The sequence below is a fragment of the Malania oleifera genome, chromosome 12 (assembly GCF_029873635.1).
Source record: "Malania oleifera isolate guangnan ecotype guangnan chromosome 12, ASM2987363v1, whole genome shotgun sequence".
In the NCBI taxonomy this organism is placed as follows: domain Eukaryota; kingdom Viridiplantae; phylum Streptophyta; class Magnoliopsida; order Santalales; family Ximeniaceae; genus Malania; species Malania oleifera.
The window spans coordinates 37186512-37258600 of record NC_080428.1 but is presented as its reverse complement, the minus strand read 5'-3'; the positions used below and the strand labels follow the sequence as shown (position 1 = coordinate 37258600).

At 36.4% G+C, this 72089-nt stretch overlaps 1 protein-coding gene across 3 annotated transcripts; it reads right to left on the bottom strand.

Annotated features, from left to right (window-relative positions):
- Positions 1 to 17031: 17031 nt before the first annotated feature.
- LOC131144875 (DNA-directed RNA polymerases II, IV and V subunit 11) lies at positions 17032 to 38700 on the bottom strand. Of its 3 annotated transcripts, XM_058093799.1 has the most exons (5): positions 38506 to 38691; positions 38357 to 38446; positions 38185 to 38263; positions 28663 to 28758; positions 17032 to 17505 (listed from the first exon to the last, which is right to left on the bottom strand). In XM_058093799.1, the coding sequence occupies exons 1-5, from the start codon at positions 38556 to 38558 to the stop codon at positions 17473 to 17475; spliced, it is 351 nt and encodes a 116-aa protein (XP_057949782.1). In that variant the 5' UTR covers positions 38559 to 38691; the 3' UTR covers positions 17032 to 17472. The 3 variants fall into 3 exon arrangements, with proteins under 3 accessions (XP_057949782.1, XP_057949781.1, XP_057949783.1); XM_058093798.1 differs by lacking the exon at positions 17032 to 17505 and having other exon boundaries at positions 28425 to 28758; positions 38506 to 38700; XM_058093800.1 differs by lacking the exon at positions 17032 to 17505 and having other exon boundaries at positions 28583 to 28758; positions 38130 to 38263.
- Between the last annotated feature and the right edge of the window lie 33389 nt (positions 38701 to 72089).

Genomic DNA, 72089 nt, shown 5'->3' with positions numbered 1-72089 from the left:
ATATATATATATATATATTCAATTTGATTTTTCAAATTTCCTATTTCTACTTGGAAATTTTCATGCTCTTTTTGAGACGTAGTTAAGAACAATTCATTTTTCTTTTTAAGGGAGTCATTTTCTTCTTTCAAAGAGATTCCCTTTGTTTAAATAAGGCAAGCTCTTTCTCAATATTTTTGTTCTTTCTTTTTACTAAAACTAATTCATCAAACAATTTAGTACAAGCTACTTCTAATCCATCATATGTAGGAGCGTAGTCATCGTCATCAAAACTTACATTATCTTGCTTGTTAGCTATGAGACAAGAATGTTCTGCATCCTCCTTTGTTTCAATGTCAGTGGTTTGTCCCAAGTTGCAACATTTTCATCACCATTCTTCTTAACTTCGTATGTTTTTTTTGGCTTGTTAAGATTTCTTTTGTGGTTTCACATCCGCAAATGTGATTGTAATCTTCATCACTCAAGCTACAATAAAGACAATATTTTGTTTTGAATTTAAGTTATACTAACCTCTTTTCAACTGTTGTTGGCTCCATCCTTGACTTTGGAACATCTTCATTTTTCTTGGTGAAGTAGAAGTCTCCATTTGAGATGATTTCCCACATATCCATATCGCGTGATTAAATGAAGATGGTCACTCGATTTTTCTATGATGGGTAGTTGGTGTCAATGAACTTTGGTGATCTGTTCATGGATTGCCCTTAAGAAACTAAAGTGTCCATTATATACATCATTGATCTTCCTGCTCTAGAAGTTACTCCGAAAAACTAAGCGCTTTGCTCTGATACCAATTGTTGGCCCTAGAGTCAAGTCTAAAGGGGGTGAATAGGCTCTTTTACGTATTTTGGCTTTTATCTACAAAACAAGAAATTTTGGCAAGATACAAATAATTATATCAAAATATAAAGAATATAAATCATGCACAAGACATAAATAAAAAAGTTGGGAAGAGAAGCTTGACAAACAATATTAACATGATTCAGCCCCTTCCCTATATCCACGCCTTGAGACACACTTAAAAAATCTCAATCCACTATAAACCTCCTTCACCGGCGGAGAAGCCTTTACATACAAGAACAAATCCCTTTCGCTCACCCAAAGGCTTTCATCAAGGTTCACCAAGAACCTTCACACGGGAACCAATCCCTATTGCTCACAAAGAGCCCAAATAAGGGAACCAATCCCTTTAACACTTGGTTCACAAAGAACCCTTACAAGATAAAGTTGAATTACAAAAACAATGCTCCTTGAATATGCTGATATCAAATACAATACAAACCTCACATAAATCTCTCAAGTAATGAATAAACACAAGATTAGAGAGTAAGAGAGATTTTGAACACTTGAGATGATGAACTAAATTCAAAGTGCATGTGAATGATATTCAAAAGATGTTAGTTACTAAATCAATGTTTAAAACAAGTCTTTGGCGTTGGGCTAATAAATTAATTGTTTACTTTGAAATCTAGTCATTTATAGTCGTTGGGTGTAGTCCCAACGCAAATCGTCGATGGTTTTAACCCAACCGGGACCAAATATATGAAATTTTATAGTACTAAGATGATTTAAAACTTGTCGCATATTAAAATACATTTGAGTAAAGGATATTTTTATAAAACTCTTTGTTTTGACTTTGAAAACTCATAAGTACTGAACTAGTGACTTAGTGATATCCTATATACTTTTACAAACTAGTATGCACATGAAATTTGCTCAACTCTTACTCAATGAACATGCATGAAACAATATTGTAAGAGTTACAACAGTTCCTACCTCAAACACTCCCTATTACATTATGACTTTGTTAAATGTGCTTAAGTTCTTCCAAGTGAGTGTGCACCTTGATCTTTCCTACTCAAATGTCCACTCGTTCCCATCTTTGCCTTTGATCCAGTACCTTCATGTATTTGTCACTTGTACATGTACCAATTTGATCTACAAAGATAGGTTAAACTTGGAACTACAATTAGGTTGACACCATCAAAATATATTGAATATGATTATGCTGCCACTAAGGCTAACAGCAAGTATGAAAAAAATAAAATAGTGTAGATTTTGCCACTTTCCAATGTCATTCATGCATATTGATGATTTAAACATTACAACCCTTATTTGGCTATCGAGGTACGTTTTGAACACTGAACAATCCCCTTTCAATATTAAAATCTAGAACCTCGTGGCTAGCATATGTCATTTCCCTCATTTTCATTTGCAACAATAAATATAGAGTATAACCATTCTCGAACTCCAATGCTTGTCGAGATGCCTCTCGCTCAGCATTGAAGTATTGTGCAATGCAATAACACATCATTTTTATAATGGCAATTATCAGTAACCTATGGGTTCCTTTTAAGATGGCATTAAAGTATTCAACAAAATAGTGGTCAGTTTTTCATACCTTAAACCACAATCATGGACCACATCCACATGTGAAGAGGGATCTCATTAAAAAATATTTCTCTAGTGCCCTTTCGCTCATTATCCTTTCCATCAAATTATTGAATTTTCTTGCTTGATGTTCCTTCCTAGCTCTATTAGCCAACTGCTTCAATGCAGCATTACGCACCCTCTTATTAAAGTTACTGATGACATGCCATAAGAAAATTTTATTGTGTGCATAAGGCAATTTCCAATGGACATTGTGATGAACAACTCTAATTATACCCAAGTGCCTATTTGATATAAGGCATATGTCATCGCAATTGGCGACTTCCTCACAAATACACTAAAGAAACAATGACCCTGTCAAGAGAGTCTCCTCAATTATTACAAAGGCTAAAGGAATATCTACTGGTTTGCATCTAGAGTCACCGCGATCAGTAATTTCCCTCTATACTTCCTATACAAGTGCACCCCATCTACATGGACAAAAAGGACACTGATGAAATCCCTCAATCGATGCTATGATGAAAAAAAAATTCAAAATGGTTGGATTATCCGCATTAGAAATATCTCTCCATACCCACTTCCCCTTTGTGCCAAGATTTAATAGGCACATCACATGCATCCACTTTGATAGCATTTGATAAGAAAGATCTCAATCACCAGAAACCCTTGCAATTGCTAGCTGCTTTCTACACCCTACCTTTTTGTACAATACGTGATATCGACCATATTACATATCCAGGGACTTCCAACAAAACTTAAATACATTAGAGTTCTTACAGACACTCACAAAAACTAAAACTAGCTATCACCCCGCCCCGAAGCTTGCTAAGCTCGATCTCGAGACGGTCCTAAAAAATGATTTGTATATTGGGGTGAAATACTTCTCAGTAAGGTAGATTAAGTTAATATCAGTGTGTGGCCACCATGAATTTTAGTGTATACAAAATATCATCAGATGTTAATTAACCACAGTTATAAAATCACTTCCCCAAACCATACTCACACACACACACACACACAATTGTTTATAGGCGAAAGTTCCCGAGGATAGGAGAGATTACACGCTCATACATGTAGCTCTCCTCTACTCTAACACGTTATGCAACCTGGTATGGCTACAACTGATACTTATTAGGGTACTCGCCTTTCTCAACAAGACCTCGGGCGGAAAAGGTTACTTTTCCATAAACATTTTCACAGTTGAAAAATATGCATTTTTTCTAATAACACCATTCACATAAACTCACATATGTGCGTAGAAAACAATCATTGGGACTATCACACCATTTACTTCCCCCATGGTACGGGTTGTGCGGCCCAAAAACTAGACTTATGCCCTGGGGGATCAGCCTAAACACAGTCAAAGTAACCATCTACAAGCACGTCTACAGGCATCCATAACTAAGTTGCAGGTCCACTAGCCTTAACACTTCCTGGCTCGAGTCCCCAGGAAAGGTACTTCATCCTTGCGCTGGCTAAACGGCGGAGACCACCCGACGCCTCTTAATATAGTGTGGGTGCACCGGTTTCAATATAAATCCCTAACAACGGAATTGTGCTCATAATACAAACTAGTGCTTAGGATTCTTAAACCATATCATGCAATTTCGATAATAAAATTTGTATTATAAACCCATTTCATATAGAACCTGCCATTTAATAAAATCCAGCCCCCGGCCATCATATAAAACCTGGTTCACAGCCGTTAAATCAAACACAATACTTTGCAAAGGCAGTTCCAATATGTTTCACAAATAGTTCAGTATTTTTACAATCATACCCAAATCCGGTTACACAATATGTTGACCTTATAGGTCACGCCTGGTTTTGATAATGACAAATACTCTTGTATTTGATGAATATCTAGTTCTTGTGCAGGTCTACATTAGCAGATGCATTGGCAGTATGAAAAGAAAGTGAAGTTGAAGACCAAATCTCCTTTTATAATGCATTTCATGTCTATTTGATCTGTAATAGTAATTAGGACATTTGGTTTGTAATAAGCTCACACACATCACATGTATGATTTATTTTGTAAGCTCAAACCAGATGCGAACTAAAAGTGACCTTAGAAAGACCTTAGGGTTTTCCCTTCGGTCGACCAACACCGGACTTTTTCGGTGTCTTGAAATTGGACCCCAAGTGACCCTAGGACACACATATTTACACATATATTTTTTAGGCACCTGAATAGGGTTTGTATGTCTCAAAACGGGACCGAAATGCATACTTGGTGCACTTTCGGTCGACCAAACCAGGCAGTTCATTCCGCCCTGATCGACCGAATCGGACTTGGGTCAAGTTGACCAAGTCCTTGGTCGACTGAACCAGGTAGTTCAAAAAGCCCCGGTCGGCCGAAACCTCTCTGGGTCAACTTTTTGACCACCTAGTCAACCGAACCAGAATAGTTTAAAAAGCCCCGGTCGACCGAAACCCTCTCTGGTCAACATTTTGACCATCTGGTCGACCGAGCCAGGTTTGTACACCAACTACCTGGTCGACCGAGGGTCCTCGGTAAAATTCCCAACTGTCTGGTCGACCGAACCAGCCAGTTCAAAATGGCCTAGTCGACCAAACCTCGAAAAATTGAGAATTCACCCTCTCCTAGTTGACTGAGCCCTTAGTTCAAAATTCCCCTGGTCGACCAAACCATATGAGACTTGGTCGACCGAAACATTTCTAGTTGACCGGACCTCTTGAGTTGCCATGATTTTTACCGCAGTTAAATATTTTTTTAAACAGGGTTAAAATGGTTTAAGTGTCATTAAACTTTTCCAATAATTCCTAATAGGTCCCCAATGGTCAAAAACTTTGGTATGTCTATATATACCCTTGCATTTGGGAGAATTGAGTATCGATTAGAAAATATATTCAAAAATTCTCTCTCAAGCTAAATACATCCCACTTCTCATACTCTTGCAAAATCCACTCATACTTACTCTCTTCCATTGCCAAAAGCCTTTGTAAGTTGATTGAGTGATTGTATTGATAAGTTTGATCTCATTCTTTGATTGTTTGAATCGATTTTCTCGAGAGCATTACTTAAGTATTCTTAGGAGGCTTTTCTTATAAGCCTATCCTAAGAAGACTTTGCCAAGCTTCTGAGTATTGCATTTTAAGTTGCAATATCTTAGGAAGCTTTGTACTTGTTTTTGGTTTGCAAAAACATTTTCAAACTCACTCAAATATCTTGTGAAATCTTTATTGAACTATTTGTGAAAATATATTTGTGTTTGATACATTAGTCTTTGTGGCAATATTTATTCAAGTATATATCATTTGCTAAATACAAAGATTATCTATTTTGCAATCCAAGCATATACATATTCATATGATAGAGATATTCTACTGAGTGATATTCTTGAGGCTTGGTTGGTATTCTGTGTGAACACATTTGATTGAAACATTTTGAAATACACAGATTGTTATTGATACTCTCACGTACTCACTATACTGATAGAAAATATCGTTGAGAGTTGAACTAGTTAGACCACACTAAGCTTACATTTTAAATCATCTGTGGTGTTTGTGATTGTGCGCATTTTGGGTACAAATCTGCTTTTTGTGAAAGCACCCTTATATTGTACCATTTGATTGTATATCTAAGAGATTCCATGCGTGGCCTGAGGGGGCAGTAATCCAGCCCGGTAAGGATTGGTGTAAAGGTTGAGGTCAGCCTTGTGTTAATTTGACCTGGTTTTTATAGGTGCCGCTCCACCCGTTTAAGCAAGCAAGTTATTGTGATAATCCTTGTGCTGGTTAGCCAAGGCGGGGACGTAGGCAATTGGCCGAACCTCGATAACATATCTGTGTGTCACCCTTCTCTTTACTGCTTTCTTGTGCTTATGTAATTGATTAAACTGCTTTATTTAATTTCTAATATTACTCACACTAGATTGACCATAGGATTGTGAACATATTGCTGTTAGGAGGAATACCTAGGGGAAAGATTTTAAAAATACCAATTCACCCCCCCCCCCCCTCTTGGGATCATGGTAAATCTATCACAATAACTATGCCAATTATTCACCTGCCACACGATTTCATTATTTAAACATAATCCATTTATAACCAACCAGTACCTCATAGTATATTTAGTTAATAAGCAAGCTTTTCACCATTTATTTTATTCAAAATACTGTATCATATATCCTATATTTGAAAAATCCCTTTTTGAATGGTTAATTTTCGAAACAACCTTTGAAATCACTGTATATATATATATATATATATATGTATAGAGCAGTTTAATCGGTTAAAACTTAATAAAAACTTGACTTAACTTAATCCCCCTACCTGTTCCTAGAAAAGAAACCGATTCCATTCAAAAAATAGAAATTCCTAGCTTTTCGATCTACTGCCAAAAACGAAATGGCAAGCCAAGAAAGAAGAGGAGAGTGATCGGAGACCGAGCATGGGATCTAGGTGAGCTTACAGGAGAGAGAGAGAGAGAGAGAGAGAGAGAGAGAGAGAGAGAGAGAGAGAGAGAGAGAGAGAGAGAGAGATTCATTAGAGAGTGAGAGTAGAGAGAGAGTCCAAAAAACCTTAAGAGAGAGAGAGAGAGAGAAATTTTGTGTTGTGTTTGAAAATGAGTTGCTTAGCCCTTAAGTAAGCATACCCATAGGAAAACTATTAACAGTTTTCCCTGCCCTCAGAAAATCTACGACAATTTGGCAATTGACTGAAAATCGGGGACGATTTTCTCAACTCTAGAAAAATCATCGACGATTTAGGTCCTGCCAAACCAATTTCCTTCTTTTTAATTTGTTTTCCTTTATTTCTATTTTTTTATATTTATTTTGTTTTATTTTCTGGATTTGGGTTTCTACAATCTTCCCTCCTTATAAAAATTTCGTCCTCGAAATTTGCCAACTGTTACTGATCACATCCTCTTGAGTTTTTATTAAATATTGTTCCATCTCTATAGAAGAGTCGGTAGCCACCCACATAACGGCATCGTCCCAAGTTTATTAATTACCCTCACTTATGGCAGAGGAATCCCGTGGTTACACACAATGTCTCGAGAGATTACAATACTATACAAACTCTCCCAAAGACCATTCATATATGAAACTGTAAACAAGTAATAATACTAAACAAACCTACCTTACACAACCTGCACACAGAACCAGATACCTACCTACTTAGTGCGGAACCTCTCTGAAAAGTTGTGGGTACTTCTAATTTATTTTCCTTTCTAATTCCCAAGAAGTTTGCTCAACTGCATGATTACACTATAGCACCTTCACTAATGGTATTTCCTTAGTACGCAGTTCCTGTATTTTCCAATCTAGAATCTGAATTGGTACCTCCTCATATGCTAAAACATCCCTGATCTCCAAAGGCTCATAACTTATCATGTGCGAAGGATCTGACACGTACTTCCTCAACACTGATATGTAGAAAACATCATGAACCCTAGACAAAGCTGAGGGTAATGCTACTCGATAGGCAACTGGACCAATCCTTTCTAGGATCTCGAATGGCCCAATGTACCTAGGACTCAACTTGCCTTTTTTCTCAAACCTCATCACCCCTTTCATCGAAGCAGTCCTCAGGAATATCATATTACTAATCTCGAACTCTAGCTCCCATCGGCAAGTATCTACGTAACTCTTCTACTGACTCTATGCTACTTTAATCTTTTCCCTGATGTGCCCGACCTTTGCAGAGGTCTTCTGAACTAGTTCTGACCCCAAAATCTGCTGCTTGCCTACCTCATCCCAGTACAACGGAGATCGGCACCGGTGACCATACAAAGCCTCATATGGTGCCATCTCGATACTGGCCTAATAACTGTTATTATTCACAAATTCAATAAGCAGTAGATAGCAAATCCAACTATTCCCACAATTCATCACACACACCCGCAGCATATCCTCTAGAATCTAAATGGTCCTCTCAGACTGCCCATCTGTCTGTGAGTGAAACGCGGTACTAAAAGTGATTTGAGATCTCAAGGCATCCAGCAAACTCTTCCAAAACTGAGAGGTGAACCATGGATCTCGATCTGAAACAATGAAAACTAGAATGCCATGAAGTCGTACAATCTCCAGCACATAAAGCTCTGCCAACCTATTCATAGAATAACTGACTCTGATTGGAATGAAGTGCGTCCTCATTGTCAGTCAATCCACTATTACCCAAATGGCATTCTAACCATGCACTACAAAAGGTAACCCTGATACGAAGTTCATCGAGATATGCTCCCACTTCTACTTAGGGATATCAAGTGGCTGAAGGGGTCCGACTAGCCTCTAGTGCTCTGTTTTTACCTACTAACATGTCAGACACCATTCCACGAATCTGGCGATCTTTCTCTTCATGTTACTCCACCAGAAAGATTCTCGTAGATCTCTATACATCTTTATACTTCCTAGATGAACAGTATAGAGAGAGCAATTAGCCACCTCCAAAATCACCTTTTTAATCTCCGCGTCGTTAGGCACACACAACCTAGTGTGAAATCTGAGAACTCCATCCTCGAGGGACATTAAAGTCCATCTGTTGCTCACTTTGTACTTTCTCCATAATTTCCCTCAACTCTGCGTCTTTCTTCTATGCGGCTTCAATTTTCTCCTACAAGGTTGGTTGGATAATCAGACTGGCCATAATCACCAATGAATTCCCTTCCACTAACTCTACACCCTACCTTTCCCAGTCTCCTGATCTGATGTTGTACAACAATCGCTAAAACTAACGCACCCATCGACTTCTGACTCAAAGCATCAACTACCACATTAGCCTTTCCTGGGTAGTAACTAATGGTACAGTAATAGTCCTTAATCAACTCAAGTCATCCTCGCTAACTCATGTTCAACTCCTTCTGGGTGAAAAAGTATTTAATACTTCTATGATCAGTAAAGATCTCACACTTTTCACCATATAGATAATGCCTCCATATCTTCAACACAAAAACAACGATTGCCAGCTCCAAGTCGTGCGTAGGATAGTTACTTTCATACTCCTTGAGTTGGTGAGAAGTATACGCAATAGCCTTTCCTTGTTGCATTAAGACACACCCGAGTCCTTTCTGAGATGTGTCACTGTAGATCACGAATCCACCCTCTCCTGACGGAATGGTCAACACTGGAGTAGTGACTAGTCGTTGTTTCAATTCCTGAAAACTCTACTCGCATTCACTAGTCCAATCAAACTTCCTGTTCTTTCTCATAAGTTGTGTTAGAGGACCGAATAGCCTTGAAAACCCCTTAACGAACTGGAGATAGTATCCTTCCAGACCCAAGAAACTTCTAACCTTGTAAATGTTCTTCGGTCTCGCCTAATCCACTACCGCCTCTACTTTACCTAGGTCCACTGAAATTCCCTCCCTAGACACTACATGTCCTATAAATGCAACTTGTTTTAGCCAGAACTCGCATTTCTTAAATTTAGCATACAGCTTTCCTTCTCTCAGCACCTGAAGCACTGTCCTCAGATGTTCCTTGTGTTCCTCTTGGCTCTTTGAATACGCTAGTATATCGTCAATAACACTAGCACAAACTGATCCAAATACTAGGGGAAGACCCTGTTCATTAGATCTATGAACACTGCAGGAGCATTTTTCAATCCAAGCGGCATAACCAAGAATTCATAATGGTCATACCGAGTCCTGAATGTTGTCTTCAGAACATCTTTCGCCCTAACCCTCACCTGATGATACCTAGATCATAGATCGATCTTAGAGAAAACATATGTGCCCTTTAGTTGGTCAAACAGATCGTCAATACGAGGTAATTGGTATTTGTTCTTCACTATCATTTTATTAATTTCCCTATAGTCGATGCACATCCCCATCAACCCATCCTTCTTCTTTAAAAACAACACCAGTGCTCCCCAAGGTGATACGCTCAGTCTAATGAACCCCTTGTCAAGAAGTTCCTGCAATTGCTCTTTTAGCTCCTTTAATTTAGTCGGAGCCCATCTGTATGGAGCCTTAGAAATTGGTTATGTCCCTAGATTTAATTCAATGGCAAACTCCACTTAGCGATCAGGAGGCAATCCCAGTAAGTCCTTAGGAAAAACATCCGAGAACTCTCTTATCACTAGAATATCCTCTAGTTTAAGTCCTTCTTTCGATGCTTCTATTACAAATGCAAGGTACCCCTGACCACCCTTCAGAAGTAGCCTTTTTTCCTGAATTGCTGAAAGGATCTATGGGGCAGAGCGCACACACGACCCAATGAATTTAAACTCTGGCTCCCTAGGAGGTCTGAACACTACCTCCTTCCTGTGGTACTCAATGCTCCCATGGTTTGATGCTAACCAATCCATCCCCAAAATGACATCGAACCCATGCATGTTAAAAACAATTAAGCTAACAGGCAGCTTTCTCCCCTAAATCTCCACTGGGTAATCCCTGATCACCTTACTGCACACAACAACTGACCCTGTCGGCATGACCACACCTAACTCAGTATCTAACAACTGAGTCTCTTCCCTGCATAATTTGACCAATCCCCAACATACAAAAGAGTGTGCCGCACCTGAATCAAATAACATAACAGCACTATTTGACAAAATGGAAATAGTACCTATCACCACATCGCTAGTGTTCTCCGCATCTCCTGGCGTAAGCGAGTACACCCGCGCCTGGGCGGTGCCCCTCTAGTGGCCACCTCGGGCTTCCCTAATACTAATGTTGTGGAGGAGTGTGAGTCAACATCGTGTGACAGTCCCACGCTATGTGTCCAACACCACCACACCGGTAGCAACCAACTGGTCCATCCCTGCACTCGCCCCAATGCCTCTAATGGCATTTGGGATAGGTAGGACGCGGTGGATTCCCCTGATGGGCTCGATATCCCATCTCCTGCCGTTGGCTCATGAAATTACCAAGCCTCCTCCATGTACCATGACTGGTACTAGTCTAAAATCCCTGAGGCAAGGGCCTCTTCTTCTAATTTACTACTAGTTTCTCACCCTCCTGAATTATGGCCTCAATTTCCATGGCCTTATCCACCAACTCAGAAAACCTCCGAGTCAACAATGCCACCACCTATGCACATATTCCCTACATCAAACCCTTCTCATACCTCCGGGCCTTCTTTAGCTCGTCTGGGATCATGTATAGAGCGAAGCGAGATAGCTCCATAAACTTGGTCGCATACTATTGTACGGTCAAGTGCCCCTGAGTCAAATTCAGGAACTCATCTACCTAAGCCTCCCTAGTAGTAGTAGGGAAATACCTGTCAAAGAACACCTCCCTAAAAAGGCTCCAAGTTATAGCTGCAGCTTCTGGCCGCTATTCCTCCACCAGTTTTGTTGATCTCCACCACCTCTTCGCTTCCCCCACTAATTTAAAAGTGGCATGCCGCACCTTATGCTCCTCCGTGCACTCCAGCACACCCAGTAGTTCCTCAATCTCCTGAACCCAATCTTCAACTGCGATTGGGTTCGCTTCTCCTGCAAATGCCGGCAGATTTGTCTGGGTGAACTACTGAAAGCTATAGCCCCGACCAACTAGTAGCTGATCTTGCTCTCTAGAGTCTCTTCGGTTCTCCTTCCTTGCCTGTCATGCTATACTTCACAGCACTACCGAGGCATCCATACCATCCTCACTAGAAGTATCCACGTGATTATCTCCTCCAGCTACGATGTCATTTCCCCTGCAATCCATCCTAAAGATAGGATAGAAACCAACTTAGAAATTCCACATTTATCATGGTTCATGCAAGTATGGTATGAATAAGTAATAGATCATATGATTTTGTAGTTAAAAAAATCATTTAAAAAATTCTACCACAAAATCATTGATGATTTTTTTCTAAGGGGTCCCAAAATCGTAGACAGAAAACCTGAATTACAAACACCTCTTTTTGAAGAAAACCGGTGATGATTTTATATTCTTCCAGAAAATCATCAACAGTTTGCCTCCTGCAAACCACACTACCCTCTATTGCTCGTATAAACTTAGTCTAATTAACGTGTCGGTCCCTAATCACAACTCTGGGACTAACACATATTCACCCAACTCAACATTCCTACTTAAGTATCCATGTTCCAATCTCTTAACTCATAAATGAAACCATCGATGGATTTACTGTGATTTTCCTAAAATCGTCATTCCAAGAAAAACACAAAAGACTATCAAAAGATCACCGTCTCTAAGTTTCTAGACCAAGACTCACCTAATCTACGCATTCTTATACTTATCTTATCTCAGCCTATACTCTGGTAATTATTAACCATCGAAATCTGCAAAACCTAGCAAACCTAGGCTCTGATACCACTTGTAAAGCCCTGACCCGCCATTTGGGGCTCGGGATGCTACTTTAGTAACGTCTGTGTACCTGATACCATAATCATCATATAAAAGTAGTGGAAATATATGATACATTCTCCAAAACATTACTAGAGTTCTAAACTGCTAACATACATAGAAGTCTCCCAATGTCCATATTACATCCCAACCAACAGAAAGAAAACCAACACAGTCCATATGACCATATTACATATCCAAAGACTTCCAACAAAACTTAAATACATTAGAGTTCTTACAGACACTCACAAAAACTGAAACTAGCTATCACCCCACCCTAGAGCTTGTTAAGCTCGATCTCGAGATTGTCCTGAAAAATGATTTGTATATTGGGGTGAGACACTTTTCAATAAGATAGATTAAGTTAATATCAGTGTGTGGCCACTATGAATTTTAGTGTATACAAAATATCATCAGACGTTAATTAACCACAGTTATAAAATTATTTCTCCAAAACATACTCACACACACACACACACACATATACAATTGTTTATAAGCGAAAAATCTCGAGGATAGGGGAGATTACATGTCCATACATGTAGCTCCCCTCTGCTTTAACACGTTATGCAACCTGGTATTGCTACAACTGATACGTATCAGGGTACTCGCCTTCCTTAACAAGCCCTCTGATGGAGAGTTTACTTTGCCATAAATATTTTCACAGTTGAAAAATATGCATTTTTTCTTCCTTAGTATAAACCAATTTAATAAATAATAACACTATTCACATAAATTAACAGATGTACGTAGAAGACACTCCCTAGGACAAACACACCATTTACTTCCCCCATGGTACGGGTTGTGCGGCCCAAAGGCTAGACTTATGCCCTAGGGGATCAGCCCAGACACAGTTAAAGTAACCATCTGCAAGTATGTCTGCAGGCATTCACAATTAAGTTGTAGGTCCTCTAGCCTTAGCACTTCCTGACCCGGGTTCCCAGGAAAGGTACTTTATCCTTACGCAGGCTAAAGGATGAAGACCACCCTACGCCTCTCAGTACAGTGTGGGCGCACTGATCTCAATATCAATCCCTAGCAACGATATCATTCTCACAATACAACTGGTCCTCAAGGTTCTTAAACCATATCATGCAATTTCGATAATAAAAACTGTATTATAAACTCATTTCATATAGAACCCATCATTTAATAAAACCCGGCCCCCAGCCGTTAAATAAAACCCCGCCCCCGGCCTTCATTTAAAACCCGACCCCCGACCGTTAAATAAAACCCCGCCTCCAACCGTCATATAAAACCCGGCTCACAACCGTTAAATTATACCTAGTACTTTACAAAGGCAGTTCCACTATGTTTCACAAACAGTTCAGTATTTTCACAATCATACCTAAATCCGATTACACAATAACTATGTTGATTATTCACCTAACACACGATTTCAGTAGTTAAACATAATCTATTAATAACCAACCAGTACCTCATAGTATATTTAGTTAATAAGCAAGCTTTGCACCGTTCATTTTATTCAAAATACCGTATCATATATCCTATATTTGAAAAATCTCTTTTTGAACGGTTGGTTTTAGAAACAACCTTTGAAATCATAGTATACTTATATATAAAGTAGTTTAATCGGTTCAAACTTAATAAAAACCTGACTTGACTTAATTCCCTTACCTATTCTTAGAAAAGAAACCGATTTTGTTCGAAATATGGAAAACCCTAGCTTTTCAATCAGCCGCCGAAAACGAACCGGCAAGCCAAGAAAGAAGAGAAGAGCGATCGGAGATCGAGCACGAGATCCGGGTGAGCTTACGAGAGAGAGAGAGAGAGAGAGAGAGAGAGAGAGAGAGAGAGAGAGAGAATTTTTATGTTATGTTTGAAAATGAGTTGCTTAGCCCTTAAGTAAGCATACCCGTAAAAAAAAACCGTCAATGGTTTTCCCTGCCCTCAGAAAATCGGCAACAATTTGGCAATTAACTCTCCTAGTTAACTAAAATCAGCGACGGTTTTCTCAACTCTAGAAAAAACGTGAACGGTTTAGGTTCTACCAAACCAATTTCCTTCTTTTCTTTTTTTTCCTTTATTTCTCTCTTTTACATTTTTTTTCTTTTATTTTTCGAGTTCAGGTTTCTACATTAAGTGTATTTTCTTAAAATCACCTGATATAGTACTTAACCAATTCAAATATTGCTCTCATTAATAACCTTACTCAAATAAACTAAAATTAGAAAATTATGACTAATACTTAACTTGTATCACAAGTTCCAAAAATAAATCACCTACTCACTATATCCAAAACTATTAGTTAAATTATAACAATATCTAAAAAGAGTAATGGCTATTAACTCTAATATGTAAACAACCTTAAAATAACCAAGATTCTATTTAACACAAATAATAACACAACAAAATCAAATTATGCAACTTTAAGAAAGTTATTTAAAATATCAAATATCCAAACACTAATCACTATTATCTCTAATTATTTCTAGTTTTATGTAAATTCCATTTAAAGAAAACAATATCCAAAAACTTTTCACTATTGTCTCTAATTATATCTACTTTTATGTAACCTTCACTTTTAATTACTACAATCAATTTTTAAATATAATAACTTCAATTTTTAATTACTTTTTCACAAAACAAAAATTAACTTCAATTCAATTTTCTTTCTACTAAAATATCAGCAAAAATAATTTAGAAGTCTTTTAGAATTATTATTTTTTTCAATAATGTATAATATATGTTAAAATAAATAATTTCAGACTTATCTGAAATAATCCAAACTTACAACATAATAATAAATATTATGATTAAATAACAACAACAATTTCAACTAAAATATATTTAAGTAATTTGTAATTATAGGTGAACATTGCTCAATAATTTCAAAACAGATAACTCAAATGAAGTCATTAAAAATTTTAGCTAAACTAAAGTAATTCTTATTTTTTCACAAAACAAAAATTAACTGCAACTTAATATAAGTAATTTGTAATTCTAACTAAATATTGCTCAATAGTTTCCAAAAAAATTAATTTAAGTAAATATGAATTAAATAAAGTTATTAAAAATTTTAACTAAACTAATATAATTATTACTTTTTCACAAAACCAAAATTAACTTCAATTCAACTTTTTTTTTTACCAAAATTTCAACAAAAAAATTTTTAACTCACTTAAAATTATTATTTTCACAATAATATATAATTAATGTTAAAATAAATAATTTCACACGAGATAATCCAAATTTACAACACAATAATAATATTATGATTAAATAACAATAACAATACACAAACCCTAAATCATGAAATGTCTCAATAAACATAAACCCCAATCATAAAATACCTCAACAAGGTGAAAAACCAATACTAAAACTCCAAATGCTTGCTTCCACTATCAAATTCAATGTAATATCACAAAGAATTCAAAAATATTGGGATACCTCATTTAAACAAATGTTCATGGTAGCCTTTTTTTTTTTTTTTCTCTCTATCAAAATATCATTAACACCAACCGTTGGAGCAAGAGGTGTAAGAGGAGTTGGAGGAGGAGGGGGGGCAAGGAGGAAGGGTTGAGCGCAGATGGGAGGAGGGGGTTTGGGTTAGCGTAGAGGAAGAGGGGAGCCATTCCGTAATAAAAAATCAACTAATGGAAAGTCAAACTATATAGAGCTTACCAACTTTAGATAAGTTGATTTACTAACTAGCAAAGGAACAATACTCTAACATGCCTAGGTTGATGCAACAAAAAAGTCAATGACCGACTTAATAAGCTCATCGATTTTACATTAGTCAATTATACGTTTAATACATTTCTATGCATATTCCTGTATTTTTTTTAAAATTTAAAACTAATATTTTTGTAAAAGCTCTACACAAATTTATATATATATATATATATATATATATATATATAGAGAGAGAGAGAGAGAGAGAGAGAGAGAGAGAGAGAGAGAGACGCTGACCATATTTGCTTATTGTTTAATTAAAGCCAAAAAACAATTAGTAGCAATTACTTAAATAATTGTTGTTTTACTTTTCCTACTATTTCTAATTTACTCTTGAAGCTTTATTATTATTACTATTACAATTATTACTACCCAAACAAATATAATATGAAAGAGTACTATTACAATTATTACTACCCAAACAAATATAATATGAAAGAGTAGAGATCATGTTTACTCCAATCAAAAGTATACTTCAAACAATTGAGGGTTAGATTAATTCTTGTTCCGCGGGCTTACATGATAAATTTGCAGTGGAACTCCATCCCTCCCCCCTTTCTGAATAGTATTAGATAAATGAGTTCTTACCTACACATAACAAGCTTCTTTCCAATGGATATAACATTTGAAACTACTTTAGAAATACTGTTAATAGCACCAAAAAAGATAGTCAAACTTCGATAGTGTTTGGAAGAACAAATTTAAAATTTAGATTTAGCGTTTAAAAATAATTTACTATAATTCTATATCATGTTTTGTCTAAAACTTCAACATTTCAAATTTTAATGTCCGAAGTCCATGCTTTCATATGTAAAAATAAAAATTAAAAACACAATATATATATATATATATATAAATTAAAAAAAAAATAAAAATAGGTAGAGAAGAAAGGCCAAAGAGGAATAAGAGAGTTGGAAATTGTAGCCGGCAGCCAGATAAGAGCCCAAGACATTAAGCACTTCTATACAGCGCTGAGGTATGCTGGTTGTTGGCCAGTGCCATGGTAAACCCATTGGAGATACAAGAGTTCAGACCAATCAAATGATTTGAAGCAAGTGAATTACAGTTTACTTCCTCAGCTCCATCAGCCAGCGCCTATCACAAGAACTACCTCCCTTGACTTCATACTAGAACTCCCTTGAATGTTTTGCCATTTCCACCTACAGACAGGAAAATCAGGGTGTGTAAGAAACAGGCAACATACAAACTTTTTGGTACTTATGATGACCATTGGCAGATGATAGCAAGACAAAAGTTCTTTAGGTCATCTTAGAGGAATGTCTATTTCTAGGAACAGAATGGTGCTAGTATAGAGATTTGACAATTTATATATATATATATATGTTTTCAACATAACAAATGTTAATGCAAAAATTTTTATTAATCATAATATAGAATGGAAGAAGAACAATTATTCCCAAACTTCACCATGGGAATATCTATTCATATCATATTCCCATGTTGATTGGAATAGGAGAAGCTTTTGCATGAGTAGCTTTTTTTCTAAATTAAGATATCCTGACACAATATTTATTACATTCCCACCTTATCCTATTCTACTTGTAGATATTCAGAGAAACCAAACATTAGAATCTAATGAATTTAGTATCAGTCCAACCTTCAGATGTCCACAAGCTGAAATCACTACCAGCAGAATGATATGAACCTTGGGTCCCTAGGAGACATCCCAGCATTTAAAGTTTGAGGTAACTGTCTTGGACATGTCAAGTCTGAATTTTGGGAAAGAGGGGTGGGTGGGGTACCTGGGTGGGCGTGGGGAGCTACCTCCCAATATGTAGCCCATGGCCCTGTGGGCCCCAACAAACCCAAAAAGAACAAAAAAATTATATGAAACTCTAAAGCTATTTTTCTCAAAACTTGACCTATATACAATTGTCAAAAGACTCGAAACAATATATGTTCAAAAGAACCTGAGATGCAAAGGATGCCTCAGCAGGATGGAGTAAAGTTACAAGAACTTGAAATACCACAGGCTAAGCATGGGCATGAGTATGCGCGTGTGTCTATAGAAAACCACAACACTGATCTTCTTAGCTAAGTCATCAAGGGCCCCTAAACTTATCATAAATAAACAAATAGATAACCAAGCAAATAGAAGACCCACAAAACAAGAGGCAAAATGACAAAGTAACTTATTTGTCAGCACAAACAGCTATTCAATTGGTGTTTTAATCAAAATGGACAGATCCAAGACACTGCTAGGTAATGATAGTTTCAAGGAAACTCTTCTTATCTTGCCCAAGAAGGGGTGACGTTAGCTTCTTTCTTGTCAAAGTAGGATTCCCGAATTTGAATGCCCCAGAAAGCAGCTAATTGTTGAGATATGGATCGAATAAATAAGATGCACAGCGGAATAAATACAAGAAGTAAAAGAAGCACAACCAGTACATGAACAATAACAAGATTTACGTGGTTCAGCAAAACCTACATCCACGGAAGCAATGGCACACAAATTTCACCATGGAAATTACAAAGTACACAATACACTTCTGAAATGATCACTCCCACTATCAATATATGCTCAGAATGACATATATAATAGTCCCTCGGAGGTTTCCCTTCGATTACTCAACCACCCCAACGTTCAAATTCAAAATTCAAAAAACTGCTCGCAGCCTAGAACTTCTAGTCGACGGGAACAAGGGATTCATCAACGAGACCAAGAACACTCGTTGACAAATCATTCCACTCGTCAACGATTCCATTTTTCTACTCTCGATATCTCAAAAACTCTGAACTTTTGGGCCTCTCGGGACCTTCTCGTCGACGAGCACAGGACACTCGTCGACGAGTCCTTGCTATCTCCTCATCGACGATCACAGGGCACTCGTCGACAAACCCCTGCCGTGCTGCCCCTTCATGTTTTTCTTTCTTCTTTGTTTATGAAATCCAAAGTATAAAAGTCACACCATAAATAACAATCTCCACCTTGGCAATTATACGCTCCTTGGGAGAATCCCGAAAAAACATGTCTACCTGCTCCACCTTGAACTTGAAACGCTTGGTTGGGTATGTCTCCCTTCTATCACTTGGAGACATGGAGTAAGTACAAGCAATGCTTGAACTTCTCAGAAGTAACTGGTTTTGTCAGAATATCCGCTGCATTTTCAGATGTGTGAACTTTCACCAACACAAGCTCACCCAAAGCAATCAATTCCTGAACTATGTGGAACCTCACATCAATGTGCTTAGTTTTAGCATGGTATATCTGATTCTTTGCCAAGTAAATGACGCTCTGACTATCACAATGCAGCATCACTCCATCTAGTTGTAACCCCAGCTCTCAAACTAAACCAGTAAGCCATAAGGCTTCTTTTGCAGCTACGGCAACTGTCATATATTCCACCTCAGTCGTGGATAATGCTACTAGAGACTGTACCATGGATCTCCAACACACCAATCCTCCTACAAGGGTAAACACATATCCCGTTGTAGACCTTCTGTCATCCATATCTCCAGCATAATCAGCATCAACAAACCCCATAATTGAAGAACAACCCTGTAGCTTGCCGAACATGATGCCATATCCCGATGTACCCCGTAAGTATCTAAGTATCCATTTGACAGCTTCCCAATGCTGCCTTCCTGGATTAGAAAGAAACTTACTTACCGCACTCACTGCTTGAGCCAAATCTGGCCTTATACACATCATGGCATACATCAAACTCCCCACAGCACTAGCATAGGGGACCTTTGACATGTCCCAGATTTCCTCATCCGTACTTGGGCAATTTGCAGTAGACAACTTGAAATGATTTTCCAGAGGTGCACACAGGCCTTGCATCAGTCATGCTAAACCTCTCCAACACCTACTATACATAACCACCCTAAGATAACCATAACCTCCCTACAGTTCTATCACGGCGAATCTCCATCCCAATTATTTTCTTGGCTGAGTCAAGATCCTTCATGTCAAATTCCTTATACAACAGGTCATTTAACCGATTCACCTCAGTTAAATCCTTTGCAACTATCAACATATCATCGATGTACAATAACAAGAAAATAAGAGAACCATCCTCAAGCTTATTCACATATACGCAGCAGTCATACACCTCTTGTAGTCAATCTTGATCATGTAAGAATCAAACTGTTTATACCATTGCCTTCGAGACTATTTCAGCCCATAAAGAGATTTCTTCAACCTGCAAACAAAATTTTCTTTTCCCGATTCAATGAATCCCTCCAGTTGTACCATATAGATTTGTTCCTCTAAGTCACCGTGAAGAAATGTCATCTTCACGTCCATTTGTTCCAAATGAAGATCATAATGGGCTACCAACCCCAACATAATTTTGATAGAAGTATGTCGCACCACTGAAGAAAAAATCTCATCATAATCTATCCCCTTCTTCTGTGATTATTCTTTTGCTACCAATCGTGCCTTGAATTTCTCTTCTTCCTTTTCTGAAATTGCCTCCTTCCTATATACCCATTTGAAACCTATCGATCTCTTCAAATCTAGAAGCTCCACCAAATCCCAAGTTTGGTTCTTATATAGCAATTCCATCTCTTCAATCATTGCACCCATCCACCTATCTTTCTCCTACCCATGCACTGTCTCTTGAAAAGTAGTTGGATCGTTGTAACTAGTAAGGAAAGCATAAGATACTAACTCTTCAAATCCATACCTTGGTAGAGACCTAATAGTGCGTCTGGATCTCCGTATAGGAATATCGTCAACTTGCTAGTTTCCCGAACTAGAACTCCCTGCAACCATAAGACCATGATCACTTCCGTTGTCCTGAGCTTCCAACTCCACATACACAACATGTTCATCACTACCCCAGCTTTTTGGCTCCTGTTTCCGTTCATCATACTCTTGAATACGCTTCACCATAGCCTTTTCATCAAACACTACATCCCTGCTGATCACCACCTTATTTGCCATTGGATCCCATAGCTTGTACCCCTTCACAGTCTCTAGATATCCTAAAAAGATGCAATGACGAGACTTTGGGTCAAGCTTAGACCTCTCCTCACTAAATACGTGAACATAGGCTGGACCCAAATACCTTCAATCCGGAGTAGTCTACTGCATTTCCCGTCCAAACCTGTTCCGCCACTCTACCCTCTAGTGACGCCCTTGGTGATCAGTTTATCAGAAAACAAACCATACTCACTGCCTCGACCCAAAAGTTCTTCGGTAGCCCTGCATTTAATCTGAGACACCAGGCCCTTTCATTAAAAGTCTAGTTCATCCGTTTTACCACACCATTTTTGCTAAGGTGTCTGGTGAACTATAAAGTGTCTCTGGATGCCCTGCTCCACACAAAACTCCATAAACCGAGAATCAGCGTACTTGGTCCCATTATCCGACCTTGAGTATTTGATTCTCCTCTTTGTCAGGTTTTACACTTCAACCTTCCAAATCTTAAACTTGTTAAATGTATCTAATTTGTGGCGCATGAAATAAACCAAGACCTTCCGTGAGTAATCATTAATGAAACTCACATAATACACATGTCCACCTTTTAATGCAACTCTAACCGGACCCCAAACATCCAAATACACATAATCAAGAATACTCTTTGTCTTGTGTTTAGCTGATCTGAACTTAGCCCTATTCTATTTTCCAAGAACACAAATCCTGCAAAATTCCAACTGACATGATTTCAAGCCCTTCAAAAGTTTCCTCTTGTGTAGTTCTTTCATGTTGTGTTCCCCCATATGCCGAAGGTGCATATACCACAAGACGGTCTCATCTGATTCAGTATCTATGACTGCAGCTCCACCTACAACGATAGATCCCTACAATGTGTAGATATTCCCATCCAGTTTCTACCCTTTCATTACAGTCGGATTACATTTCCATACCATCAGAATTCCACCTTTGGACTTGTAATTAAAACCATTACAATCCAAAGTACTGAGTGATATTAAACTCTTCCTCAACTCTGGTATATGTCTTACATTACACAACGTTCTCACAACACCATTTAACATTTTCATCTTTACATTTCTTATGTCAATGATCTTGCAAGAAGCATCATTGCCCATAAGAACTGATCTAGAATTCACTAACCTATAAGTGCTGAACCACTCCTTGCTCGGAGTCATGTGATAAGAACATGCCAAGTCAAGTATCCAAGAGTCCGTTAGATTATCCGACTCCGCTGAAACTAATAGAACATCACCATCACTACACGTTGAACCTCCTTCTTGAACAACATTCACAGATTTTGAAGTACCCTTATGTTTCTCAAAATTTCCCTTCTTCCAATTCGGACACTCTGGTTTCACATGCCCCTTTTTACCACATTTATAAGACAGGATTTTTTTCTTCTTCTTTGATTGATTTCGAGATTTCTGACTCGATCCATGTTTGGATTTTCCCTTGCCTCGCTCGTTATTACCCTTTACCACAAGTCCTTCTCCTTCATCACATATTTTCAATCTTTGATGAAATTTAGCAAAGCACTTGTTACCTATTCTAGATCAAGAATTTCTTTTCCCCACGTAAAAGTGGTCACAAGATTTTCATAGGTATGAGATGAGGGCAAAGAGTTTAACAACATCAAAACTTTGTCATCCTCATCAAACTTAACAGCAACTCTCATCAAATTACTAATAATTTGATTGAAATCATTAATGTGTTGATCTAAGTTTGATCCTTCAATCATCTTAAGTCAATACAAATGTTTCTTAAGAAAAAGTTTATTATTAAGAGATTTGGACATGTACCGACTCTCTAACTTTCATCATATAGCCGTTGGAGAATCCTCCTCCATCACCCGATAGAGTACTTCATCGGCCAAACATAAGCGTATTGTAGAAGCGGCATTTGCTTGCAATTCTCCCCATGTTGCCTCATCATTTCCATCCGATTGAATACCAAGTAATACCTTTCCCATTCCTTGTTGTACAAAAACGTCTTTTACTCTCCTCTGCCATAAACCAAAGTTCCCGATTCCATCAAATTTGACGATGTCAAATCTTGCAAAAGACGATCCCGATGCCATAACAACAATCACTCTAATACCAATTTGTTGAGATATGGATCAAATAAAAAAATGCACAGCGGAATAAATACAATAAGTAAATGAAACACAATCAGAACAAGAACAACAAGAAGATTTACGTGGTTTGACAAAGCCTACATCCACGGAAGCAATGGCACACAAATTTCACTATGGAAATTACAAAGTACACAATACACTTCTGAAATGATCACTCTCACTATCAATATATGCTCAGAATGACATATATAATAATCCCTCGGAGGTTTCCCTCCGATTACCCAACCTGGGGCGTTCAAATTCAAAATTCAAAAAATTGCTCGCAGCCCAGAACTTCTAGTCGACGAAGAACACTCGTCGACGTATCATTCCACTCGTCAACAATCTCATTTTTCTACTCCCGGGTTCTCAGAAACTTTGAACTTTTGGGCCTCTCGGGATCTTCTCGTCGATGAGCACAGGACACTCGTCGACGAGTCCTTACTATCTCCTCGTCGACGATCATAGAACACTCATCAACGAACCCCTGCTGTGCTGCCCTTTCATATTTTTCTTTCTTCTTTGTTTATAAAATCCAAAGTATAAGAGCCACACCATAAACAACACTAATAAATTAAGTCATTTGCAAGCTACTCAGTGCAGCTTTCTAACAACTCATTCCAACTCACATGTTAAGATAAATGAGCTAAGCACCCAAGCTCAACCTTAGATCTGAAGCTCACCAACTAAATGAACAGGGTCATTAAAAAGGATTGCAAGCTAACTCTTTAAGGAAGCTCATGGACTTGTTTATATATAGACACCATTTGACTCATTTGTGTGGTTCCTTAAAAGGCCACCACCATCACATAACAGGCATTATGATCGTTAGGCACTGATTTTTTACACCATGAATACACCCTATCAATGTTGAACACCTACAAATTACGCCATGCTCTAAATTAATGCTTGCCAAGCTACACTTACCCTATGTTTGGAGAGGCCTTAGATTTGGATTTGTATAGGATTTAGATAAGATGCAATATAAAATTGTATTTAACACCAAATCCAAATCCAAGGTCTGAAATTCATGCTCCCGAACACTGCTTTAGAAAGATTAACCTTTTTTTTTAAGCAAAATAAAATTTCATTGATAGGGAAAGAATTTAAAAGAGGGAGAATGAGAAATCTCCCAATAAAAACTTGGGACAAACCAGGAAGAAAAAAAAACTGAAAACAACAGAGAGAAAATCATCAAGCCAGCAAGTTCCTCCAATCTCCTTGTAAGTCCTAGAAAGAATAACCTTTAACCCAGAGATAATTTCAAAAAATTGCAAAAGGATCAACAAATTAACAGAACAATCAAACTTGCCAAGAACCCACTCTCTAAGAGCCTCCATAAAACCCCTCAATGTCCCATGGCTACTGAAACTACTAAGAACATCTATTATTAAGGTAAACAAGAACATTGATAAAGGATCATCTTAACAAAACCCAAACACTAAATCCATAGGTTAACCATTGACAAACAAACTGTCATCCATCTTCCCCATCTAGGACCAAATCATTTCTTTCCTAACACCCGGCTCCAACTCACTCTCATATGCTTCCTCAAAATCCAACTTAAACATCCCATTCCTATAATTCTTTTTCACATCTTCCACCTTCATTTGCCACCAATGCAAAAATCAAAAACTTGACAACCCCCACTATAGAAGCACTTTGACAACTAGAGATGGTACATCCAGAACCTCACTCAACCTATTTGCGAACCATTTTGCAAGGATCTCACACACACTAGTCACCTGACTAATAGTCCAAAAATTCTTCACCTAACACGGCAATAAAAAATGGTAGAGTTAACATGCTCTTCACAATCAACCAACAAGTCTAGAAAAAATACATAGTAAAGCCATCTGGCCCCAGGGCCTTCTCCCCATCTCAAAAACCACTTTCCCCAATCTCCTCCTCAAAAGGTCTCTCAAGCCAATCACCCTGCTCCATCAATATAGGAGACCATTTACTAGGACTTTTATCATGATTACTGGATTCAACAACCTTAAAAACGAGTAAATCTCTTCTGCGATCAAATCAATATTCCTAACCATCTTCCCTTATTCTCCAATTCCTTAAAAGAACTTTTTTGCTTTCTACCACTGGCTATTTTATAAAAAAGTCTACACATGCAATTAACATCTTTAGTCCCCCACTTCATCTTTTGACTTTAGCCGCAAACTAACAACCTCCGACAAAAGAATAGTATATGATTCATTCAATGGCTCCTCCCTCCTCTACTGCCCCTCCACCACATGACTTGCCTCTCCTACACTATTAAACACTTCTATCTCCTAAAAACAACTCAAGTTTCCTTAATTTATCTTTTAATTTTATAGCACTCATATGCTTAGCATTCTCATTTCGGCAACTTTTAATTTATGATATGTTTCTTCTTAGTCGTTCATCATTCAAATATCATACTTTCCTTTTAATTTTAAGGATTTTTACTATCACACAACATGACCAAAGCACTTCTCCATTTTAACCAACCTGCTTTAACTCCATATTATATCTTCTTTGGTTTCTCCTTCAGCTTGCATAATTTCTTGACTATCAAGTTTAATCTTTTTCTCCAATATTCCTCCTAACATGATTAATATTACATTTCATATATTCTGCATTATTTCTACTTATCGTAAAACCTCTAGATTCTAAAGCTTCTCCGAATTCTAACTTAAATTCTACTCCACTACTGGTTTAATCAATCAGACAAAATCATCTCCAAACAACATACACCAAAACCTCACTTTGGATATTCCCAATAATGGTTAGTTCATCTATCACTAATGCAGAAAGATAAGGACTCAAAATAAATACTTTATGTACACCTATTGCAATCCCTAGACTCTTCATATTTAGTCTTAATGCTAGTTATTACTCTATCATACGTATCCTTAATAAAATCGGTGTACCTACTACATACTCCCTCTTCTGCTAGAGCCCACCATAAAACTTCCCAAAATACCCTATCATATGCTTTCTCAAAGTCAATAAAAATCATACTCAAGTTCCTCTTCTTACCCAAAAGCTTTTCCATTAATATTCTTAAAAGATATCTAGCGTCTGTAATCGATATCACCGACACTAATCGATATCACAGACACTAACCAAATTGATTTTCTAAGACCCTAGTTTCTAACCCTAGTCTTTGTTCAACTACCTTTTCCCAAACCGAAGTAAAGGTCAGGAGCTGTGTTAAGTAGCTAACAACCAATGCAAAGGTTGTAAGATCTCTGCAATATGAATCCTTACTAATTAATGCCAAATATAATCAGAATATTTCTAACCTTTACTAAATTTTCCATAATGTCCAGAAAATAATTCAACATGAGCAACAAATGAAATTTATGCCAATTTTAATTTTAAAAGCTGAACTAAAATAAACACAAAAGTATTTGCAATGCCTATAAATAATTTGAATATGTCCACTAATTGTTCTTGCAGATGTAACCTACATGTCTAAAAGTTCTTGCACATCCTCTCAAATGAGAATGAGTAACAATTTAAAGGGAAATCCATTAAGGAGTTACAAACATACTATAAACACAACTGGGAAAACTACAATAATTTTCTCAAGTGGATTATTTAGGGTTTCTATTTAGATTTTTAGGCACTTCGTCCTTGTTTTTATTTCTATTTCCTTTGTGAAAATTGGAATAATTTTCTCGTGTGGATTATTTAGGGTTTCTATTTTAGATTTTAAGGCACTTTAGGCTTATTTCAAATTATAATTCTTCATGAGACTATTTTTTAATTTCCTTATTTTGGCCATGATTGAGTGATTGCATAGGAGATATCATAATTGAACAAGTAGTTTTGTCTTATTGAATCATACAATGATTATTTCCTCTCTCCCTCTTCTCTCTCACTGCTCTCCCTCTTCTCCACCCTCCGCATCCCTCATAATAGTATAAAAGCCCGTGCTTCCTTGCCAAGCACCTATGAAAGCATCCTTCACTCCAAACTATCACTGTCACATTGAAACCCTAACATATAGCAATCACCCCTCATGCAACGTGAAAGATGTTCACATGGATTGTAGCCTAAGAGTGCCTAAAACTAGGGGACCATGACTCCATTCTTGTAATGCTGGATAGATGTTTCCCACTTAACCCCTTGTAGCAAGACCATCAACACTTCACATATTGCTAGGTTGTTCATTAAGGAAGTTGTGCCCTTCTATATCTACCTTCCTCCATACTATCAATAGTTCATGTGTTAATTTTGGGAGACACTTTTTAAACTTTCAGATGCCCAAGGACTTGCTTAGGTGAAAAGAAGATCAGAAGCAAAGGATTTGGATATAGCATTGCCAACTAGTATCTAATAGTTCATGTGTTACTTTTGGGAGATACTTTCTAAACTTTTAGGTGCCTAAGGGACTTGCTTAGGTATAATGAAGATGAGAAGCAAAGGATCTGGATATAGCATTGCAACTATGGAGTTTCCCTATAACAACTCGGTCAACTTATCTAACAGAAGAAGTCCCTTAGATTTTTCATGGCTTTACCCTTTTTCAGCCCATTGATCTTAATCTTTTACCCTTCTATACACCCACATATAAGAGTTTGCTAAGTCCATTGACAAACACATCCATGATGCTTGTACCAGCATAAGATGAAAGATTGCTTTGAGTAAACATGAAACTAAAAAAGTGTTGACATCCATCATATATTATGTCAGTTTGAATTCACTGAGGAATTCTCTAAAACCTCCTTCAAGAAACTCTATGATATGAGCTATTATCTCAGGCCTCCCTCTCCAAATTCAAGCTCCTCCCACGCAAGAGGCTAACAAAAACCCAGTATTTTCAAGCATACTCTCTGTACAAAAGGGAAGCACAGGAACGATTTTCCTATTTGACTTATTTTATGGCTTTTTGTTTAGGTTTTCATGGACTTCGGCCATATTTATAATTCTAAGTATGTGTGAGCCTATCTTTGAATTCCATATTTTGGCTACGGTTGATTTGTTCCAATAGGAGGTACTGCATTTCAACATGGTTTTCATGGAACATTGAATAGGTTAGCATCTATCTGCATGTTGAACGTTACTAACAAATCCAACAATTCCATTTCAATTAAAAATTATGGCTCCTAATTACTGTCACAGTATCATGCACAAGAGCCACACTCAAATGTTTTTGCTTCAGATTGTAATAAATACACTTTTTGGATGATTTAGCAATGAATATACATGCTCATCCACAAGTCAGAGCATTTAAAAGAGAGACTGATAAGTTGAATATAAAAATTCAAGTTAACAACAGGACACAACAAGAAAGGGAAAAAAACCAGACACCTCAAATGCATTTTTCAAGTGATCAAGCTCCTTGTCCAAATCGTTGATAGCCTGGTTATATGCTTGCATTGGAGAAGACTGGCTAGTTGTGTGAATCTGCAAATCAGCCACATTGGACAGAACCATTAGCCAAAAAAAACATGACATTCTACAACCTGGTTGACAAAAATTAGGAACCATAAACTAAAATGTGAAAGATATAAGAAAAAAAAAATTAGTTCAACGTCGTTTATTCTCAGACTCACTCGCATATTGTTAAACCATACAAGTTCATTGCATTCTCGTATCCAAGAATGAAGAAATGGAATTGAAAGCCACCACCTGATGAGCCCTATTTGGAGCATCAAATACATCCAAAAACAGCTTCTGTAAAGTTTCAAACTCCCAACCAAGCCTCTCTTTTTATCAAAAAGCAAACACTGAAATTTCAAAATTGAATAATTTGTTTCCCTTTTTTTCATAATTTATGAATTATATAATACCCATTATAGAGGGTGGGCCTTGGATCAATGTAAGGTTGCTCCTTTATGATCTGTTAGTCAAAGGCCTGTTGCGCACAGGTTCGAGTCCAAGGAAGCAGCCTCTCTGCATAAAAAGCATGGATAAGACTGCATACATTGTGATGACCCTCCCCCTGCTCTCGCAAAGCAGGGAGAGCCTTGTGCTCCAGGGATGCCCTTTTTCTTTTTCATCACCCACTCTATTATGAACATGCAGTTTCTAACGGGAAAACTCTGAGACTAATTGCCTGCAGAAACTCATCTGTACCAAAAGTTGGCCATCATCCTCATCTTCTTAATAAGCAAATAGCAAAGGGCTCTGAGATCATATTTACTGCATTTTGCACACAACTTTCTAAATACTCAACTTATTTACTGCTATTGATGTAGCATTCCTAGCACATTGATATAGCATTCCTAGCCCATATTTTTTTGCATTGGTAGACAACCTTATATAACATTCTGGCTTATAAGAAAACCACAAAACCCTAATGCATACACATAGAAGAAACAACAGAACACAACATTCAGCTGACTGTATGACTCAGTTGCCATATTAACATGAAAGGAAACCATTAACCAAATCACAAAAATTACATAAGATATGCATTTATAAATATATGCACACATGCACGCATGCAACCTGCTCTCTCTCTCTCTCTCTCTCTCTCTCACATGCATGGGGTCCACAGCCCAGATATGTCATCCATACTTCTCTCCAACTGACCTCCCTGAAATTTTATTTTAGTTTTTTTCTAAACAAAGAAAATTTATTAGAAAAAGTAGATTGTACAAGGAAAAGAAAAAAGAAAAAGGAGAATAAGGAGAACAAAAATTCCTTTACATCAAAAGAAAATAACTACAAAACTTCTGAATGAACCCAAACCAACTCAATGCAATACAGCCAACCAGTCCCTCTGCATGTCTTCCACAGAGATATGGAGGAAGAATCCATTTTACGACACCCACAACGAGCAAGATACACCATTCTACTCCAAAGCAAATTATTAGACATAGCCACACTTTTGAATACTCTATCATTCCTCTCCAACCAAACACACCAAATAATCTGCCATAACAGCACATCACCATAAAGCTTTCCTATCCTTTCCTTTACCAAAGCAAAACCTCTAAACATGATTGTACAAAACACCTTCAATGTGGAAGGGAAAACTGAATTCTCACTTAATACACTAAATAATTTATTCTAAATAGCCATCGTGAAAGGGCAATGTAGAAACAAATGTGCATGAGTCTCTCCACTCCTAAAGCCAAGGACACAAATGTACGGTGATAAGGCTTTATTAGGTTTTTTCTTCTACATAATCACTCGTGTTGATTCTTTCAAGTATCGCAGACCAAATGAAAGCTCTTATTATCAAGGGAGCTTTGGCTTTCCAGATCATTGGATACAAAACAAATTTATCTGCAGTAAGTTCATGAGTCAAGAGAAAAAGGATTTACAAAAAAGTTCCTCATAAGTGTCTAAGCTCCAAACCCTCTTATCACTCCCCAAATGAGCATGAAAAGAATCAAACAGCCTAATCAAAAGGGTCAACTCATTTATATCTCTCTCATTAAGATTTCTCCCAAATTGGAAACTCCAAGAAGATCTATCTCCTTGCAAAAGAAGAAAAGCAGAGAAGGGGGTTTCATGAAGAATATATAACTGAAAAAGTCGACATAATGTAATAGACAAAGGCATTTCCCCCACCCAATGGCCTTTCCAAAAGCAAACTTCCCCCTGAACAATGGATTTTATGAAGGAAATAATCATAAATCTGAGAAAGAAACTTCCAAGGACTCGAATAAGTAACGTTAGTTCCCACTTTAGCATTCCACCCATTTTGTAGGATTCCAAATTTACTGTGAATTACCTTATGACAAAGAGAACTTTGGTTCTAAAGGAAAGTGTCATAAAAATTTCTTCACAAAAGAGATGTTTTTGGACACCAAGTTACTAAGAGTCCAAGACAAAGCCTCCCTCCCTTTTAGGCCTATACAAAATCTCCCAACTGATAAGATAATCTCTATGACCCTCTCCACTGCTCGACCATAAGAAGTCCCTCATTAATCTCTCAAGACTCCATGCCATTCTCACAAGAATTCTAAAAAGAGAAAGGTATACATAGGTATAGGAGATAAACAAGCATGAATGAGAGTAAGACAATCCCTAAAGAGTGAAAACGATCCTTTCTGCCCCTTTAGTCACCTAGCCACTCTCTCAAACACAGGGTCCCAAAAAGAGTCAAGATTGGGGTTACCACCTAAAGGGACACCTAGATACATAATAGGTCAAGTCAAAACAGCACACCTCGCTACCCTAACAAAAGGATCCACATGACAGCCAAGACCTGCTAAGCCACTTAGAAAAATTAATTTTCAGCCTGAATGCTTTCACAAAGATTTGTAAGACATTCAACTAATTAGAGAAGCGATTCTCACTATAAGAAAGGAAGATAATAGTATCATTTGCGAACTGAAGGTGCAAAAGAGTGCAATCCTCATAATCAATTTTATCCCCTCCACCAACACTCTCTCTGCAGCTCTCCGAATCATCCTACTCAAGGCGCCCACCCAATAGTTAAAGAGATAGAGAGAAAGGGGATCCCCCTGTCTTAGACCCCCAGATGCACGAGACTAAGACTTAGCCTTGCCGTTAACCAAGACAAAAAAGACCACAAAAGATGAACACCCACTAATCCATTTCCTCCACCTCAGGCCAAAGCCTTTTCTAGCCATAACCTTATCCAAGAAAACTCCAGCTGACCCCATGATAAGCTTTCTCAAAGTCCAATTTCAACACAAAACCCCTCTTCTTTCTTTGAATAGCATCCTCAATCACCTCGTTAGCTATCAAGGCAGCATCTAGGATTTGACTATATCCCCTGCGAAAGCACTTTGACTGAGAAAGATAGTGTCCTCTAGAACAGTAGCCAATCTTTTAGATAACACCTTAGCCATATCTTATAAACACTAGTTACCAAACTAATTAGTCTAAAGTCCTTGACCTTAACAGCACCATCTTTTTTGGGCACCAAGGTCATAAAAGTACAATTCAAACTCCTCCCTACCACTTCATTATCAAAGAATTCAAGAAAAACTGGATGAACCTTCAAAATCTCCCAACTATTATGAATGAAAGCTTTAGTAGAACCAAGTCCAAGAGCCTTTTCTCTATCCATCACAAAATTTGATCTTTTAATCTCTTCTTCTTCAAAACGTCTCTCCAGCCAAGAAGTTTTTTCATCTAAAATGAGACACCAATCCAAACCCTCAACCATAATCCTTTTAACATCCACCTCGCGAAAAAGGGTTTTTTAGAAATCTGTTATCAAGCTCTCAACACGATCAGGAACCTTAATGATCTCTCTCCTATCATCCTCACATTCCTTAATTAGGTTTCTTCTTTTCCTACTAGTTGCCACCCTATGAAAAAGTCAGGGTACAATCCCCATTTTTTATCCAATTCATTCTAGATTGTTGCCTCCAACTTATCTCTTCCCTCAAAACAATTTGATCAAATTCATTGGACAACTGAACTCGTCAACCAGCAATTTCCTCAAGAAAACGTCTCTCCTCAACCAACTTATCAAATGCACCCATTTCCTCAAGAATTGTCTTTTTGCCTAGATCAAATATCACCAACTTTTTAACTTTTCTTTCATACACCTCAATTTTTTCATAAATGAGAAACCTTCCCATCCTTCCATAGAGAAATCTCCCCACCAATTTCTAACCTGATTCTGAAAATTGGGATGGGTCAACCACATGTCTTCAAATCTAAATGGAGAAGGATCCCATTTAAATAATTAGATACAAGAACCAAAGGGCAAAGGTCAAAAACCACTAGGAAGTACTTCTTGAGTAAGATTGAGAAAAAGTATCTTCCAAGTCAATGGTAAACAAGAACCTATTAATCCTCATCGCCACTAACCTACTGCCATCAGAGAACTAGATAAATTGGGCATTGAAGAGTAGAATATCCATCAGACCACACTCCCTAACATAAACCAAAACCCCTCATGCTAGAAGTAATTCTAGACCCTCCCAATTTCTCACATGTGAATCTTGTGACATTAAAATCACCTCCCAAACAACAATAGGGAAAGCACAAACCCTATACTATAGCTAATTCATCCAACACAATACCCCTCAAACAGAGTATTTGGTCCATAAAATGAGGTAAACCCCTATTAACCTTTATCTTTAACATGCAAAATACTAATAATAATAGACACAGAAAATGAGCCAACAATAACATCTATTTCGCTAGCAAATTTGGTATCCCAAATGATCACATTACCCGCTCCCCCTCCTCGAGAGTTTGTGGATGCTAACCATACCCAATCTTTGAATCTAAACTCCCAAATACTCCTAAAAATAAAACCATCCACAGACTCCAATTTCAACTCTTGAATCATAACAACATCTAGGGCAGCCTTAACAACAATATCCTTTATCTGACGACATTTACTAAGGCAGCCGAAACCCTTAACATTCCAACTCAAGATCTTCATTCTATTACTTTCCTGACCCTAACCCTCTTTCCATTTCCCCCTCCATAGTTAATGTCATAAGCTAATTTTTGTAATTCTTTATCCACCCTCTTCTTTTTTCCTTCCATAGGTTCTAGGGGAAACAGCAATCTGAACAGTCTGGCCTAAAGGATTAATAATAGAACACCCTATCCTACATTCCTATCTAGAAGCTCCTGTGGGTCTTAGCTGTCCCCCTCATCTCCTAGTGGATCAAGAGTAAAGTCCCTCCTATAAGAGCTAATTTTTCTCAATAAGATCAACCACGGGTGTATGCTAGATACCTCTGCCATAATTAATTAACTTATTACAAGTGAAGAAATTTTCAGTCCCAGAATTAAGATCATTCCCATAATGGAATAAAACTTGGCTATGAAAAGGAGTAATCCACATGATTTTCATCTGCCAAAGCTTGCTAATCAAACATATTTTTTTGGCCTATAGAAAAGCTTGATAAAATCTTTACCAAATTGTCCAGAATACGTAGATCTATAAAAAGTCTCTGCCTCCTTTGAAGGCACCTCCTGCATTGAGGTTTCGTTCTATTAACATCCAAACAGCTATTTGGATCCTCAGGAAACTCTGACTTTTCCAGATCTTTCAGCTCAGAAGAGCTCAAACACGCATCCTTGAATTCCTGAATCTGTTCCAAGAGAAATTATTGTCTTCCTCATCCCAACCTTCCAATTCAGTGTCAAATTCTGGCAATTTGCAACTCTGTTTGACCTTATAAAAATTTGTGTTGTACCTTCCACATTATTTTGCAGGATTTTCAATCTCTTCTTCAGCATCTTTCAGAAATTTTTGAATTTTCTTCTACCAGCCTATCTCCATCATTGCTGTTTGAAGAGGCAAAAGGCTAGCATTAGATTTACCTTTATTTACTATCAATGCTGTCTGTGACTCTCCCTTACAAGACAAAAGATTAGTAAGATCCATTTTTTCATGTCCCCCCCCCCCCCTCCTAGAGCTCGCTAAAATCTCTGCATTCCCTTTCAAAATCGTTGATGTCTTTGGCAAGTTAGCAGCAGCTTTACCATTCTTGACTGACTCTGCTATCTATAATTCTCCCAAACTTGTCAAAAGGTTACAACTGTCCATCTTTCTTCCTCCACCTTTGAATTCTCAAGCAACTCCACATCCCTGTTTGACTTCCTTAGTGTGTTGGGCAAGCCCTTTGACTCCATCTCGCCTGGGTGCAACACTCCCAAGCCCCCACAAATTTAGCAAAATCCCTTATTTATTCCTGGGTTCTTGCTTACATTGGGCTTTTCTTTTTCCACCCAAACTAAGCCCACTAATCTAGCTCATTTAAAATTTCTTAGGCCTACTGGGAAAGCAAGCTTCAAAACAAGGCCTCCAGACCCAAAATGTGTAACATACAACTTCTTATCCACTTCAAAATATTTTGGCCCAGCTCGCGGTCCAATTATTTTAGGAAGAGAATCTTCAAATTTTGAATCAGATTTGGGTTTCATTAATGCCCAAAAATCTCTCACCCCAAATTTTGCACTTTCCAAATTCAGGTTTTTGCCTTTATGAATTTTCCAACTGGTTTGGTCGGATAAAACCCCATATCCAATCATTAACAGCTCCATTCTTGACCAACTCCACATAGCTAAGCTCATTAGGTAGTCTTGTACACCATACTTTTACCTTCTCGCTGATCTATATCAACAAAGCCACATTTTCTACACAAGAAGCCCAAAATTTTGACCGTTCCATTGTGTTCTGCCTCCATCCCCTTTCAACGATTTGCAAAAAATCCACCAACCTGAAAATCATCCCCCTAGAATACAGTAGTTTCTTGACAACAATCATCCTTCTAAATTTGTTTGACACAAAACAAACAATCAAAGATCCTCCTAAGAATTTCTTTTGCTTTAACCATGGAAATATAATATACTGCATCCAAAATTCCAAAAGTTGTTCTTGGGTCCATTGGACCTCATTATCTAGCAAAACACAACGAGATATCTTTCTCCCTAATTGCTTCGAAATTCTGAGAGCTCCCAAAGACAAAATCCTTTCAAAGGAGAATAGTTTTCTATCAATTTGAATTGGTTTGGACATTAAGATACTCAAACTAACTTTTTTTCCTTCTTCAACTACCCACAATTTGTGTGAGCGGCTTCGGAAGGACAAAGAGAAGTTACTGTAGAAAGATGAGTTTTGTTAGCCAACAAAGTTTACTAATGGTGTTTCAGCATCTCCAGATGGACGAAGAGAGGTTTCCTGGAGAGATACAAGTTCTCTGATATTTGATAAAGCTTTCTGATGATGTGCAGGCTTCGAATGGACGAGGATAGGTTTCCATTGGAAATTTAAAGATTCCTAGATTTAACGTTGGTAGAAACAGAAATGAACAGTGAAGATAGAATGCAACTAGGTTTTATATCTGTGAGTAAGAGGTGAAGCAACAAGATCAAGAAGAGAAGAAAGTTCTTGGGAAAATGGGCTTAGAAAAGGGCATATAAATTCAATTGCTGTGCTCAGCTTCTCAAAGCGGGGAAAACACCGGCAGAAGAGCATTGTGATCACTCAACATCCAAACTTTTTTAAGCACTTCAACTGCCACTGGTTTATCATCATAGTTGATGCTAACCTCCTTGAAATCCTAAGCTTAATCCAAATCTCCCGAATCAGTTGATTCATCAGAGCACAACAAATAAGTAGGATCCAAGTATTTAGTCATATATGATTGGCAGGACATCTTTTGTACTAACATACTATTCTAAGTTCTAACTAATCTCTTTTCATAGTTGCAAACTAATTTTCCTCATTGCCAACTAGTTAACTCACTTATTTTGTTTCAAAGCACTCACCATCCATCTAACTCTTGTTAACCTCAAAAAGCAATACTAGATTTTAGTTATTGTCTTTTGCTATTATTTCAGAATATTATATATTCATATTGCTCATAAATTGTTCAGCTTGTCATTTGGTCATATTGTTTGGGTTTGCATATAGTTAACATGTTTTGTATAAGAATGTGCAGAGGCAAGACTCCCCAATTATTTATCTCAATATTTTCTAGTTATGACATAGCATATCCTAGTGAACATGAGTGGATCCTTTTTAATATGTTCATTTAATTGTAATAAATTACTAATTCATAGCCCTGTGCTCATTTGATTCAAGGGCAGTGCTACAATGACTTAATATTGTTCACTTTTCTTGGGTATTCCTCCTCTAATCTCAGATTTAAAATTTTTTTGTCACATTTTGTTTGAGAAAATGCCTATGAACTGCTTTCTTGTTAACAATATGAATACAATCGGCACAAGTTTAAACTATTTGACAAAATTCCTAAAGAAAACACATACACCAATGAAATGGAGAAATTAAGAAAGAATCCTATAAAAAACCAATGATTTAACCTAGTCAAATTTGTTATTCTCTAAGTTTTGAGCACAATGAAATAGATTTAGACCTTTGGAAAACAAGAGGGGCTCGTCCTACATGCTACAGATGAATAACTTTGCAAATAGGAGGTTAGAGAACAAATAATGTTACCACTTCGAGATCACAATTTCTAGATTCAAGTCTGATTTTTTCTTTTTCCTTTTTGGGCATAAAGTATGAATGGACAAAGTGAGTGGAAAGGTATTGCATAACGATATCTAACAACGGGATGGTAAACAAAATTGGTGCTTGAAGTCTTCTCTTTGTCAGTGGCAATATCACCCATATTTTTACATATGTTTTTTGTAGGTTACCTATATTTATCCTTTTTCCTGCTTTGAAGATTAAAGAGCTGTAATCATAAATTGTATTGAGAAATGACAACTTAAGCTTTACTTGACCCTTCAAATCCTTTGGTTACATGGATAGAATAAACTGAATATCTCACTTGACCAAATGCTGGATATATGGATAGGATATTAGTTTTATGAAAGGATATATTTTTATGATAAGATATTAGCTTTATGTCTTTTTTTATTGTTGCATGATCATTTTACGTTCATCATTTAGACATTGGTAAATTCTGGAAGAGTAAACTATCTTTTATCAAAATAGCCTTCTTTGTTTCTCTATATACAAAATGATTTGTTCAATTACAAGTACAGAACAATATTCATTTCTCTCCTTGGTTTTCACTTCTAGGCCTTTCATGCCATCCAGCCGGATAATGCACACCTGAAATTGATGCAGAGCCACTTTTGTGATTTCTTTAAGTAGTTCAAGGACATTTTTCTTCCAAATTTTTTGACATTATATGATTTCATATTATAGTTTCTTTCATTTACTACAATGCCAGACCAGAATCATTCCTAGAATACACACACTATATATGTATGAAAGAAACAAATTCAGGAATACAAGAATCCTGAATATAAATTTTGTATTGAGACGGATCAAACTGGGGAAAAATAAAACCTTGAGTCTGATTTATTTTAAGAGAATAAATTGGGAATAAGGGGAATACACTCGCAGAGACTGATTTTGTATAGCAGATGATAAACTGGCGGGCAAGTACAAACCCTGACTAAGATTTTGTATTGAAGAGGATGGGGAAGCTTGTAGCCTGCGAAAAGGACATTATCGTCCCTGTGAAGCTGCCTGCACATCATTCGACGTATCAAACCATGACTAGGGTTCAGGTAAGCCGAAAATAAATCAAAAAGAGACATTGTCGAATTAATGGATGATTACATGCGGAGAATGTTGCCGATTGTGTGGTCTTCTCGCTCGATTGTGAAGGAAGCAGCGTTAATGATCTTCGTGTCACGATCATATGAAACCCTGCAGTTTTGGAGTCAAAGAACATCAGAGAGAGAGAGAGAGAGAGAGAGAGAGATTACTTCTTGGTGCCTTCAGGGACTACAAATCGCTCGTAACGATCAGGCGCGTTCATGGTTCTCTCCCCGCGTCGTTTCGCTACCGAAGGGGAAAAGGGTATGCGTCAAGACTGAAGGCTGTGTGGTATCCGTTGAGGATAGTCTAGGGCTGCGTAGGCGAGCTCCTCTTTCTATTGCAACTCTCCGAGTCATTTTGTCTATTTTTGCGCGTGCAGCCCGGCTTTTTTTTGAGTGATAATTATAATCAAAATTTTTTAAAAAAAGTAATAAATATATATATTGTTAAAAATATTTTTATAGAAAAGATAATGGATGATTAGAGGTATTTTTTGAAATATTTATGAATAATTATAGAAATATTTTTAAAATATACAAAGTGTTATAAAATATGTAGAAAAATAAATAGAGATGAAATAAAAATTTACGTGCTTCAATATCACGGTCCGACTATTTTCACACCCTTGTGAAGGGTCGTGCGACGCTAGTTAAAATACTCCTGTTTAACTAGTCAGCCAAACGTTTACCAACATTCATCCACGAAACACTTTTATTAGCATTCAATCAAATGGCAGCAAAAATAGTAAGCATTCATGAAAGCAATGGCAAGCAAGTAGTAAACATTGAATCTACGCAATTTATTAACATCTCTTTTGACATCGTGTGTTTAGCGAGGGAGGCAAGTAGGCTAAACATGTTGACAATAACTAATGAGTTTTACAATGACTGATGAACACTCACCCTCCCCTAAAGAGCTTTCTAGGTCATTCCCACTCTAATACTAGGAAACATCAAAGTGACCGAGGAGTCATACTGTTTTATTTGGCATACAAAGACACTACTAGCAGAAAATAACCCTACACTAGTATTTACATGATGGAAACTCATCCCAAGCACACAAGATTAGGGGTGAGCAAAATTCAATGAAAACCGAATTAACTGGCCGAAATTAGTCGGTTCGGTTCAGGTAAAAATCCCGGTTCGGTTAGTTTGGTTATAATTCTACAAAATTTTGGTTAATCGGTTTCGGTTCGGTTAAGGGTAAAAAAATTTCGGTTAACTGAATTAACCGAATTACTAATTAATTAGATTTTAAATATAATTTATGAATATAAATTTTGCTTATGCAAGTGCATTAAAGAGTTTAATTAACATATTTCGATTCTTTGTTTTACGGTAAAATATTATTTTCATTAATAAAATTAATAAATAAGGTATTTAATTAAGTTGGATTTGGTTTTAAAAAAAATTTATAATTGTATTATATTTCTAACAATTAATTTTAAATGATTTCGGTTAAAATCGGTTAACCGAATTACCTGAATGGGCAATTCTGTCGGGGTCGGTTTGGTGTCCTTCGTCAATTCGGTCCGTTCGGTTAATGGTTTTAATTAACCGAATTTTTTGATTAATTCGGTTAATTACCCGAATTTAATCGAACCGACCGTTTGCTCACCCCTACACAAGATAAGCAATCACAGGAAAGCATAATGCCCTGAACAAGCTTAGCTCGTGACATTCTCCCCTATTTATGCGGTCGACGTCCTCGTAGACTTTGGCGATAGGTGCACTTCAAGTTTGTCCATGAACGGTTGAATATCTTTCGCAGAAATCCAGCTGATTTCTTTTTCATCAAGGCATTTCCACTTCACTAGGAACTTCTGCCGCTTATTCCTTGAGGATATGAACTTTCTGTCTGCAAGGATCTATTAAACTTCATGTCTGTCAGGTTGCACTGTCTTCAACTATGTTCTGTTGAACAGACTTATGCTCAGGTCATTAGTGTCGGCATTGAACAGCTTGAGGTAGCAACTTCATGTATGTCAAGTTGCACTGTCTTTAACTCTACTCTATTGAACTGACTTCTAATTTAAGGCATTGGTGTCGGCATTGAATGGCTTGAGGCAGTTGACATGAAACTGCAGTCTTCTCCCCTTATCTACCCACTTCTTCATCTACTTAAAAGCTTTCTCCCGATAGGTTCAGGCAAACTTTGCATTCTGTCTCCATTCTCTGGTCAAGATGTACACCCTAGGACTCTTTCGTCTATACGACTTGCCCACTGTGTGAGGTAACAGTGGCTGCTGGCCTATAACAAGCTCAAAAAAGCCCTTGTTGGTTGTTGAGCTCCTTTGGGCATTGCCACCGAACGGAGCCACATCAAGTAGTTGCACACCGTTCTCCTGGTTGTCGTTAACAAAATGACGCAAGTACTCATCTAGCAGCTCTCTAAATATCTTCATCTATCCGTCTATCTATCGGTGATAGCTCAAAGAGATGTCAATATGTGACGTGGATAACCTAAAAAATTCTGACAAGAAGTTGTCGGTGAACATTAAGTCTTGGTCACAAATAATAACTTGGGGAACACCCCAATGTTTCACAACAGTCACAAGGAACAATTGTGTCGTCTCCTCTGCCAAACAGTACTTTGGTGCAGCCATGAAAGTACCATACTTCTTCCACTCCCCCTTGTCTTGTTGGTAAGTGAGACAAGTTTTGGTATAATCAACCACATCATCTCGCGTGTGCGGCCAATAATACCTCCCCAGTAGTCTTGTCATTGGAGTCATTCTCCGCAAATACCCCTCAACGAACTTTCTGCAATATCTAATAAGGCCAAGAAAGGAACGCAACTCCTTCACTATCGTGGGGATCTTCCATTCTTGAATCATCCTTACCCTCTCCAAACCCCTTCGGATACGACCTTGTTTAACCACATGACCAAGGAATTTGTTGCTCCACTGAGTGAAAGAACACTTCTCTTTCTTCATATCTAGACTATTTCCCCTCATCCTATTGAACACCTTCAGTAGATGCTCTCCATGTTTCCTCAGAAACAACACTGATGCTCCCAATGATGCTTTGAAAGGGCAAACACATCTCACTTCCAATTCATTAAGCTATTTCCCCAACTCTACTATCTTAAGAGGCGCAATCCGACATGGTCTTTTAGCAGGTGGTTTCACTCCTGATAACAACTCGATCTCATGCTCCACAGTCCGTCATGAAGGCAAATTATGAGGGCAGCTTATCCAGAAACACCTCCTTGTACTTATCCAACATCGCTTGGATGGTTATAGACTCCAGCTCTTGGCCTACTTCTTTGTCTACCACCACCGTGGTTAGACGTGTTTGCTCACCCTAACCTGATCCCTCATTGAGTTGTAAAGCTGAAAGGGACTTCCTGTTGTCTACTTTCGTTGCAAAGACTTGCACCATGCATGAGTGATCTCTCGTCAGACACAGGGAACTAGCCAAAGGCATCAGCACTGCCCTCGTCCCCCTTAGGAACTCCATTCCTAGAATGACTAGAAAGTCATCTAATGGCACAATTGTAAAATTCGCATGACCTTCCCACTGTCCAAGCTTCATAGTCACTTGCTTGGCTACTCCTAGAGTAGACTGGGCTACAGAATTTAACTTCTTTCATGCATCCTATATCCTTCTCTAAGGACAAGTTGAGTCTTCATGCTTTAAATTGCAAAACAAAATTGTGAGTAGCCCCCGTATCCACCATAGCACAAGTACTCTTCCTATTGATCCTCAAGTCCACAAATATTAACTCTTTTGCTCGTGTTACTTTCGGTGCTTTTGCTTGTTTTTCCAATGCGCTCACCAGCTGCACCCTCAAGGGATCATCCTCTTCCTCCTCGCTTTCCACCACTTTTCCCAAAGTGGAAGTTTGTAAGGCATTAAGTAATCCCTTGTGTTGACACTCACTCACTCTGTGAGATCCACACATAAGTAGCACGAAATTTTACTCTTCCCCTTTCCATTGGGTGTGTTGAACCCTTGAGACGACGAAGCTTCCTTTGAGGTTGATGATTTAGAGCCGGCTCCTCCACTCTTAGGTTTGCCTTTCTTGAAAGACTTTCCATTGTTTCCTTCTTCGCCAAATTGTTTGGACAAAGCGGTATCATCACCAGCGTAGTCAGTCAAGCGTTCCACAGCAGCTTGTGCAGTAGACAAGTCTTGAACTATTTGCCTATGAAGTTCGGTTCTTGCCCATGGTTTCATACCCTCTAGAAAATAGAACAACTTGTCCTTCTCCAACTTATCCTGATTATCCAACATGAAAGTAGAAAATTGTTTCACATATTCCTTGATCGACCTCGTATGCTTAAGATCTCTCAGTTTTCTCCTTGCATTATACTCAACATTCTCAAGAAAGAATTGGGCCTTGAGCTCTCTCTTCAAATCTGCCCAACTATCGATTACACAGCTTCCATTTTCAATTTCTCTGTACTTGATACGCCACCACAGTTTAGCATCACCAACCAAGTACATGGTCGCAATATCCACCTTTGCTTGTTTTGAGACCATCCTCACAACACGAAAGTACTGCTCCACATCAAACAAGAATTTCTCTAACTCCTTGGCATCCCGAGCACCCCCATACATCCTGGGTTCTGGTACCTTGGTTTGCTAACTCCTAGAGTGTTGAAGTTCCCCACAACAAAAGCTATCAGATTCACCTTTGCATCCAGATCAGCCATCCATGGCTGCAAAGTTTCAATTGTATGGCAAAAGTCCTCTGACATGTCACCTATCAAACCTGCTTGATGTTTTTGTGATCCCATCACTTCATCAACAAGTTCTCTTATCTGGTCCACCTTCATGGCCACAGTGTTGGTTGTTGCCTTAACCTGTGCTTCTAGCACACTGATCCTCTCAAGATTGTTTGGTGCCATGGTCACCTACCAAAGCTTTCCAAATCCCACAACGAAGGCAATTGAATTCACGTAGCAACTCAACCTTGGGCTCTGATACCAAGTGTCACGGTCCGACTATTTTCACACCCTTGTGAAGAGTCGTGCAACGCTAGCTAAAGCATTCTTGTTTAACTAGCCAGCCAATTGTTTACCAACATTCATCAATGAAACACCTTCATTAGCATTCAATCAAATGGCAGCGGAAATAGTTAGCATTCATGAAAGTAGTGGCAAGTAAGCAGTAAACATTGAATCTATGCAATTCATTAACAACACCTCCGTTGACATCGTATGTTTAGCGAGGGACACAAGTAGGCAAAACACGTTGACAATAGCGCTAGTGAGTTTTACAATGACTGATGAACACTCACCCTCCCCTAAAGAGCTTTCTAGGCCATTCTCACTCTAGCACTAGGAAACATCAAAATGACCAAGGAGTCATACTGCCTTATTTGGCATACAAAGACACTACAAGCAGAAAATAATCCTACACTAGTATTTACATGATGGAAACTCATCCCAAGCACACGAGATAAGCAGTCACATGCAAGCATAATGCCCTGAACAAGCTTAGCTCGTAACATTCAGCTATGCCCAATCCACGAACAAATGGGATTAAAAATTTCACTATCTCAGGAGGAATTATAAGATGATTTGGAACCGACCTTGTACAAAATATCGGTACCGGCCTTGTACAAAATATCTTTGGCCTTGTACAAGATAACTCTCTTCTCTTTATCTCTCCTCTTCTTCCTATATTCCTACTTACTTCAAGCATGCAAATATGTATACAAGCATGCAATGTGTGTGTTCCAAATGATAGGGAAATGGTGCCCTTTTATAGGGCAATAAGTATAACAAAGCATACAAGCATACAATGTGTATGTTCCAAATCACAGGTAGAGGGTGTTATTTTATAAGGCAATAAGGATAGCAAAGCATATAAGTATACAATGTGTGTGTTCCAAATGACATGGAGATGGTGCCCTTTTATAAGACAATAAGGATAGCAAAGCATTTATTGGGGTGAAAAAATGAAGGGGTAGAAGATGAAGGAGTGGAAGATAAGGGGTGACATTCATATTTTTCATAACACTCCCCCTTAGATGTCACCCATATATTAACTTCTTCTGCTAAGATCTTTAAGATGTCTCATTTCGATGAGATGAGTCGGTTTCTTGATTGCTATAGTAGACAAAACTTTGATGAAAAAATTTGCTAGATTATCACTTGTTCAGATCTACTGAACATATATATTACCATTTTTCTAGAGTTCATGGGTATAGAAGAATTTTGGAGAAATATGTTTTGTTCTGTCACCCTTTATATATCCTCCTCTTTGTTAAACTATTCATGCAACATTGTCTTCATATAAAAATGTTGGAATATCCTTCATTAATTGAAGATCACAATTTTCTTGAATATGAGAAATCATTTATCTGAGCCACACGCATTCTCTACTAGTTTCATGGATTGCTAGTATTTCATAATGATTGGAGGATGTTGTTGTAACCGTCTGCTTTATTGATTTCCAAGATATAGCGGTTTTTTTTCGTAAATAAATACATATCCAGTTTGAGATTTAGCATTGTGAGGATCAGATAGATATTCAACATCTCCATATCCTACTAGTTGAGATTTGGAATCAAAGGAATAAAATAGACAAAAATCATATGTACCTCTCAAATAGTGTAAAATGTGCTTAATTTCATTCCAGTGTCGCCGAGTAGGAGCAGAATTATATCTTGCTAGTGGATTTACAGAAAATGCAATGTCGGATCTTGTACAATCGACCAAATACATTAAAGAGCCAGTTGCACTTAAATATGATACTTCAGTACCAAGTAATTTCTCCCTCATTATGAGGTCAAAATGGATCTTTCTTAACATCAAGTGAACGCATCATCATTGGAGATCCCAAAGGATGAACTTTGTATATATATAATTGTTTTAATATCTTTTTGGTATATTTAGATTGATGAACAAGAATTCCATTATTTACATGTTCAATTTGTAGGCCATGATAATATTTTGTCTTTCTTAGATCTTTCATCTCAAATTCTACCATTAAATAATTAGTAACTTTAGTGAGCTCTTCAGGAGTCCCAACTAAATTCAAAACATTGATATAAACAATAATTATAGCAAATCCAGATTCTGATCTTTCAATAAATAAACTCAATGCATGCATTAGGTAAGAATTATCCCATATATGAGATGATTAGGAAGATCCTTAGAGGCTTACTTCCTATTTGGGAAGCTAAGGCTACGACCATTTCTAAGGGTAGAGACCTTAAGGTCATGACTCTAGATGAATTGATAAGTTCCTTGATCACCTATGAATTAACTATAAATGAGAGAGTCAATGAACATTATAGGGCGAAGAAAGTGACTGCATTGAAAACCTTTACTAACACATCTAATGAATGTAGTGAACCTGACACTGATGATGATATGGCCATGTTAACTAGAAAATTTAGCAGATTCTTAAGGAAGAATAGAAAGCCATACAAAAGATATAGGGAATCTACATCTAAGAAGGGAGAGTCTAGCAAAAGAAAAGAAAAATCAAATGTTCCCATGTGTTACAATTGCAACAAAGTTGGGCACATTAAACCAGATTGCCCACTATTGAAAAAGTAGGCTAAGAAAAAGAAGAAAGCCATGAAGGCAGACATCTCATGGGATAAATTAAGCAGCAGTGACTCAGAATCAAATCGCAGCAACTCAAAGGTTGCTAATTTGTGCTTGATGGCACACGGTGATGAGGTATCGTCCTCTTGTTCTTTATTTTCATATTATTCATTTGATGATTCTGATTCTGATTCCATGCCTATGTTTAGAGAATTACAATTTGAATTTATTCGTGTATCTAAACTATTGAATAAAATGACCAAAGAAAATTAAGATTTGAAAAAGAAATGTGAAAATTGGTCAAAATTGTTTGGAATTACAAAAACCTCTCATGCTTCTATTGTAAAAGAAAAAATGTGACTATTGCTGAACTTGTGAGGAAATTAGAGGACAGCTCCAAAATTATTTTTAAATTCACCGAGGGCAAATGCAATTTCGAAAAACTACTTGGTGCCCAAAGAAATTCACTAAGTAAAGAGAGTCTAGGTTTTAATGGCGTTGAAAATGTTAGACAACCTAATCTTTACTTGGGATATTTCACGCGTGAATCAAAATCTCAAGTCCCTTCTAAAGATCCTAAGTGTAGAATGAAATGTTTTAAATGCAAAAAAATTGGCCATATTCAATTTTATTGTCCACTCCAGAACAAGCATGCGAAAGTTAGAAAAGTGTGGGTAGTTAAGGGTGATCCAACTACTAACTCCTGTGGACCCAACAAAATTTAGGGACCAGCATCAGTTACTTAGTCTATTTTGTAGGTTTGTTTAAGATCGTCCTCCTCCAAGGATAGGTGGTACCTGGATAGCAGGTGCTCAAGACATATGACCGGCGACAAGGCAAAATTTGCCTCAATCATTCCCAAAGATGGAGGATATGTGACGTTCAGCGACAACGCAAAGGGACACATCATCGACGTAGGTAAGGTTGGTAAGGATCCTTCCTTTGTAATTGATAATGTTTTATAAGTTGATGGGCTGAAGCTTAATTTGTTGAGCATAAGTCAATTGTGTGATAAAGGATATAAGGTATTATTTGAAAATGATAAATGCATAGTTGAAAGTAAAACAGATTATAAAGTGCTCTTTACTGTAGATCGCTATGAAAATGTGTACACTACCACTTTTGATAACTTAGCTTCACAATAAGGAACTTATTTTTCTGCAATAAATGAAGCTAGCTGGTTATGGCATAGGCGCTTAGGGCATGCTAGCATGGACTTATTGATAAAATTAGTAAGAAAAGAACTAGTAAAAGGCTTGCCTAAAATGTCGTTTGTAAAAGATAAAATTTGTGATGCATGTCAAATGGGTAAGCAAATAAAATCAAGTTTTAAAAAAAAGAAATTTATATCTACCACTAGACCACTTGAAATGCTTCACTTGGATTTGTTTGGTCCTAATTCTGTGCAAAGTCTTGGTGGTAAATCATATGCTTTTGTCATTGTTGATGACTTTTCTAGGTTCACATGGGTGTTATTTCTTTCACATAAAAATGAATCATGTAAACAATTTACCAAGCTTTGTAGGAGAATTCAAAATGAAAAGGGCTATAAGATAACTCATATAAGAAGTGATAGAGGCACAAAATTTAAAAATGAAGGCATAGAAAATTATTGTGACCTAGAGGGCATATCACATAACTTTTCTGCACCTAGGACCTCTTAACAAAATGGTGTGGTAGAAAGAAAGAATAGGTCATTATAAGAAATGAGTAGAACTATGCTGAATGAATATAACTTACCTAAATATTTTTGGGTCGAGGCCATAAATATTGCTTGTTATGTCATGAATAGGGTGTTGATTAGACAATCACTTAATAAAACCCCTTATGAATTGTGGAACAACCACAAACCTAATATTTCTTATTTTCATGTTTTTGGTTGTAAATGCTTTGTGCTTAGGGATAATGAGCATTTAAGGAAATTTGACTCTAAATTTGATGAAGGCATTTTCCTAGGCTATGCTCTTAATAGTAAAGCATATAGGGTTTTCAATAAAAGAACATTAACTGTCATTGAATCTATCCATGTTGTGTTTGATGAATCTAATCCATTTTCTAAGAAAATGATGAAGATGATATTGAAATTAGAAAATGTTTAGACAAATTATCTATTGAAAACAATGCAAGTGAAAATTTAGAGGTAAATGATAAATTATCTAAAGATAATGAGAATGAAAATGAAATTCAGGAGTTGCCTAGAGATTGAAAATTCATTAGGAACCATCCTATAGATCAAATCATAAGTGAACCATCCCGTGGTGTAGCCACAAGATCTTCCTTGAAGAACCTAGTGAGTCATTCTGCTTTCTTGTCCCAAGAAGAACCTAAAAATATAAAAGAAGCAATAGAGGATGAGTCTTGGGTGATGTCCATGCAAAAAGAACTAAATCAATTTGAAAGAAGCAGAGTGTGGACCCTAGTTCCTAGGCCTAATGATCATACCATTATTGGAACTAAATGGGTATATAAAAATAAGAAAGATGAGAATGGGGTAGTAACTAGGAACAAAGTTAGACTAGTTGCCCAAGGATATAATCAGGAAGAGGGAATAGACTTTGATGAAACATATGCTAATGTTGTTAGGTTAGAAGCCATTCGTATGCTACTTGTTTATGTCGCTTTTAAAAATTTTAAATTGTTTCAAATGGATGTTAAAAACGCTTTTCTAAATGGCTATATTAATGAAGAGGTATATGTAGAACAACCACCTGGTTTTGAAAATCATAAATATCCAGTTCATGTTTACCAGTTGTCTAAGGCCTTATATAGATTGAAACAAGCTCTTAAAGCTTGGTATGAGAGGTTTAGTGGTTTTCTGCTAGAAAATGGGTTTACCCGTGGCAAGATTGACACTATACTTTTCATCAAATCCAAAAATAATGATATGCTTCTTGTCCAAATTTATATTGACAATATCATTTTTAGAGCAACTAATGATGAGTTGTGTAATGAGTTTGCCAAATGCATGCAAAGTGAATTTGAAATGAACATGATGGGTGAACTTAGTTTCTTCTTAGGGCTGCAAATTAAACAAGCTGAATATGGAACTTTCATATGCCAATCTAAATATGTCAGGGACTTGCTAAAGAAATTTAATATGGAAGATTGTAAAATTCTTGGTACCCCTATGAGTTCTTCCATTAAACTTGACAAAGATGAACAAGGGATCCTTGTTGATGTAAAATTGTATCGTGGCATGATTGGGAGTCTTCTATATCTCATTGCTAGTATGTTTAGTGTGTGTATGTGTGCTAAGTTTCAGGCTACTCCTAAGGAATCTCATCTAATAGCGGTTAAACGAATCCTTAGGTATCTAGTTGGAACTATAAAGTTAGGACTATGGTACCCTAAGCATACTACCTTTGAGATTGTGAGTTATACTAATGCTGACTTTGCCAGTAGTAAGGTTGATAGAAAGAGTACCAGTGGCACTTGTCACTATTTAGGACAATCTCTCGTTTCTTGATTCTCGAAGAAACAAAACCCAGTTGCCTTATCCACAGCCGAATCAAAATATATTGCACCTGGAAGTTGTTGTGCTCAAACTCTTTATATGAAACAACAACTTATGAATTTTGGATTGCACTATGATACAGTACCGATTAAATGTGATAATACTAGCACAATCAATATCTTTAAAAGTCCTATCTCATATTCACGAACTAAACACATTAAAATTAGACATCACTTCCTTCGTGATCATGTGCAAAAAGGGGATGTGGCTCTTGAGTTTGTATGCACTAATGAGCAATGGGCAGACATTTTCACTAAACCACTTTCAGAAGATAGGTTCATACAAATTAGATGTGAACTAGGTCTCATGCACAGTAGAGATGCTTCCTAGATATTTCCAAGTTTGCATAAATTCAGGGGGAGCATTCAAATAAATTTTAAAATTCTAACAACTAATATAACTGTTGATATCTTTTATTGGATTAGACTTTGTGATATTGATTATGTTTTGCAATGCATAATTCTTATACTTAATGCATAATGATGATTGCACTTATGTTGTATATCTTGATTATACTGGAACTGTTTGAGTTGCCTAGTTGTGGATAAATTGTCAGGTCTTAGAAACTCAAAACAGGGCATTTTTATATAGGAATTTTTGGAAAATGTCTTATTTTCAAAAGGCATGTTGTCGAAATTTTTTTAAAAAAAAATTCCCAAACTCCTCTTATATACAAATGATTATTACCCATTGCCTAAAGCTACAATTTCTTGGCCCTTTTTGTTGTTGCCAAAAGGGGGAGATGGATAAGAGGGCAAAAAATTGGGTTAATTTATTGAAAATTGGATTGAATTGAACTTACATGAAAAATCATTTAGAGTTTTACATGATGCACATTGTTAGGGGGAGCCTTCTAAGGCTATACCCACATTTTTTGTATGATGTATTTGTCATCATCAAAAAGAGGGAGAATGTTGAACTTATAGGTCACACTCGGTTTTGATAATGACAAATACTCAGGTATTTGATGGTTGTCAAGTGTTTGTGTAGGCTTAAATGAGCATCCCGAGGAATGACACTTGAAGCAACAAGAAGACCCTAAAGATTTCAATTTGTATTATCAGTTAAAATTATTATAATATGGGTCTGTAATAGTAACCTAGGATATGGTTTGTATTTTCTTACCTGCATATCATGCATATAGGATATATGGTAACCTCAGTAAGACCATAGTATGACTTTAAGTCCCAACACTCACACACATATCATAAAAAATACAAGAGTGTTAAAAATGTGCTTAAAATGAATATTATTAAGGAAATTGAGAGAGCTCGGGCGACCAAACCCTAGGAGTTCAAAACTCCTTGGGTGCCTGAACTGTTGAGAAGTCAACAGTTGACTTAGGCTCTCAGGTGACCGAACATATTTGTGCATACCGTCCATAGGCGCCCGAACCCTCTCACCAACTCGGGTGACCGAGCTATTTAGTTCAATTTAAGCCACAGGCGACCAAACACACGAGTTCGGGCTATCGGACCTATGACCGGGCACACGAATTTACGAACAGAGGCTACTGAATTTTGTTCAGGTTTTTGAAGCATGACACAGGCGACCGAACTTATTTAAATAACTTTTATTGTTGTGTCTGCTTGTGCGACCGAACCTCTGTTCAGCCACCCGAACCTCGGCGGGTTAAAATTATTTTAATTGTGGTAAAATTGGGTTAAGTTGGGTTAAGTGTGTTTAAAAATTTTGAATCTTTTCTAATAATTCCCAACAAGTCCCAAAATGGTTATAATTTTACCCCTACTGTTAGAATTGGTGCATTCCCGAGAGGGGGGTAAATTGGAACTTTTAAAATTCAAGCCCTAGGTTTAGCTAATCTAATAGCGGTAAATTCGCAACCTAGGATCTGTCTATATAGTTCCAAATGCACCAATAAATATCATATGCAGAAATTTAAATCATGTGCTTCATTTACACCATAACATGCACGTGCAGTAAATATAAAGTGCAGAAATATAAACAAGGCACACGATATGTTATTGGGGTTCGACCAACTATGCCGATGTTCCCACCTCTAGCTCGCAAGCCCGATGATTCCACTAAAGGCTCACTTAACGGGTGGAGCGGCACCAATTACAACCAGGTCAATTCAAGGGGCTGACCTCAACCAACACGCCTTAACAGGATGACGCACCTAGCTTTCCTAATCGGGTTTAAGCTAGTCCATGACTATTTACCAGGACTAGTCTTCCTCTTCAGGCCCGTGCCTGGAATACAACAGATTTGTTCACAATGAAATGGTACAATGATTATGCTTTCATGTAAAGCATATGTGTACCCAGTTACGTGCAATCACATACACCACCAAATGATATAATAAGTAAGCTCAATGTGGTTTAATTATCAACTCTCAAATATATTTGCAATCGATGTAATCAATGCATGAAAGTGTAAACCAATATGATCTTTGTATCACAATATGTGTTCAATCTAAATGCTCTCACAAAGATATTAGCCAAACTTCGTATATCTTAATCAGCAGATTTTCTCAATGTACAAAGCTCAAGTAATGTATGAGTTTGGTTTGCAAAAGGATTTGATCTTTGTATTCAACAAATGATATAACTCAATAAATATTGCAACAAAGATTTTTATCACAAAAACAAATATCTCTTCAAAGATTTGTCCAGATGAAACACACTAGATATTTGAAAGTGATTTGAAAAGATTTTGCAACCAAAAACAAATACAAGTTTCTTAAGATATTGCAATGGTTGTGCAATACTCATAAGTTCCAACGAAATCTTCTTAGGAGAGACTTATTAACAAAGTCCCCTAAGAATACTTAAGGATTCGCTCTCAAACAAAATTGTATCAATCAAGTACAGCACTTAGGAGAACAACATGACTCAATTCACACTTACAAGGGTATTTGAGAAGTAAGATCTGGTAAGAATAAGTGTTGGAAGCTCAAAAATGAGTATTATGGATTTTGAGAATTTCAAAGAATTTCTCCTAATCAAGATTGCTAATCCCTCACTAATTATTCCAAATGAGGGGGTATTTATAGACTTCCCCAAAAATATAACCGTTCAGGACACAAGTGGGATAATTAAAAAAGTTTTAATAATATTTAATTAATTTAACCCTATTTAAAAAAGTTAACCCTGGTAAAAAATTCGGAGCAACCCGAGAGCACCAGTCGACTAGGACAAGTTCGGTTGACCGAAGTTCTTAAGGCTCAGTCAATCAGGACTAAAATGAACTGCATGTTCGGTCGACCGGACTTATAATTCCAAAGGCAATTTTTCCTTTTGCAACATTCGGTCGACCGGGAAGGTTTTGAACTAACTTGGTCGGTCGACCAGACCGCTGAGTTCCCACACGTGGGAACTCGGTTGACTAAGGCATTGCAATGTATTTCATTCTCGGTCAACCAGGAGGTCAATAAAGTTGACCCCTGGGGAGTTTGGTCAACTGGGGTCAAATGAACTGCAAGAGTTCAGTCGACCGGGCTGTGGTCAACCAGTTGACCCGATCCTTGGTCGGTCGACCAGGGGCAAATTGTACATGGAATGCCGGTCGACTGAGTGTGCACATTTAGTGCATTTCAGTCATGTTTCAGCCAACAATCACCCTATTCAAATGATTAACACATATAAGTGTATGAGTGAGTGTCCTAGGGTCCTTTCTAGGTCCTTTTTAGTTATTTTTGGTCTGACCTTACTTATTAGATCATGCAGGTGATGTGTGTGATATTTTTACAAACTAATCCCTCTTTACTATTACTGACCCTTCAAATAATAATGAAATGAAATTACAACATATAAATTGGGTCTTCATCTTCAATCTCTCTTTGTGCTATCATTATGATCTATCAATTTGAATACCTGCATATAACCTCAAACACCCATTAAATACAACAAATATTTGTCATTATCAAAACCGGGCATGACCTATAAGGTCAACACCTGCCTATAAATATAGGCTCATTTGCAAAGATTAGAGAATAATTAGCAATTTTCATTAGCTAAAATTTTCTCTTTTCAAAATACACTATTTGTCCAAATACTTTCAAATCTTCACTTCTTTGATATATTCTGAGTTTGTGAGAGCATATTTTGAGTGCTTGTGATTGCTACACCTTGCTAGAAACTCTCATTTGATTGATTGAGTGTGATATTATTTTTGGGGAGTTTAGCTTAAGTTTATCCCACAGATTTTGATATTATAAATCTTGTGTTGGGATAAACTAAGTGAGTTTAGGATATTTGCATTGTCATTGCAAGTGTCCAATAGCTTGGATTTTTGTTGTGCAAAGATTTTTCCAACAAGTAAAATATTTTCAAACTAGTATTGTGCTCATTTCATTGAGGAAAATCTTCTTGAGCTAGTTTGATTATCTGATTCATATATTTGGAATATTGATTTGCTACTGAACTGTACTTTGCTTAGATTCCAAGATACTGCTTGTTTTGAACACTCTTGAGCATATCACTGATTATACCATATTAAGTGTTGATAGCACAACTATTTGCATCATTGAGATTACACTATATCTATATCATTGATGTGTATGTGACTGCGCATATTGGGTATATATCTGCTTCATATGAAAGCATAATCACTGTACCATTTGATTGAGAGAATACTGTTGTATTTCTAGGCGTGGCCTGAGGGGGCAGTAATCCAGTCCCGTAAGGATTTTGTAAAGGTTAAGGTCAGCCCTGTGCTAATTGACCTGGTTTGTTTAGGTGTCGCTCCACCTATTTAAGTGAGCATTATAGTGGTAATCCTTGTGCTTGTTAGCCAAGGCGACGTAGGAAATTTGTCGAACCTTGATAACACTTCTGCGTGTCACTTCTCTTTACTGCTTTCTAGTGCATGCTTAGTTAATTAAATTTTGTTATTTAATTTCTGGTACATATTACAATTGATTGACTTTACCTGCACTAGATTGACTTTAGGATTTTGAATATACTACTGTTAGAATACTGACCTAGGGTATTAATTTTATAAATACCAATTCACCCCCCTTTTGGGATCACGATAAAGCTAACAATATTTCAGTAATTTTCATGCCATACAACTAAATAGAATTCCATATAAATATATTCCGTAAAGCTGTATAATTTTCATGCTCTAATCAAATACTGTGTTATACTGGTAAAATGTCTAATAAAGCTAGCATAACATGTATTCCCCTTATCTGACTATCTAGCTCTAGATATTATTTAATAATCTTATGCATGCGACATTCATAGTTTTTAACATCCTGAAATAACACCCATATAATTCCCAATCACACAACTGAATTTACCATAATTATCACATTCATATTTTGCTCAACTCCACATATTCAAAATTTCTAAACTATAATTTACCTAGGTTCTTGGAAAGATACCCACTGGGGTCCTCAACCCATACCTGCACGGTCCCAAAAACACCTTAATCCTAAAAATACGAGACCCCAATGTTACTTCACAAAACTCTAGTATATCCTCATGCCATACAAAATCTAGGCTCAAATAAACTTGGTAATACTAAAAATACCCAAATAATCTACTTACCTTGGTTTTGGGATGGTGCCCAAGTTGGTCTAACCAACAATCTACTCTAGCAGACTTAAAGAGAATCTTCCAAGGAGTAATGTGGTGGCTTCTGATAGTTGAACAGGCGAAGAACGAAGCTAAAATCGTAGAGATAAAGAGAGGAGAATGAATTTTAGAGAGAGAGAGAGAGAGAGAGAGAGAGAGAGAGAGAGAGAGAGAGAGAGAACCTGGCATGCTATCCTCATAGAAATGTGATTTTTTGCCTTATATAAAGTGTTTGTCCACGTGGCCTCATCGACGAGTCCAAGCAGGGGGTTCTTTGACGAGCACTAACCCTTATTGATGAGTTTTAGGCCCTAAAATTAGCCTTCTCAGTAAGTTCTCATCGACAAGACACAAGTCACATCGACGAGCCCAAGAAGGCTTCTCGTCGACGAGAGCTCTGCATTCGCCGATGAGATCCTACTGAGTCCCTCTTGAAAATTTTATTTTCTCTTTTTTTTTTTATTATTTAATTACTATAATTCTTCGAGTCTCTAAATTCTCCCCTTCTTATAAAATTTCGTCCTCAAAATTTGCTATATGTATTGAACATCATCCATTGAGGAAAACAAGCTACTTATTTTATTAATTACCCTCACTTATGGCGGAGGAATACCGTGGTTACATAAGCAATTTTGGGAGATTACAATTATTCCCATAAAAGAAAAACTTTTGCCCAAAACCAAAACACTAACTACCCTATAACCTAAAATACAACTATACATTCATCACTTTGTACTGAATAAAATAAACTGTCGTTATTTGAACAATACTGACTTTTACAATACCCCACTAAATAGGTGTGGGTATTTCTGTCTAATTTCCTCCTCAAGCTCGCATGAAACTTCCTCTACGGCATGATTCCTCTACATGACTTTTACTAACTGAATTTTATTGGTACGCAATTCCTGTTCCTTCCTGTCTAAGATCTGCACTGGTGCTTCCTCATATGCCAATGAATCTCTGAGCTCTATCTCCGCATAAATTATCACGTGGGAAGGGTATGGAACGCATTTCCTCAACATAGAAACATGAAATATGTTGCGCATTCTAGATAGAGCTGGTGGTAGAGCTAGCTTGTAGGCAACTGACCCCACTTTCTCAAGTATCTCAAATGGGCCAATGTACTTAGGGCTCAGCTTACCCTTCTTCCCAAATCTCATAACTCTTCTCAATGGAGCTACCTTAAAAAATACTCGATCTCTTATGTCAAACTCTAACTCCTAGCGGCGAGTATTTGCATTACTTTTCTGCCAACTCTAAGCTGCACTGATTCTCTCTTTAATAAGCCAAACTTTATCGTACGCCTGCTACACCAACTCTGGTCCCAATGCTCGCCTTTATCCCACTTCATCCTAGTATAATGGAGAATGACACCTCCTATAATATAAAGCCTTATACAGTGTCATCTCAATGCTGGCCTAATAACTGTTATTGTACGCAAACTCGATCAGCGGCAAATACTGGGTCCAATTACCCCCAAAATCTAGCATGCACACTCACAGCATATCCTAAGGTATTTGGATAATCATCTCTATCTGCTCATCTATCTGAGGATGAAAAGCTATTCTGAATGCTAACTATGACCCTATAGCCTCCTGAAAGCTCCCCTAAAATCGCGAAGTAAATCGAGGGTCTCGGTTTGAGTCTATAGATACTGGTACACCGTGAGAGTGCACCACTTCCTGAATATATAACTCTACCAGTCTATCCATAGAATAGTTGACTTTGATAGGAATAAATTGAGTGGTCTTTGTCAGCCGATCTACAACCACCCATATAGCGTTTTGTCAATGCCGCGTTGCCGGTAGCCTTGTCACGAAGTCCATGGAAAATGATCCCATTTCCACTTAGGGATGTAGAGTGGTTGCATCTGCCCTACCGATCTTTGGTGCTCAACCTTTATGTGCTGGAACATCAAGCACTGTTTCACGAATTTAGCAATCTCCCACTTCTTACCTCTTCACAAGAAGAATTCCCGTAGATCCCGATACATTTTCGTGCTTCCCAGATGCACAGTGTAAAGGGATCTATGAGACTCATCTAGGACCGTCCTCCTAATTTTGGTGCCTATAGGAACACATAGTCTGGCACGGAACCTCAAAGCTTTGTCATCTGAAATATTGAACTCTTTCCCTTGTCTGTCCTGTACTATATCCATCAGTTCTGCTAATTCTGGATCACTCCTCTAAGCGGCTTTAATTCTTTCTCACAAAGTAGGTTGTACCACCAGGTTGGCAATGAATGCTTGGTGATCACCCTCGATTAGCTCCACACCCAACCTCTCCAAATCCATCTGGATAGGGTTGACGAGACATGATTCCATGTTAACGAGCCCAAGAAGGATTCTCGTCGACGAGCACTCTGCATTTGTCGACGAGACCCTGCTAAGTCCCTTTTGAAATTTTCCTTTCTTTCTTTTCTTTTATTATTTAATTACTATAATTCTTCGGATCTCTACACCAAAGGTAGAAGGTACAACTATTCCAAAAAGAAAGGCAAAATACATTAGAAGATACAATCTAGGCACACTTTTTCAATTACAAATTAATACATCATGCCTAGTTTCTCCAAACTCTATCTCACTTCGACGATCATATCCTTTGCTTGCTGACAATTTGACACATTCTTGATGATGCTATCGTAGATCTGAAGTGTGTGTACCATGGTTATAGCATAGTCAACCATGTCAGTCATGTATTGGTGCACACCCTATAGATGCATATTTCCTTCCTTCAAACCCTGCTACAATTCCTACACTTGTCCTTACAAATCCTCTATAGTGATGGATCAGTCCACTAAATCTATCACTGCATTCTCCATTTCCTTGATCATTTACTACACCCTATCCTGCAAAGATCGAGTCTCCTTTCTGAGGGCCACTATCACTTCCTATGCATAAGTGCACAATTCCCTTTTCTTTTGCTCAACTTGAACAATAGCCTTCTTCTGTTGGGTCAACTGGTGTAGTTGCTTTTCTACCTATTCATTTGGGCTAATGCCTCCTCTACTCTAGAAGCCTCTTATTCTGCCCTGACGTTTGCCTGTTCAGCTTTCATGGCTGCCTATATTGCCTTCAAGGTTGCTTATTCTACCCTTTCCTTTACTAGCCTAAGTTTTCGAACAATTCCCAGTCTAGAGAAGCCTCTCGTGCTTGTTGTATCTCAGAGGGTACCTCATGAGTTAAAGAATTGGTGGTTTTAGTGGGCTTAGGAGAATCTACCTCCATGGGTTGTGGTCTTCTAAATATTCAGGGTGTCTCAACCTTAACTTGATCTTGATGCCAGTCTAGATATTCTTCTAGGGCTTTATTGGTGATTTGACCAAATTTGACCTTATAGATTGTCCTCAATGCTTGCTATATCTTTGACCTCCTATTGGGGTTGGGGCTAATTGTAGTCAAACTCAGGGCTTTCCAATCAATTGGTTACGGCGGTGAACTAATATGCCCCCATCTCTCTGTGGTACATTAATGGGGCATAAGCAATTCCTCCTTATAGTCTAAAAAGTGGTACCCATACTAGATCCTTACAATGGTAAAATAATTTGGAGTAGCACATCATGGGTGTTCGCCTAATATGGCTTTTCAATCTTGTTTTGATGATAACAAATAAAAGATGATTTAATATGTGTTGGTTAAGTGGTGATGTTTCAGGAAAGACAAAAGTTCAAAAGAAGAGCAATGGAAAGCACAATGACTCAAAAAGCCACATTCATATGAAGAATGATCCAAAAGAAGTTCAGGCAACACCAACATGAGAAATGTGCATGAGGAAACTTAAAGCTAACTCAAGCTCAAGTCAAAAGGGACATAAGGCAAAATACCATGGAAGACTTAAAGATTAGAGTTTTAGGCTTTAATAACAATATTGTAAGTACTTAATGTTTAAATATCTCATTAAATAAATTGAAGCTCTTTAGGATTAATTATGGACTTAGAGACCTTATTTCAAACCCTGAAAAATGTTTTATAAGTAATCAAAGCAAGAGAGCAAAGAACTTTTAAAAACAAAATTGAAAAACCAGAATATGTTATGCTCGGACGATTGAGGTGTACGTCCAGAAGACTAAAGAGTTGCCTTAGAAGACTGAAGTTTAACTTCATTCTACTGAACAATTTCTTTAGAAGACTGAAGAATAAGTTCAGTCTACTGAATTTTTTCTTGAAGGAATAATGAAAAGGTACTACACCCTCAGAAGACTGAACCCTTAGTTCAGTCGTCTGACCTTATATCCAGACTAAATTTTTCAGTGTTTTTAAGGTACTTTAGAAGACTGAACCTGACACTTCAGTCTACTAAACAATATTAACGATTAATTTTTTTAAATGTTTTAAAATCCAAATAAAGGTTTTTTGTGCCCCAAAATTTATGAAAACTTGGGAAATACTCCAAGTAATCTTAGGCAACACGAAATTACTTTTGAAAGCCTATAAATACATCGTTTTAGCAAATTAAACTCACCAAGACAAAATCTATTCATAAGATGAAAGTCTTGCTGCTCTCTCTTGCTCTCATCCTTGCACAACTGATTTGCTGAGATTTTTGAAAGAATTGATCATTCTACACTAAGTTCTAATTTCTAATTCTCATCTAAAGAAGAAACTTGGTGAAATCTTACTTGAGCTTCATTCTATTTCACTTTGGTATTTGATTATTGAAGTATATTAGTGCTTTTAAATTGTACTAATCTACTATTTGTGAGAGTGTTACTATACGCAAAGATTATTTCTTGTATTCTTAAAGTGTGGTGATGATTCCAGGTTGTTGGATCGTTGAACCAACCGTGGGGTATCACTTGGAGAGGGATCTCTACCTTTAAAGAGAGAATTGTAATGGTTTGCTCCACCCGGAAAGGAGCGTACTAGTGGAATCCTTGGGTGGTATTGGCCCAAGGCGAAGACTAGGCTGAGGATAAGTCAAACCTCGTAAAAATCTCGGTGTCTCTCTTTTCCTTCTCTTCATTTTCAGCACACACACACACACACACACACACACACACAATATATATATATATATATATATATATATATATATTGTGTGTGTATGCAAAGTGCGGGTTGCTGAGATTAAAAATTGAGATTAAGGAAGACTCTTAATATAAGAAAGTACATTTTGATTAAACTTTTGCAGATACCCAAAAGGGAGTACGTTGTTTAATCCTTTGCAGAAATCTTGGTTAAGAGAGTGCAAAGAATTTTCATTTAATACAAGGCTTGAGACAATCATATACACAGGGCTACAAACAAAGCTGAAATTGACAAAGAGCTGGATACTATATCTTGGTTTGGTATTTTGTTGATTGATTACTTTAGTCATTGATTGGTTATTTGATTGCTTAAGTTTTGTTTACTTGTGTTGTGATTGGTTTGTGAGTTGATTTAAAAAGCTTTTCTGTGTGTTTGATAAATTAACAAGAGGTTAAAATTTTCATAAAAAAAACTAAAATTTTAATAACCCAATCCACCCCCCTCTTAGGGTAACTCCTTCACTTTCAATTTGTATCAGAGTCAGGTTATAGCAAATCTTAACCAGTAGCTATATGAAGATCTAGATGGCATGCACAGGAGTACTCCCTTTGGAGAGGGCCAATCCTCAACTAGACCACCCATCTTTTGTGGACTCAACTATACATTTTAGAAACAAAGAATAAGGATCTACCTTCAAACCATTGATTGGAAAACATGGAAGGTTGTCACACATGGTGACTTAATTCCTACAAAACTAGTAGATGGAAAAGAAGTACCTAGGGAAGAAAAAGACATGACTGAAATTGATCACAAGATGTTACTAGTAAACTTTAGTGCTATTAATGCCTTATATTGTGTCCTTAACATAAATGAGTTCAACAGAGTCATGGCTTGCAAAATAGTAAAAGAAATATGGGACAAACTAAAAGTAACTTATGAAGGCACCATTGATGTAAGAGATAATAGAATTGACATGCTTACTAGTGAATATGAAACTTTTCGAATGAACCCGGATGAATTTATCACAAGTATGTATACTAGGTTCACTCACATCATAAACTCCCTTAATGCCTTAGGAAAGAATTACTCAACTTATGAAATGATTTGAAAAGTCCTTCGAGGTCTTCCACCCATTTGGGAACCTAAAGTCATAACTATTACAGAAGGAAGAAAACTTAAGAATACTTCTCTAGATGAACTTATAGGATCTCTTCTCATCTATGAGATGGCTATGAATGAAAGAAATGCTGAAAACAAGAATAAAAAATCTATAGCCCTTAAGGCAGCAAAAGAAAGCTCTAGTGAAGAAGAGGAAGATACAAGTGACTTAGATGATGAAGAACTAGCATTCATTACTAAGAGGTTTAGAAAATTTTTTAAAAGAAACAAAAAGTTTGCTAGAAAGTTTAAAGGGTCAAAATCTAAAAAAAAAAAAAAAAAATCCTAGTAAAAAGGAAAATAAGAAAGAACCCCCTAATTGTTACAATTGTAAAAATGTTGGACATATTAAACCCAATTGTCCATAGCTCAAAAAGGATGCCAAAAAGAAGAAAAAGAAGGTGATGAAAGCTACTTGGGATGATACCAGCTCAAGTGAATCAAAGAATGAATCAAGTGAACAAGAAGTGCCCAACATATGCTTCATGGCGCACGATGATGAGGTAAATTCCTATTACAATTCATCTGATGAATCAAGTGAAAGTTCATGTAGTGATTCTTGTGATAGTATGCCATCATACAAAGAAATGCAAATTGAACTTTTTGCTTTACACAATAGATTTGTAAAAGTCATAAAAAAGAACATTGCTTTAAAAGAACAAAATGAATCACTCAAAAATCAACTTGACACATTAAAATCAATTGAAAAAGAAAAAGAATCACATATTTACAAACTTATGAAGAAGATAAATGACTTATCTCAAGAGATAGTTAAATTACAAGTGAATGGTCAAAGTAAGAAAGACTTAGAAATAAAGGACCTTAGAGACAAAATTGAAGACAAAGAGAAAATCATATACAATTTTACTAAAGGAAAGGAGAACTTTGAAAAGTTGTTAGGTAAATAAAAATGTCATTAGACAAAGAAGGAATTGGATTCAATGGAATTGAGAACAAAAAGAAAAAGGGTCTTTATATGTGATATTTTGTCAAAGAATCAAAATACTATGCAAGCACATCCTTAAACAACATCTATCAACACACTACATGCTTCTTATGTAAGAAAAAGAGACATATTAACTTTGATTGTCCATTTAAAAGAAGAATGTAAAAATAAGGAAAGTATGGAAAATTAAAGAAAACAAAAATGAATCAAAGAAGTCTAAGAGAGTTTGGATTCCTAAAAGTAATACAATGAATCCTTCTTGTAGGTTTGCCTTAGGACAACCACATCAAAAGACAAATGGTACTTGGACAGTGGGTGTTCTAGGCACATAACCGGAGATAAATCCAAATTCACCACACTCATGCTAAAAGATGGTGGATACATCACTTTTGGAGACAATGCTTTATATGGGATATTTTGTCAAAGAATCAAAATACTATGCAAGCACATCCTCAAACAACATCTATCAACACACTACATGCTTCTTATGTAAGAAAAATAGACACATTAAATTTGATTGTCCATTTAAAAGAAAGAATGCAAAAATAAGGAAAGTATGGAAAATTAAAGAAAACAAAAATGAATCAAAGAAGTCTAAGAAAGTTTGGATTCCTAAGAGTAATACATTGAATCCTTCTTGTAGGTTTGCCTTGGGACAACCACATCCAAAGACAAATGGTACTTGGACAATGGGTGTTTTAGGCACATGACCGGAGATAGATCCAAATTCACCACACTCATGCTAAAAGATGGTGGATACATCACTTTGGAGGCAATGCTAAGGGCAAAATCATTGGGACTCGTAAGATAGGTAAAGAACCTTCCCTCACCATTGATGATGTGTTATTAGTAGAAGGGTTAAAGCATAATCTCTTAAGCTTAAGCCAATTAAGGGACAAAGGGTTTGATGTAACCTTTAAATAAGATAAATGTGTTGTTGAAAATAAATAAAAACATGATGTTCTCTTCACCGCTCAAAGAATTGATAATGTATATTGCATAGACTTTGAAAAGATGAAATCTCAAAATATCACATGCTTAGTAACTATGAATGAGGCTAGTTGGTTATGGCATAGAAGACTAGGACACGCTAGTATGGACTTATTATCAAGATTAGCTAAAAACAACTTAGTTAGAGGACTTCCTAGTACAAAGTTTATTAAAGATAAAATATGTGATGCTTGTGAATTAGGAAAACAAACTCAGTCTAGCTTTAAGAAGAAGAAACATATCTCCACTAGCAGGCCCTTAGAGCTTATTCACCTAGATTTGTTTGGACCAACTAGGACATAAAGTATAGGAGGAAAGCAATATGCTTTCGTCATCGTTGATGACTACTCTAGGTTTACCTGGGTACTCTTCTTAGCCTCAAAAGATGAAGCATTCAATATGTTAGTAAACTTATGTAAAAGACTTCAAAATGAAAAAAGGTTATGGCATTTTGAGCATAAGAAGTGATCAAGGAAGCGAATTCAATAATAAAGACATTGAAAAATTCTGCAATGAGCATGGAATTAAACATAACTTTTCAGTACCAAGAACTCCACAACAAAATGGAGTTGTAGAAAGAAAGAATAGAACCCTTCAAGAAATGGCTAGGACAATGTTAAATGAAAATAAACTACCTAAATATTTTTGGGCTGAAGTAGTTAACACCACATGTTATGTGATAAATAGAATGTCTATAAGATCAAGTTTAAATAAAACTCCCTACGAATTGTGGAAAGGAAGAAGATCCAATGTAGCTTACTTTCATGTATTTGGATGTAAGTGCATTGTGCTTAATGACAAAGATGACTTAGGGAAATTTGATGCTAAGTTAGATGAGGGTATTTTCTTAGGATATGCAGTAAATAGCAAAGCATATAGAATCTACAATAAGAGATCAATCACAATTATTGAATCAATCCATTTTACGTTTAATGAAGCTAATCCTTATACTAGAACAATTCAAATTGAAGAGAAAGATGATTCTTTACAAAAACTAGAAAATTTAGATATTGAAGAAGTCAAAGAAAAAGAAGAGAATAATGAAGAAACTCCAAAAGATAATCCTATTAAAAATTCCGAATTGCCAAAGGAATGGGATTATGTAAGAAATCACCCCAAAGATCAAATAATAGGAGAACCTACTAGAGGAGTAACTACTAGATTGTCATTGAAAAACCTTTGTAATCACTATGCATTCTTATCTCAAGATGAACCAAAAAATATTGAAGAAACTTTAAATGATGATTCATGGATAATAGCTATACAAGAAGAACTGCATCAATTCAAAAGAAATAGAGTATAGAAACTAGTTCCAAGACCCGATGACCACTCAATAATAGGAACAAAATGGGTATTTAGGAAAAAAAAAAGGATGATAGTGGAATAGTTGTAAGAAAAAAGGCAAGACTTGTTGCACAAGGATACAATCAAGAGCAAGGAATAGACTATGATGAGACTTTTGCTCTCATAGCAAGAATGGAAGCAACAAGAATGTTGTTAGCATATGCATCACATAACAAATTCAAATTATATCAAATGGATGTAAAAGGTGCCTTCCTAAATGATTTCATAAATGAAGAAGTATATGTAGCTCAACCACAAGGCTTTGAAGATATTTAATATCTCGATCATGTATTTAAATTGACTGAGACCTTATATGGTTTGAAACAAGCCCCTAGGGCTTGGTATGAAAGATTGAGTGGATTTTTATTAGAAAATGAATTTTCTAAAGGAAAAGCAAATAGTATATTGTGTTGGCCTTACAAGCCTTAACATCTTGTTTTGATGCTAACAAACAAGTGGAACTTAACGTATTTGGTTGAGTAATGATATTTTATAACTCACAAGGATCAATCATGTAAATGCAAGATCAAGGATCCATTGCAAGCTTATAATTCAAAGAAGGATGATCATATGAAGCTTAAAGCATGTATTTCAAGATGACCTTTTAAAGCTTGAAGAATATAAGTGAAAACTTAAAAGTATATCGAAGCTTGAAAAAAAGTAAGAAAGGCAAAAGAAAGCAAAGTAAGAGAGCTCAAAGAAAAGACAAGCATGAAGACTCAAGCGCAAAGAATGTTCAAAATCTTAGAAGTCTTTATGTAAGTGCTTCATATTTTAAATATCTTTTGAAATATTTTTGAAGTTCTTTAGGATACAAAGACTTAGAGACCAGTTCTTGAAAAACCCTTGAAAATGATTTTGAAAAGTTATATTTGAGTTTTTCAAATAACTAGAGTTTAAAAATAAAAAATGAAAATATTTGGAAAAAGAATGGACTAGTCAGTCGACTGACCAGAACACACTAAGATTGGCTAGCCGACTGACAAACAAAAAGAATGAATAAACTTGCTCCATTGACTGATAGTTTGAACTAAGATCAGTCAGCCGACTGACAATGCCAGCCAATTGAACATTTTGAACGTGGTTGAGTTAGCCGATTGACATTTTACCGAATTTAATTTTTTGGCAAATAGAAGGGTTTTAGCCACCTATCCAGCCGACTAACTCTATGAAATAAACTACCCAGTCGCTTTTCTAGCCAACTGACTCCACATAATTTTAAATTTTGAACATCAACGGGAAAATTCTAAAAATTAGTTTTTCAAATGTGAACATTATAAAAACTTAGTGGAGACTCCAAGTAACTTGGGGAACAAGGAAACTAATCCTAAAAAGTCTATAAATACTCTCTTAACCCCAAGAAATTAATAACCCAGCAATCACACAACATTCTTGCATTCAAATTCTCAATCTCTCTCAAAGTTTTCTATTTCTCACATTCCATCTGGGAGATATCTTCTGAATTGCTGTTGAAACATCAACCTACGGTTCTAATGCTGATTTTTTTCAATCACTAAAGAACCCTTGGTGATCTCTATACTTGAGCTTCAATTCTATTTCATCTTGATATTTAAATTCTTGAAGTACATAGTGCTGAATTTGTACTAATCTGCTCTGTTTTGAGAGGGTTCTTGTACGCAGCGTTTACTTTATATTTTTTTTGTAGTTCTTGGATAATTCGAGGTGTTTGGATCATTGACCAAGCGTGGGGTATTACTTGGAAAGGTACAACTCTAGCCTAATTGAAGGAGTGACCAAGTGAGGGGTATCACTTGGAGAGGTGGGCTCTTGCCTATTAAAGGAGTGTGTAATGGTGTTGTTCCACCTGGAAAGGAACTTGTTTAGTAGAATCCTTTGGTGGTTTACCAAAGGCAAGGACATAGGTTGGGGATAAGACGAACCTCATAAAAATCCGGTCTCACTCTCTTTCTTTTACTCTCTTTATTTTCAGCATATATAAACTATGTGGATGTTTGAAATTCCTTAACCATATACACTACGTGGATTAGATATTAAATAAACTTAAGCTTAATTTGTTTTTGGGATTGTGGAAATCGAAAAGGAGTACATTGGTTGATCAATAAGTTGCGGAAACCATAAGGGAGTTCGTTGATTGATTCAACACCCAAGACTTATTAATTGAGAGTTCGTTTAAAATCAAAATTCTTGGAAAGAGTGTTGTGCTTCATATTGCGAAATCAATTAACCACAGGGCTTACATAAATTTATAGGGCTACAAATAATAAAATATCTTGAAAAGCTAAAAATTGGCATAAGGTTATCTTAATTGGGTATTTGTGGATTGAATACTTTGATTGTTAAATGGTTGATTGATTATTTAAGTTTTATTTACTTGTGTTGTGTTGAATACTTTAGTTGTTGGTTTGTGGATTGAACAAGTAAATAAGCTTTTGTTAAACAAGTAAATAATTTTTTTGTGCATTGGATAAATCAACACGAAGTCAAGAATTCATTCAAAGAGTTAAAAGAGGTTAGAGATTCTTGAAAAGTATTAAAAGAAAATTTTTAAACCCAATTTACCTCCCCTCTTGGGACTACACCTTAGTTTTCAATTGGTATCAGAGCGGGGTTATAACAAATCCTAACAGGTATTTATATAAAGATCTAGATGGCACACTTAGGCGTAGCTCCCTTTGAAGAGGGTCAATGCTCAACTAGGCCTCCTATCTTTTGTGGTTTAAACTACACATTTTGGAAACAACACATAAGAATCTATCTACAAACCATGGATTGGAAAGCTTGGAAGGTTGTCACACATGGTGACTTAATTCCTACTAAAATCATAGATGGCAAAGAAATACCCAAAGAAGAAAAGAATGGACCGACCATGACCATAAGATGCTACAAATAAATTCTAGTGCTATGAATGCTTTGTATTGTGCTCTGGACATAAATAAATTTAATAGGACCATGGCATGTAAATTAGCCAAGGAAATTTGAGATAAATTAGAAGTAACCTATGAAGGTACTATTGATGTAAGGGACAATCAAATCGATATGCTTACTAGTGAGTATGAAGCTTTTAGGATGAATCTGGAAGAATCCATCACTAATATGTACACTAGGTTCACCCACATAATTAATTCCCTCAATGCCTTAGGAAAAACATACACCACCTATGAAATGATCTGACAAATACTTAGAGGGCTGCCACCTATATGGGAACCAAAAGCCACTACAATAACCGAAGGAAGAAATTTGAAAAATACCTTATTAGATGAACTTATAGGTTCTCTCCTCACATATGAAATGGCAATGAATAAAAAAAGGGGAAAAAATAAAGCCCAAGAATCTATAGCCTTCAAAACTTCAAAAGAAAACTCTAGTAGTGAAGATGAAGAGGATGAACTAGCCTTCATATCTAAGAAACTTGTAAGAATACTAAGAAAGAAAAATAAATTCAAAAGAAGAATCCAAAACTCATAATCAGAAGAATAAGAAACCAATACAAAGAAATTAAAGAATAAAATCCCCACATGTTATAATTGCAAGAAGGATAGACACATAAAACTGGAATGACCATTACTTAAGAAAGATTCTAAGAAGAAAAAGAAAAAGGCAATGAAGGCCACTACATGGGATAATCTAAGTAGTTCAAATAGTGAATCAAGTGACCCAAAGGTTGCTTGCTATATGGCTTGGTACGATGAGGAAAGCTCCTCATCCAAATCCTTAAATAGTTCTTGTGATGATTCAGTAGAAGAATCCAATAATGAGTGTATGCCATCTTATGAAGAACTTCAAAATGATTTATTCAAGGTGCATAAGATGTTAGTTAATGTGACTAAACAATACACTTCATCGAAAAACAAGAATGAAGGAGTTATGAAAGAGTTAGAATCTCTCAAACTTGTTGAAAAAGAAAAAGACTTAAAAATCAAGAAAATAGAAAATAAGAATGAAGCTGTGATAAAAGCGTTAGAAGCTAAAAATCTTGCTAAAAAGGAAAAAGATTTGAAAATTAAGAGATTAGAAAGTAAGAATGAAAAGTTGATGAAAGAATTAGAATTCTTACGATCTCAATCCTCTATAGAAAATGAGAAAGATCTATATGTTTTTGAATTAGAATAAAATTAGAAAAATACTCAAAAATCAAGAAAAGGGTAAAAGTATACAAAATTCAAAAATTAATGATCTGAAGAAAGAAATTAAGGATCAAGCCAAATCATTTACAATTTCACTAAAGGAAAATAAATTTTTGACAAAATGATTGGCTCACAAAAAATGTCTTTGAACAAGAAGGCATAGGATTCAATGGAATTGAAAATAAAAGGAAGAAGAATCTTTATATGGGATACTTTACAAAAGCATCTAAAGATTATGCTAGCACCTTCTCAAATGGCTGCACACATACCACATGTTTTCTATGTAAAAAAAAGGGGCATGTTAAGTTTGAATGTTTATTAAAGAGGAAAGGTGTGAAAACACAATAAGTTTGGAGAATTAAAGAAGCATCACTTGTTAAACCATCTGAACCCAAGAAAGTTTGGGTACCAAGATGAAATACTAAATCCTTCAACTTTGATTGATATCAAATCTATGGAAAATCATACAAAGATATTGAACAAATTGAAATAAAGAATAAGGATAAAATTATTCAAGCTTATTAATGCTTATTAAAGCAAATGAAAATTGTTGGCCTCAAATCAATGAATGAATCATACAAGGCTTAAATTAGAAAGTATTAAGATATATGAAGTTTGGATGTTCATATGAAACCAAAAAAAAAGAATATCTGAAACAAATTGAGATTATTGCATGAGTATTTTAAAGAAGAGAGCTTGACATAGAAATGGTGAAACTTTAAAAGAAAATAGAGGTCTGCCGACTGACTGAACAAACACTTCAAGGAGAAAAGGATAGGTCAGCCGATTGACCATAAGCTCAGCCGACTGATTGAAGATAAATTTTTTTAACAAGTTTAATATGAAATACTTGAGCAACATAAGAACAATCGAAGCATAAGTGTAGTACAATGCACATGATAATGATATATTCCATGCCTATATGATATGCTATATGCTAGATGTGTATATCTTGAAATTGGTATCTTGAAATCTCTAAAGACAATGAAAATATTGATAATTTGTGGCTCACTATATTTTGAAAATCTGAGCATAAAGTTATTAAGCATGATTTAGAAGCATAAGTTTTGGTATGATATTGGTATATGAATGTGAAATTAATTCTTGACCATGCATGCTAATGATGGATCACATGGATAAATTGAAAAAATTGCATCTAAATAATTTAAGTATCCATGAGTAGTGCACAATGTGACATAAGCATTGGTAATAAAGAATATTGGTATTCATGAATATTTCAATTAATATTTGAGCATGACAAGCATAATTATATCCATGAGCATGTTATGACATTGATATGATATTGGTATTTGATATTAGTATCCATGAGTGCATACATAATATGAATCAATGTTTGAAACATGGGATGATAAATTTAAAAACATAATTGGTATCAAATCTGAATGTATTAAATTTAGGGGGAGCCATATGACTCATTGCTTACACTATGTTTTGTTTTTCCCTAATTTTTAAATTGGTATCATGAATTATTTTTTAATTGGTATCATAAATTTTCAAATAGTATTATTCTTTAATGTTTTAATTGGCATCACAAATTCAAAAGTTCAATAGGTATCATGAATTAATGAAATTTTCAAAGAAGGATAATGTTGTTAGTAAAGATGTTACAACACATATTGAATTACAAATATGAAATTTTAAATTAGTATCATGATTATTTGACTATTGAAGCACACTACACATACACATATTGAAAAATAATGAATTGAGTGTGTACATATGCTTGATATGCATGTTTGATTTTCATATGCTCAAAATGTGATTTTATTTGAACTTAATCATTTTTGTATCTTACTCTTTTTGACTGATCTCAAAAGGGGGAGAAGTTTTGAGTAAAAATTAAGAATGACATTAAAAAATTAAAACAAAATTTTGCATGATATATGTATCAAAGTGGGGAGAAGTATTTGATATTGTATGATATTGAAATTGGTATTGATATTGATCTTGAAATTACAAATATTGTTAAGATGATGCGTATTGTAAGGGGGAGTCTTTTTAAGGCTTACTCAAATTTTTGCTCCTTATTTGTCATCATCAAAAAGGGAGAGATTGTTAGCCTTACAAGGCTTAAAATCCTATTTTGATGCTAACAAACAAGTGGAACTTAACATATTTGGTTGAGTAATGATATTTTATGACTCACAAGGATCAAGCATGTAAATGCAAGGTCAAGGATCCATTGCAAGCTTATACTTCAAAGAAGGATGATCATATGAAGCTTAAAACATGGATTTCAAGATGATATTTTAAAGCTTGAAGAATATGAGAGAAAAATTAAAAGTATATCAAAGCTTGAAGAAAAGCAAGAGAGGCAAAAGAAAGCAAAGAAAGAGAACTCAAAGAAAAGACAAGCATGAAGACACAAGTGCCAAGAATGTTCAAAATCTTAGAAGTCTTTATGTAAGTGCTTCATATTTTAAATATCTTTTGAAATATTTTTAAAGCTCTTTAGGATACAAAGACTTAGAGATCAGTTCTTGAAAAATCCTTGAAAATGATTTTGAAAAGTTATATTTGAGTTTTTCAAATAACTAGAGTTTAAAAATCAAAAAGAAAAATATTTGGAAAAAGAATCGACTGGTCAACTGACCGACTAGAACACACTAGGATTGGCCAGCCGACTGACAAACACCAAGAATTAATAAACCTGCTCAGCCGACTGACAGTTTGAACTAAGATCAGTTAGCCGACTGACAAGGCCAACCGAATAAACATTTTGAACGTGGTTGAGTTAGCCGACTGAGATTTTACCAAATTTAATTTTTGGCAAATAGACAGGTCTCAGCCACCTGTCCAGAAAACTGACTCTATGAAATGAATTACCTAGTCGTCTGTCCAACCGACTGACTCCATTGGATTTTAAATTTTGAACCTCAATGGGAAAATTCTAAAAATTAGTTTTTCAAATGTGATTATTATAAAAACTTTGTGGACACTTGCAGTAACTTGGGGAACAAGGAAACTAATCCTAAAAAGTCTATAAATACTCCCTTAACCTCAAGAAATTAATAACCAAGGCAATCATACAACATTCTTGTACTCAAACTCTCAATCTCTCTCAAAGTTCTCTATGGCTCACATTCCATCTGAGAGATATCTTCTGAATTGTTGCTAAAACATCAACCTACGGTTCTAATACTAAGTTTTCTCAATCACTAAAGAACCCTTGGTGATCTCTATACTTGAGCTTCAATTATATTTCATCTTGATATTTAAATTCTCAAAGTACATAGTGCTAAATTTGTACTAATTTGATCTGTTTTGAGAGTGTTCTTGTACGCAATGTTTACTTCATATTTTTTTTTTTGGTAGTTGGATGATTCGAGGTGTTTGGATCATTGACCAAGCGTGGGGTATCGCTTGGAGAGGTGCAGCTCTAGCCTAAATAAATGAGTGACCGAGTGAGGGGTATCACTTGGAGAGGCGGGCTTTAGCCTACTGAAGGAGTGTGTAATGGTGTTGTTCCGCTCGGAAAGGAACTAGTTTAGTGGAATCCTTTGGTGGTTTGTCAAAGGCGAGGACATAGGCCGGGGATAAGCGGAACCTCGTAAAAACCCAGCCTCACTCTCTTTCCCTTACTTTCTTTATTTTCAGCATATATAAACTACGTAGATGTTTTAAATTCTTTAATCATATACACTACGTGGCTT

What these genes read in the sequence shown, in the direction of transcription:
- LOC131144875 (XM_058093798.1), bottom strand. Translation starts at nt 38,558, where the DNA reads ATGAACGCGCCTGATCGTTACGAGCGATTTGTAGTCCCTGAAGGCACC. An exon ending in GTCCCTGAAGGCACCAAGAA is followed by an intron (nt 38,447 to 38,505) that starts GTAATCTCTCTC and finishes CCAAAACTGCAG; the next exon opens with GGTTTCATATGATCGTGACA. An exon ending in ATCGGCAACATTCTCCGCAT is followed by an intron (nt 38,264 to 38,356) that starts GTAATCATCCAT and finishes AATGATGTGCAG; the next exon opens with GCAGCTTCACAGGGACGATA.